Source organism: Meles meles, chromosome 16 (genome assembly GCF_922984935.1).
Source record: "Meles meles chromosome 16, mMelMel3.1 paternal haplotype, whole genome shotgun sequence".
In the NCBI taxonomy this organism is placed as follows: Eukaryota; Metazoa; Chordata; class Mammalia; order Carnivora; family Mustelidae; genus Meles; species Meles meles.
The window spans coordinates 40,204,244-40,275,729 of NC_060081.1; the positions used below are offsets into that span (position 1 = coordinate 40,204,244).

The 71,486-nt window shown below is 50.3% G+C and overlaps 1 long non-coding RNA gene across 1 annotated transcript; it reads left to right on the top strand.

Moving 5' to 3' along the window:
* Window positions 1–483: 483 nt before the first annotated feature.
* On the top strand, window positions 484–41,339 carry LOC123926438. The gene is made up of 3 exons (XR_006815265.1): window positions 484–624; window positions 752–847; window positions 41,191–41,339. It is a non-coding gene; the product is annotated as an uncharacterized LOC123926438 (long non-coding RNA).
* Window positions 41,340–71,486: the final 30,147 nt, after the last annotated feature.

Consider the following 71,486-nt stretch of genomic DNA (forward strand, 5'->3'; position numbering starts at 1 on the left):
CACCCCATGTCCTTGGGCACCTGAAGGTCACCCCAGAGGCCCCCATTTGTGCTCATGGCTTCCTGCATCTCTTTTCAGGGACATTCTTTGGCCTTGGGAGTGACCCTCTAACCGGGGAATTGGTGGCAAATACCTTAATTTGCTTGCTCCTTGATAAGACAGTTTTTTTTTTAATTGGGTCAAAAAACTCATTATGTAAGATTTACCATCTTAACTATTTTTTAAGTTTACAGTATGTAGTATGAACTATATGCATCTTGTGCAAAAGGTCTCGAGAGCTTTTCGTCTTGTAAAACCGAAACCCTATATCCACTGAACAAGTCTCCTTTTCCCCCCTCCCTCCCAGGCCCCGACAACCACCATTCTACTTTCTGTTTCTATGAATTTGACTACGTTACATAGCATAAGTGGAATTGGGCAGTATCTATCCTTCCGTGATGGGCTTATTTCACTTAGCATGATGTCCTCCATGTGCGTCTAGGTGGTGGCATGGTACAGAATGTCCTTATGTTTTAGGCTGAAGAATATTCCATTGTAGCTGTATACCATATCTTATTTATCCATTCATCCATCGACGGACACCTGGCTCTTGGCTTTTGTGAAATAATGCCATGCTGAACGTGGGTATGCAAATATCTCTTTGAGATTCCGTTTTCCATTATTTTGGACATATGCCCAGAAGTGTGATTGCTGGGTCGTATGGTAATTTTATTTTTAAGTTCTTGAGGAACCTTCGTACTGTTTTTCACAGTGGCTGCACCGTTTTTCTTGTTGAGACAATTGTGAGACGAGTTTTGGACTTTCTCAGAGGGTCCCCAGAAGGACTGGTCACAGTGCTCACCTGCTCGTAAGTGTTCTTCTATTTCCTGCCTCCCTCTTTCTGTTCTCACCGCCCCCCACTCTCTCACCTGTAGTTCCTGGAACCGCCACACAGATAAACAACGACCAAGTCTTTGTTGCCGGGTCTGCTTCTTAACTAACACTCATCACATACTTCAGGTTACGCAGTTCCAAAGTGGCTCGTTTGAGTGTCAATTACTATATCATAAACTGCCTCGAGACTCAATGGCTAAAGACAGCAACCTATTATCACTCATCATTCTGTGGATCAACCGAGCTCAGCCGGGTCTGTGCGGTTGCAGTCAGATGTTTGGGGGGCGGGGTGGAAGCATCTGAAGGCTCCCCTGGGCTGGACACCCACCATGGCTCACTCCCATGCTGGAATCTCGACGGGGGCATCAGCCAGGGATCTTTAAGTGGTCTCTCTGTGTGGCGAGGGCTTCCTCACAGCATGCTGGCTGCCTTCAGAGATCCGTATCCCGAGAATGAACACTCCGAAAGGCAGGAATAAGAAAATGAGAGTCCAGTTAGAGGCTTTGCTTGGGAATGGCCCAGTGTCATATGCATTATATTCTATGGACATGGATGGGTCAGGTGCACCATATTCTGTTGGAGAAAGCATGTAGGGGCTCACCCAGATTCACAGGAGTGTAGAAATGGGCTCCACAGCTTGATGCAAAAAGAACACGTAGGATGTGAGATATTTTTGTGGCCATCTTTGGAAAATACAGTTGACCGTGGTGACAGGGCCGGGATTCAAACCCAGGCAGTCTGAGTTGAGAAACTGTGACCTTAATTTCTAGACTGCCCCCTGTCTAAGAGATACACTTTAGGGGTTCCTCATATTTCTAAAGATTTTTTTTTTTTTAATTTTTAAGTAATCTCTACACCCAACGCAGGGCTCGAATTCACAAGCCCGAGATCAACAGTTGCATGCTTGGCCAACTGAGCCAGCCAGGGATCCCTTCATCCCCCCCCCACCGGGGTTCCCGACATTTATTTCTAGGAGGCTGGAGAGCCAGCAATAATGGCAGATTTAAGAAAAGCTTGTTTTTGCTAATTATGACTCCATTTTTATGTCTAGATTGATGTCACCCAGGGAAGTACAGGTATTGGGTGGATTCCAAAAAGTAGAGACAGGTGATGTCTAGTCTATGTTGACTTTTGGAAGATGATAGAACAGAGCATGACATAGTTTATCTGTAACTGTTCAAAAAGAACGCCATGGCCACGTGGGAAAGCTTGGAGGAGGGGGTGAGCCTGCCAAGCTGTAGTGGGCTGAATAATGACCGTCCCCAAGATATCAAGGCCAAATCCCTGTATCCTGCAAATGTCATAGGGAAGAAAGGGTCTCAAATGTTGTGACTAAGGGTCTTGACATGGTAGATTATCCTGGATTACCTGCGTGGGCCCTGAATGCCATTGCAAGTATCTTTTTTAAGAAACAGGCAGAGGGGGTCTGATACTCAGCAGAAGAAAAGGGATGTGAAGACAGAGCAGAGAAAGATTAGAAGGCATTGGACTTGAACGTGGGACATGTAGCCACAAGCCAGTGTATGCCAGTGACCCCCAGAAGATGGGAGAGGTGGGGATGGTTTCTCCCCCAGAGCCTCCAGAAGGGGCACAGCACTGCAGAAGCTTTGATTTCAGATGTCTGGCCTCCAGAACTATGATAGGATGGATTTCTATGGTATGAAGCCCCCCAGCCCGTGGTAGTTTGTTACAGCAGCTGAAGGAAACTAATACACAAGCAAGGTGACTTCCTGTGTAGACATGGCACGGGTGGATGGAGCGAGCAAACCCACTTTATTTTTTATTTATTTATTTTTTAGCTTTTTGAAAAAGAGTTTTTATTTATTTATTTGGGAGGAAGAGCGAGCACAAGCAGGGGGAGCAGCAGGCAGAGAGAGAAGCAGGCTCCTCACTGAGCCTGACGCGGGGCTCAATCCCAGGACCCTGGGATCATGACCTGAGCTGAAGGCAGACGTTTGACTGAGTCCCTGAGTGTCCCAGCAAGCCCATTGTAATAAAGGCTGGGCAAATGCATTCACAATGAGTGTTTCCAGGGGATTTATGGCAGTTCGTACAACTCTGTACCAAGTGCACATTGTTAAGGGGTCTCTGTTACCTGGGCAATAGGGGAGTCCACAGAGGAGTGCTAAACGGCACAGGGGTTAACTCTGTTCAGGTCACTGTCAGTCTACTTTTTTTTTTTGGTGGGGGGGGGCAGGGACAGAGGGAGAGGGAGAGAGAGAAACCGGAGCAGACTCCCCACAGAGCACAGAGCCTGACGTGAGGCTCGATCTCCCGACCCTGAGATCATGACCTGAGCTGAAATCAGGAGTTGGATGTTTAACCCACTGAACCACCCAGGTGCCCCTGAGTCAGCTTTCTGGAGGCAGATGGCAAGGAACGCTGGCACCAGATGTGCAGGTGACCCGGTGTGGGAGGGAAGACCGACTGTGACAGCTGCATTGAGATGAAAGTTATTCGGATGGACTGAACCTTTAGAATAAAGTTGAGATGCAGCTCACGAGAGAGGAAGCTAGAATTTAAAAGAGAAATCCTTTGTCCAAACGCTGGTTGCGGGGCTCTGACTGGGCAGTAGTTTATAGGAAAAGGAATTTGGGGTTTTAGTAGTCAGTGGTGTGGTGTCGTTTTTTATAAGGACATGACTTGGAGCACTCTGTGGGGAGGATAGTGTCTCGCTCACAGAAGGGGATGGTCCTGCGTGCTCACTGCAGGTCAGAGCTCATTGGACAACTTCATTCCACTTTTAACACCTCCTTCCTTCTGTTTCAAATAAGAGGCCCCTGGTAAAGGATCAGGAAACCAAGCGTGCTGAATGAGTTTTCCCCTCCAGGTCTGTTCTCTGCCCATCTTCACTCTGCTCTGAGCCTCTAGGGATTGACCTCTCTGGCCTTTACTACCCGGAGTATTAAGCTCGCCAATGCTGTGAAAGAAATGACCCCGTGTAACAAAACACAGTGGCCTGAAACAACGATAATCATTTAATGTCTCAGTTTCTGTGGGTCCAGAGTCCAGGCAGGCTTCACAGGGCAGGCCTGGCTCCGGGTGGCTTATGAGGGTGGCATCAAGAAGCGCTGGGTCAGGGCACCTGGGTGGCGCTGTCAGTTAAGCGGCTGCGTTCAGCTCAGGTCATGATCCCAGGGTCCTGGGATCCAGTCCTGCGTCAGGCTCCCTGCTCAGCGGGAAGCCTGTTTCTCCTTCTCTTCCTCATTCAAAGGCTTGACTGGAGCTAGGGGGTGGGCTTCCATAATGGCTCACTCCCGTGGATGGCAACTTCCTGCCTGCCAAGAGCAGGAGGCCTCAATTCTCCACCTGTGGACCTCTCCACAGGGTCACCAGAGTGTCCTCACAGTCCAGCAGCTGGCCCTCCCCAAAGGGAGTGACCCCAGGGAGAGCCAGGTGAGAGCTGCCATGCCTGCCCTGGCCTGGTCACACGCTGGCGTTTCCACAGCCAGTCGTGCAGACCGGCCCTATGTGACGTGGGAGGTGGCCTCTTGAGGCCAGAAGCAAATCAGGAGCGACTGGAGCGGGAGGGTGGGTGGAATCTGCCCTCACTTGGGTTGGCCAACTTCCGGCCCCAGTTCGGGGACAGAGAGCTCCCCTCCTCGGTCCTGCCAGTGGGACGCTTGCACGTGCTGGGAGGGAGTGAAGGCCTCCTTTGAGCCCCACCAGGATCCCATTACGCTCCCCAACGGAGCTGGGCTCGGGGGGAGGACAGAGCATTGTGAGGACAAGAGCCGTGTGCTGCTGGCAGGAGACAATGGCCTCCATTGAGGAAATATGACATAACGGACTGGCCGGTCCACGGCCACCACGCCAGCGAACAATGGGTGTTTCAAGAGGGCACGGGAGGTGTTGCTGAATGGGCCCGCAGTAAGCCTCCGTGCCCCCGCCCGCACCCAACCTGCCATCTCAGAGATAGTGTCAAGGAAGAGATTTTGCTGGGATTTGCCTGAAAAGATCTGTGGTTCAAAACATCTTTTTAAAAACACACTGAGTCTTCTGACCTTGGTGGCAGTTTGTCCTTGCTTGGTTGAGGCTGGTGCTTTCTGGATCCATTTTCCAAGTTGATGAAGCCATCATTCTCCATTAATTAGCATGAGGCAGGAAGGGATTAAACCAGAAGGAGAGGGTCTGAGCACAACATGTTTAAAGCAGTCTTGCAGGCACACTGGGATTCGTCTGTTTCCCGACTTCTGTCCTTGAGATCATGTCCAGCATGTCGGTGTTGGCTGACGTGCTGTCCTGGGGCGGGTTTCAAGATGCTGGACTCAGCCACATGTCTGCTGGCCCGGGGCTGTGTGGGCGTCTTGGGTCTTGGACTGGACCAGAACCCTCAGCTGAATGATGAACCGATCCCTATGGGTGTCATATGCTCAGTTATTAGCGAGGCACGACTTTGCAGGGCTGTGTCATAGCTGTGACTCTGGGAACAGAGAAAAATCCCCTTAGAAGGACTTTCCTTGGAAAAGACTGGCCAGCTGCCAGGTCAGCCAAGGCAGGGGTGCATACGGCAGATGTGGGTGTTCCTGATGGGAGGGACCATCAAGACAGAACACCTTTGGGAAAGACCTTGCTGATCGGGTGTGTAAAGATCACAGTTCAGGGTGGAAGGTCGCCCAGAATATCTGTGAGAGTCGCTGGGGAGAACAAGCTGGTGTTTTCGATCAGGGCTCAGGCACTTACAGTGGGGTGACCTTTGTAGGTTAATTTGTGTGTGTGTGGAATGGATGGTTGGCATTCTGTGGCCTTCCAGAGTTTGTTCCCCCTTTCAGCAAGCCCTTCTCGGTTGCCAGAGGGGACATTTACAAGAGGCGTCCTTAACTTAAAGCCAACCCAAGTTTGTGCCATTCTTGTTTGTACCTGAATGTCTGGGGTCCTGAACAGCTCTGAGGAAGCTGAGTTTGCCATAAGTGGAACCATATTTTAATGGCAGGGGACGTTTGTTATTTAAAGGCAACTAACGGGGCACCTGGGTGGCTCAGTGGGTTAAAGCCGCTGCCTTCAGCTCAGGTCATGATCCCAGGGTCCTGGGATCGAGCCCCGCATCGGGCTCTCTGTTCAGCAGGGAGCCTGCTTCCTCTTCTCTCTCTGCCTATCTCTCTGCCTACTTGTGATCTCTGTCTGTCACATAAATAAATAAAATCTTTAAAAAAATAAAATAAAGGCAACTAACAGAAAATGTGAAAGCCAAAATAAAATCATTTAGTTGTGCAAATAATCACTCCCTAGTTTTTGTTCACTAAATTCATAATTTCTAATCAGATTGCATACTTTCAAAGCATTTGTGGGAAATTACCTTCCGTTGCTCTCCCTTCCTGCTCTCCTCCCAGCCCTCCCTGATCCCTGTCTACTGTGACTCGTGTCCTCGGATGCTGGACACATAGCTGGTATCAATGGCAGCCATGACATCTAGCCTCGAGTTGGGTCCACCCAAGGAGAGGCTATCTGGAGGGCAAGAGGAAAGTGACATCTGGGTATTTGCACCACCTCGCCTGCCCTGGCCCCCAGCTTTCTTTCTGAGTCCTCAAGGTTATGTGCATCTGTCCCCTGAAGTCCCCAGCTCCTGTCCAGGACCCCCTCCACGCTGTCATTCTTTTTGGGTTCCAGTAATCAGTCCCTCACCCTTGGGCATGGTCCCTTTATGCTGCCTTCCACATGACCCTACACTGGTTTCCTCAATCCCACCCGCATCTTTGTAAAGGGGTGTTTTTATCAAACTTCCCTCAAATTGCCCAGTTGAAGTGCTGCCATCTGACTCCCCAGGGACTGTGGCTGACGTGATACTCAAAATTTTACTTTGTGCAATGTTTTAAGAAAGTTCTGTGGTATCCTCTTCCCCTCTTGAAGGCCTCAGGAGAGAAGTAGATGTGTGTGTTCAATTGAATCGCTATTGTTTGAACTTAAAAAGCAGAGCTGGCCTTTGGAGGAGGAGAGAGGAGTAGCTTTGTGCTTATCTCAGTGCAAGAATCAACTGCCTTTTGAAAATCACAGCTGCCAGGGAACACGGGCCAGACTGGAGATGGGTTCATCCCCAAGGAGGGATCTTCAGAAAGCTTGGAGTAAGTCAAAGCAGGATGGGAGAGGGAGTGGCAGGCTTCTGGCAAAAGCCAGATCAGGGCTGGGTGGGGAGGGGAGATTGAGGTGGGGAATAAGTCGGTCCCCCACTTTAAAAGGGATGCTGGGTGATGGTTCTGGGGAAGGGACCTATGTTCCAGACACCAGTGATGGTTGCCATGAAAACAGGCTCACGTGCCAGGCTCAGGGACAGGTCCACGGAGTAAATCCTTGTCCAGGGTCTGCAGGAAGGCTGGAGGCAGGGAGCTGCCGAATCTGGGTCTGTGCTTCCTGGTGGTTGCCGTACAATAGGCAAGTGTGAGCCCTTTTTGGAGGAATACAGCCTATATTTATTTAGAATACACAAACTCATGAGTTGAGGGGAAACCATATTTGGCCCCATGCGAGGTGTGGCGGAGGGGAAAGCAGGAGAGCCCTGTGGATGCAGAGGGACAAAAAGAACCAGCGACCAGTACCCGTGTCTAGTTCCTCCTCCCTGTCGGGGTCCCCAGGGCCTTTCCATAATTCCCGCTTCATCTCCCCTGTGGGTCTGTCCTCTGCCACGCTGAGAATACCAAGGCGGTTAGTCTGGCTATGATCATACCCATTCTCCAGATGTGGAAATGAAGGCTAAGAGAAGGCAAGAACTTGGAAGTAAGTGGTGAGTCGAACCGAGGTCCTCTGGGTTGGATACTGAACGTTTGCTACTTTGCCGGCGCCGGATGTCGTCCAGGTCTGTGTGACAATGTGACAGGTGCAGCTACTCGCCGGGGATTATGAAGGACGATTTCTGAATAGAGGGGCCGCTTACAGCTGGGCGGGCAGAGTGAGGGGAACTAGCCTAAGGCGCTGAGGCACCCCAGCAGCTGTGGGAGATGTTGCCTGCTCCACCGGAAGGGCCAGGGGAGAAAGAGCCGCTGCCAGGTTATGGGGACTGAGGGAGGAGTGGAGGATCTGGATAAATACCGTGCATGCTCCCTGCACCCCCCACCCCGTCCCCATCCACCTACCAGTCTCCTGCCGGCGTGTCCTGCAGGCTGGATCCAACAGCAAGAGTACTAGAACTTGATCTCCCAGGCTCAGCTTTCCAGGGTGCGGGCAGGGCAGGCAATGAGCTGGGAAGCAGAGCGCAAGTGAGGTCAGAAGGGTTTTCTAGGGAAGCCATCGAGGGTGCCTGCGAGCCAGGACCCAGCGGCTCACCCCCAGGGGGGTAGACACTCCTACGTGTCCCCCAGGAAGTGGTACCTGATCACATGGCCCCTCTCTACCGCTCTTCCCTTTGCCCCTTCTCCCACGACTTCTTCTCCTGGTTTCTGCTTTCTTTGTCCTTTCCCTTCCCTCACAATGAGAGCTAGGGAAAGGGGGGGCAGGGGGCACACCGGATGTTCTCTTTGCCCCAAATCACTGCAGCCTGATACATAACGGGCAGGGAACAAATGTTTGTGATCCATGTGACCCAGGCAGGGGGTTGGCCTGGAGGCCTGGGGAAGGCCTGGAATGCTATGCTGTACCAAAGCACACTCCCAGCCCTGACGTGGGTCCGGGCAGCATATTTGCTGAATGATTCCAGAAGCATGAGGAGAAGAGTGGGGGAAGGGAGACAGGAAACAGGAGGCCGATGGTGGGTGGGTTCGTGGGCGGTTACAAGCGCGGGCACCTGGGACTCCATGCTGAGGACCCAGGTAGAATACACCTTAGGATTGTCTCCCTGGGAAAGGGAAGCTGCAGGGTTTATCTACCAACTCCTGATGGGCGGTGGCTGGCTCCAGGCAGAATTAAATTAAATCTCCAGCTTCTACACTGTTTGGGCTCAGGCTGAGCAGCTGAGAGAGACTTCAGCTGGAGAGGGAGAGCCGTGGCCGGTGCTGGAGGTGAGACCAGTGTTCTTCCCTCGGAACTGTCTTTTTTTTTTTTTTTTTTAAACATTTTTTTTTTGTATTAGCTTTGGAGGTAGAATTTAGCCTTTTCTTTTTTTTTTTTTAATATTTTATTTATTTAACAGAGAGAAATCACAACTAGGCAGAGAGGCAGGCAGAGAGAGAGGAGGAAGCAGGCTCCCTGCGGAGCAGAGAGCCTGACGTGGGGCTCGATCCCAGGACCCTGAGATCATGACCTGAGCCGAAGGCAGTGGCTTAATCCACTGAGCCACCCAGGTGCCCCCGGAACTGTCTTCTTAGGTGCGGGCTCTCACAGGAGGGCTGAGGGGTGGGCAGGGGCCCTGATGGTTGCTGAGGGCTCCATGGAGGGGAAACAGTGTCTTTAGTTGAAGCCCCACCTACAAGCACCTGCTGTGGGCACAAAGGTGAAGAGGACAAGGCACCCGATGAATTAACATCCACCCTTAGGGGCGCTAACGCAGAAGTGCAAAGCACTCTGGGGCCTCATAGAGGAGACCGTGCCTGGCTCACAGTAGGTGCTCTATGAAGGTTGATGGAGAGACCATTCCTCACACTGGAGGGAATGGAGAAGACTGGAAGACATGGGGTTTGAATGGTTAGCATGGTTGGGAAGAACTCTAATAGTTGGAGAGGACCCCAGGAAGGGTGCTCCTTGTCCCCCTGAGCACGGGTATCTCAGGAGCTTGAAGTCAAATGGGACCTGGGCCACAGGGACCAAGGAGGGGACGAGATGAGACAGTGGATGGAGATGAGGACTTTGAGTGTTGGCTGTTGTCTGTAGCAGTGGGGTTGGTGCGGGTCTTTGTATCCATCACTGCTGTGTTATTTAGGGTGGGTTGGGGGGTGTGGGAAGGCTGCTGGCGGGGACCCCATTTAAGAGACACCTCGATAGAAGTCTTCAGCGGCCAACAGGACTGAACCTGGAGAGGGCAAGGGGCTTCTGAGAGGCTGGGGGCTGCCCACATTCTGCCAGCAAGCCTGGAACCAGCTGGTACTTTCTGAAAGCCCACAGCCCAGCCAGGCTATCTGACTATCCAGTGGCTCACTGGAGCGTGGCTCTGTCTCTGGGGCCACCTGGGCTGCCGCAGACTCTGAGCCGAGGCTCCCGGGAGACTCCCATGGCCATGTCCCAGTGCCTGGCAGAGGAAGGGAGGCGGTGGGCCCTCCAGGCGGGGCACACAGACCAGTCTTTGTGCTGAGTGGCACAGGGGAGGTGTGGGCTGTCTGCTCACTCAGCGCCACCAGCCCCAACACAGGCTCTCTTTGTGGGACCCAGGACCTGGGGCACGGGGGTGGGGAAGGAGGCTGGGAGGCTCCAAGACAGGTTTTCCATGGAGCAGCCCTGGTGCGGTGGGCAGTGTTGAGGCCCCACAGAGACAGGGTGGGACGAAGCCCATTTCGCTTCCAGGGTAGAGGCAGGCCGTCCCAGGAGAAGGTTCCCTTGGGCCAGCAGGGGGTGTGGTGCCTAAACAATGAATCTTGGAACACTGAAAAAATAAAATTTTAAAAAAAAATTGAATTTGCTGATAGTGAAAATTTTAAACAATACAGAAAATGACCAGGAAGAAAGGGAAGAAAAAAACATTCAGATTCCATCGTGGGGAAGTAACGGTTATTAGCATTTCAGGGAACTTTGCTATGGTGCTGTGTGTGCATGTACATTTGTGTACTCTTAGTTTGGGCTGTTAGTATTATATTATATATTATATTATATTATATATATTATATTAACAAACATGCCCTAGTCTGAGTGGCTGAAACAACAAACATTTCTCACAGTTCTGAAAGCTGGGAAGTCCAAGGTTAGGGTACGGGCAGATTTGACGTCTGTGAGGGCCCTCTTCCTGGTTTGCAGACGGCCGTCTTCTTTCTGTGTCCCTTCCACGTGGGCAGCGTGGGCTCTAATCTCTTGCTCTTTGGCCAAGGGCACTAATCCCACCCTGGGGGCTCCACTCTCACCACCTCCTCTGAACCTAACCTAACTACCTCTCAAAGTTCCACCTCCTAATGCCATCACACGGCGGGGGGGTTGGAGTTTTAACATATGAATTTGGGGTCCATAACTTGCAATTTATAATTAATTAATAAGTATTTATATTCATATCCATACACGTTTAGCCATATATTTTATATATGAATGGGATACACACACACAACATTAAAATCTGGTTTGTATATATATATTTATTTATATATACATATATTTATATATACATATTTATATGTATTTATATGCACACACACATACAAAACAAATATATAGGGTGCCTGGGTGGTTCAGTTGGTTAAGCCTCTGATTTCGGCTTGGGTCCTGATACTGGGGTCCTGGGATGGTGTCCCACGTTGGGCTCCCTGCTCAGTGGGGACTTCTCCCTCTCCCTCTGCCCACCCCTTCCCCCACCCTGCTTATGCTCTCTCTCTTTGAAATAAATATATAAAATCTTTTAAATTATATATATACAACATATATATGTATATATATAAAATGCATATATGTAATATATATAAAATACATATATGTAATATATATTTTTGTTTTTACATTATATTAAGATTTGGGCTGTTCAAAGTCGACACGTAGATTTACCTCGCTCACTTTCAGTAGCTGTATAGAATCCCGCTGCGTTCATAAACCATCATAAAGGACTTAAGCGGAGGCCGCATGTACACCTCAGCTGTTGGCAAACTTATACTCTTACCATAGCACTGTGATGAATGTCTCTAAGGCTACATCCTGGTGTGGGGTGGGTGGAGATTCTGGGTTTCCTACTCTTCTGAAATATAGACAGAGGGGCTGGAATGTTATTCAAAACCCCTGACCTGTGGGCAAATCAGATGGGGGCATATTTCCACCACGGGGTTGGAGCAGCTGCCCCCAAGCCCAAGCGCATTTAATTTTCTTAGGATGTGTGGAACAGCCCAATCCCAGGTCCTGGGGCCAGCCCACGTGGCTGTTGGCTCTCCCCGCAGGCTCCAGAGACTTACCTCTTTAAATCCGTTCCCGGCAGACCTATGTGTGCTTTTCTCCTTCGTTCTAATCTCACTCCTGGGCCTCTGGCCCTGTGTAGCCCCTGTAAGAAGGGAGAGTGACAGTTCTCTAGTCTGAGTCCATTCGGTGGGCCACCACTCAGGGGGGCACCTCAGGCTCTGAGGCCTTGTGTCAGCACTACTCATCTCTCTGCGGGACCTACAGTGTGGGCTCAACGTGAATCCTTCTTTGTTTGTTTGTTTAACTTTTATTTATTTATTTGACAGACAGAGATCACCAGTAGGCAGAGAGGCAGGCAGAGAGAGGGGAAGCAGGCTCCCTGCTGAGCAGAGAGCCCGATGCGGGACTCGATTCCAGGACCCAGAGATCACTACCTGAGCCGAAGGTAGAGGCTTAACCCACTGAGCCACCCAGGCGCCCCTCCTTGTTTGTCTTTAAATGGGAATACAATTGATATATACCGTTATATGAGTTTTAGGTGACGACACAGCGACTCAATATTCGTATATATTCCAAGAGGATCACCCCAGTAAGTCCAGTTAACATCCAACACCACACACATTTATAATTTGTTTCTTGTGGTGAGAATTTTTATTCTCTTAGCAACTTTCCAATACACGGTATTGTGAACGATCGCTGCCATGCCGTACCTGACATCCCCAGAACTTATTTATTTTATAACTTGAAGTTGATGCTTTTTGACCCCCTTCCTCCATTTCCCTCATCTCCACACCTGCCTCTGGCAACCACCAACTCTTCTGTCTGTCAACATATATATTTGGGTTGGCTGGCAGGTATTCTCACATTGTTTTTCTACTTCCCCCCAACTTTTTACCACGAAAAATTTCTAGTATACAGAAAAGTTGAGTGAATTTTGAAAAAGAGTGAACACCCCTATCCCCACACCTGGATAAGGTTGTACTCTGTTTCCTTCATCATTTATCTGTCTGTCTCTCTGTCCCTTCATGACTCCATTTTATTATTCTTTTCTTTTTCTTTTTTTTTTTTAAAAAGATCCTATATATTAATTTGAGAGAGAGAGAGCATGCTTGCGTGCATGCACAGGTTGGGAGAGGGGCAGAGGGAGAGGGAGAAGCAGACTCCCCGCTGAGCAGGGAGCCCAATGTGGGGCTCAATCACAGGACTCTGGGATCACGATCTGAGCCAAAGGCAGATCCTCAACTGACTGAGCCACCTGGGCCCCCCTCCATGTTATTTTTCTCTATATATATTTTTAGATTATTTATTTATTTATTTATTTGACAAACAGAGATCACAAGTAGGCAGAGAGGCAGGCAGAGAGAGAGAGGGGGATAAAGCAGGCTCCCTGCTGAGCAGGGAGCCCGATGTAGGGCTCGATCCCAGGACCCTGAGATCATGACCTGAGCCGAAGGCAGAGGCTTTAACCCACTGAGCTACCCAGGTGCCCCTATTTTTCTATATTTTTAAAGAGGTGTTGTAAACATCAGTACACCTCGGCCCCAGACATCTCAATGTATATATCATTTTTAAAAAAAATTTTCAATGTGTATATCATTAAATACTGTTGAATAAATGCAGTTCCTTCATTTCAGGTAGAATTCATATGCGATGAAATGTTCAGATCTTAAGTGTACTGTTTACTGAATTTTGACAAATGCAGACACCGTGTGACCTCAACCCCTATCAAGATGGAGATCGCTGCCATCACCCATGAGCTTCCCTCATGCCCCTGCCCAGCCAATTCACCCCCACCCTGCCCCTAGAGGCAGCTGCTCTTCTGATCTTTATTTCATCTTTGGTTAGTTCTGTTTTCTAGAACCTCTTATAAATGAACTCATACCACAGATGTTCTTCTGAGTCTGGTTTCTTTCACTTCCCATAATGGTTTTGAAATCCATCCATGCTTTTGTGCATGTCAGGAGCACCGTGTGTGGGTACCACGGTGTGGTTGTCCCTCATATCCTTCTGTGTCCCTTGATATACCACCCCTTTTTTTAAAAAATAAGTTCCACGCCCACCATGGAGCCCAGTGTGGGACTTGAACTCATGACCCTGAGGTTGAGACCTGAGCTGAGATCAAGGGTCAGACCCTTAACTGATGGAGCTACCCAGGCACCCCAGACACACCTTTTAAAAGGGCCTTGTTTATAGTTTCCACTGGATTTGTCTGGGGTCCCACCGCCACCTGGAGGGTGGTCAAGAGTCATCTCTACGGCTCCAGGCGGGGAGGTGCCCCCAAGGGTCACAGATGGAAACCAGTGCAGACCCCACCCCAAGCCCCGCTACCCTGCAGGATTTCTTGATGGACACGAGCCCCTGCATGCACAGCCCAAATTCTTTTTTTTTTTTCTTATTTATTTGACAGAGAGAGATCACAAGTAGGCAGAGAGGCAAGCGCAGAGAGAGAGAGAGAGAGAGGGAAGCAGGCTCCCCGCCGAGGAGAGAGCCCGATGTGGGACTCGATCCTAGGACCCTGAGACCATGACCTGAGCTGAAGGCAGCGGCTTAACCCACTGAGCCACCCAGGTGCCCCCCAAATTCTTTCTTTTGTCCACTGCACACTGGTTTCCACTCCCCTGTCTTACCAGGCCCGCCTGCAGCACCCGCCGTGGTCAATCTCTGCCTTCTAGAAACTCCCTCTATTGCTCTCTCACCCACCTCCTGCTTCCCTGGGTGCTCTGACTCAGTTTCCGTGGTGGTCCTCCTCAATGGGTGAGGGTCTTCAAGGCCTTGGTCTGGCCCATGTCTCTGGTGTCTCAATTCTCACTCCCCAGGCTGTCACATCCAGAACCCTGGTTTTGAATGCCATCTGCGGGCCGGTGGCTCCCTGGCCAGGCCTTTCTTTAAGCCCTGCAGCCTCCACCTAGGGCTCAGGTAGACATCCAACATTCAATATCAACAGAAACAGAGCCTGCACCCTTCCTCCCCCTTGTTTATCTGACCCCGCTCTTCCCCCTTTCTCACTTAGTGGCTGCCTCAGCCACGCAGGTGCTCCGGCCTAGAGTCCGGGGCTCATCCTTGAATTCCCCACATCCTCATTGTCCACATCCATTCAAAGCCAGTCTCCGCAGAGCCTACCTCCAAATCAGATCTTAATATTTGCCCCTTCTCTTCTTCATCCCTATTGCCATGGCCCTAGACTGTAGGATATCTTATGCTACACATTTTTTCCGGTTAATGTGAAATTCTAAGGAAATTGGGTATCCTCTACCTTTATTTGCTCAGTCTGCCTGCCCTGCAGCTGGTCAGTTCCTCTCCCTCCTTCTGACCTCATCCCTACCAAGATCTTGCTCTGCTACCAGACCCTCTGCCTCCCTGGCCTGTCCTCCCCACACTGCCCTCCTGCAGTATTGAGCAGGCAGACAGGGTAAGATTCTCCACCACTCCCTGAGATGTCTGCACGGCTCAGCCCGAGCTGGGCTTCTGAGCCACTCTCATTCCATGCCGCTCTGACATGGATGTTTCCATTCTGCCCGGTGTCAGTGACGTTTTCTCTGAGGGTCTTTAAGGGTGGAGGGAACGATCTTTGTGAAAGTCCCAGCAGAGGGCGTGGCGCTCTCCATGTCCCATAAATGACAGTGTCCCTTCTGTCCTCCTGGTGCTAGCTTCCTCCGCTAGCACAGCAAGGGGCCACGCCAGCGAAGGCCTCCTCTTTCCCTGAGTAGGCTCCTTTTAGAATGACAGGGTTTTAAACTATGTGTAGTGGTGAGGAGCCTTGCTTCAGGGCAGTCATGGGAATTGCACGGACAAAATCTGGCCTTGCGACTGTGGGAGCGATGCGGGCGTGCCGGCATTTCCAAGTGGGCTCCTTGCGCCCACATGGGACGGAGTTCAGAACATATGCCAGGACTGTGGCCAGCTGGCTCTGGCTTCTCTTTTGAGCCTTGCTCTTCCCATCACCTTTGCCTTCCTGGCAAACTTCTGTCGGGTTTGGAAGTAGAAAGAGCTGGTGACTGGGGATTGGAGAGAAGATCCCTTTCCTCAAAGTCTGCTCTTGGGGAGGCTGTCACTTACTCTTAGTGGCTCTACTTTTCCATCAGCCAAATGGGGCAAAGGGTTCTGCCTGCTTCCTTTGCAGAGCAAGTGGGTCCTATCATTCATGCCAGAGCTCAGGAAGAGCGGTGTCTTCGGTCCGTGTGGGATTCCTCCTCTAAGACCCACCTCCCTGTCACCCCAGGAAGGTTTCCTAACTGTACCCCCAACCCCACCGCCCTCACCGTGTCAGTTTGAAGCTGCGTCCTCTCTCCTTGCTGTAGCGCTTTCTGTACTCTTCCGTATTGCTTCCAGCAATCTGTTGCTTGGTGGCTATTTATTTTTACATATCTTTTTGCCTCTGGAGTCTGAGAGCTCCTAGATCTGCAGGAGGCTGTGGGTCCCCCAAACAGCGCCTGGCACAGGGACGGAGCTCAATAAATGCTCAATGAACACATGGAGACTGTGGAATCTGACAGCCTTTCAAGTAACCAGAATATAGAGAGAGGCCCCTCCAGCCTCCCCCTCCCTTGTGCTATTATAAAACGAAACCGTAATTCCCGTCCCTGAAAACAGGGCCCTCCTTGGGAAGATTAATGCTCTAAACTCTAGTTAGTCCTTTTCCCGCCTGTGAGTGAGAGGAGCCCCGAAGTGGTCAGCTGTGCTGCTGGACAGGGCTGGGTGCAGAGAACCCAGCCCAGGGAGGCCTGGGAGTCTGTCGGTCTTGGTGAACTGCCAAGCCGAGCCCTCCCTCCCAGCCCTGAATGGAGCTGGGCGTTGCTCTGGAAGCTAATGAGAAACAGATTGAGGAGTGGGACGGGCCAGAGCCCGGGAGGCTGGCTGTGCTACGTGGCGTCCTCAGCAAGTTCCGTTGCTGGCGCTGAGCTTTTCCTACCAACCAGCAGGGAGCCAGGCACGGCCATGCAGCTGGACTGCGGGGTCCCCTCCAGAGTGACTCAGGGAGGACTGTATTTTACTAAAAGATCTAAACATTGCCATCTACAGTGATGAGGCAATGGGCTCACGGAGACATGGGCCACTCGCAGAGGGTGTTCCCCCTGCCATGGGTTTCCCCTTCCTTCCCTGACATGTCAACAGTCCAGTCCACAGGCCTGAGTCCTCGGAGGGGGCTGGATTGGGTGCATACCGAGGGAGCAGGGGTGCACAGGGCTCCAGCAAAGCCTGCTCACAGGGCCAGTGGCTTCCAATTCCAGCAAGGGTGCTGGGGGCTGGGGTGGCAGGCTTCATGAGGCCTGGGACCGGATGTGTCGGATGACATCTCTATCCCCAGTATCTTGTGTTGTGAACCTCGCAGACGCACCAGAAACACTGAAGCTGTATCGCATCATTGCTGGGCAAACAGGTCCTGGGATCGACCGAGGCTTGAAGCTCAGCTCCATGATGGGTCAGCGCTCAGGAGAAGAGTTAACTTCTCCAAACTTCATTTTTCTTTCAAGGAAATGGGGATCATAAGAGTATTTACCTGAGCGGTGTGTTTTGAAGATTGCATCTTAGTATTTACTTTGTATCAGGTGTCCTTGTAGGGGCTCTGCCTGTTTGCACTCTGAATCCCCACAACATGGCGAGGCAGATAAGTTATTGTTCCCATTCTGTGAGTGAGGAAGCTGGCACCCAGAGAGGTTAAGTAACTTTCTCAAGGTCACACAGCTGGTAAGAGGCAGAACCAGGCTTTATACCTAGAGCACTTGGCTCAGAGCCCAGCTCCGAACCTGTCATTACCTGCTGCTTCTGAAATGCGCAGAGCTGAGCATGGTGCCCGCCCGTAGTGAGTGCCCGGTGCAAGGGAGCCATTGATGTTTCATTAACAAACAAGAGGAAGGTAAAGTGGAATGTCCCATGTCTTCCAGAAAGAAGGGACATGATGGAATTTTGTACCATTCACGATCCATTTATTCATTCAGGCTTCATTCAACAATGCTCCTGCATGCTTTGCCCAACGTGCAGGGAGCGTGAATATTGGGGAAGCAATGGCTCCGGGTCTGGGATACTCTTGGAAGGTGCCTTGGGGGCAAAGAGCAGAGAGCCATTCAGGTGACGCAAAGGGAGAATGGGTCTCCCTTCGGCACCTGGATTGCGGGAGGACCCTCGCAGTCTCGGGACCACGGGCTGCCAGGCAGCTAGGGGCTGTGGTCGATTCTCTGCCCACTTGCTCCCATTTCCCTGCGGAGTGACTATATCCTCGAGATTCTGTGCTTCTGCTTCCCCCAACTCAGTGTGCGACAGACTCTGGGTAGCCATGGTAACAACTGGAACCCCAGTTTTATATGTTCTTACCATTCCGGGGTCAGGATAAATTCTGCACTCCTTTGGAGAAGAATGGGAGGGTCGTCCATTTCAAACCCGGTTGTCTGCTTCTTCCTCCTCAGCAAGGAAGGGGAGACAGTCCCCCAAAAGACAGTCACTAGGAAAGTACCCCAAAATTGTGTACTATGAGCAGACTAAGGGAGAGGGTACCTTCAAGCATCCCTTTCCGATGACTGTTTCTACACTATTTTAATTCTATCATCTTATTTCTCTTACCGTAAGACTGTGAATAAGCTCTGGGAGCCACAGTAATAAGCCTCAAGGATGTCCCAGTTTATATTTCCAAATCTGTCACCTGCCAGTTTCTTCACAAAGCAGCTTTTCAAGGGGGGAGTGGGGGTGGGATGGGTGCACTCTGCCAACGGAACATGCCAGGCTCCTTATTGTCTCCAAACTTCTGCTCACCCTGTCCCGTCTACCCAGAATGCCCTTCCGCTCCACTCTTGGTCAGCCTTGAAGACCCATCTCAGTTTCCATCTCCTCCGAATTTTCTACACAATTCCAGCCTTAAGTGGCTGGGACCCTCTGAGTGTAACTTTCATCGTCTCTTCTATCCATGTGGTCATCTCCTGTTCTATTGTCAGGGAAAACTAGTGAAAAGCTTTAAATGGACAAGAGAAATACAAAGATCACTGTGTGTCCTGTCTAGGGGACCCTCCCAGGCTACCTCTGCCTTTCAATGTCTTTTAAGAGCTATTTTTACAACTCTGTTAGTCATAGAAAACGGATAATGATGCCAATTATTTGTGTTCATAGAAATATACAGGAATTGCGTCCAGTGGAACTCGATTGATTATCGCCCTGTGGACAGATGTCTGCATCCAGTTGTAAAGTTGTGTCAGCATTTTGATTACCTGTATGTGTGTGGTTCTTAGAAATCTCCTTCGAGGTTCCTCAAAAAGTTGAAAATAGAGCTACCCTACAGTCCAGCAATTGCACTACTGGGAATTTACCCTAAAGATACAAATGTAGTGATTTGAAGGGGCACGTGCACCCGAGTACTTATAGCAGCAATGTCCACAATAGCCGAACTATGGAAGGAACCTAGATGTCCATCAACAGATGAATAGATAAAGAAGTGGTGTGTGTGTGTGTGTGTGTGTGTGTGTGTGTGTACACACACACACACACACACACACACACAGGAATACTATGCAGCCATCAAAAGAAATGAAATCTTACCATTTGCAATGATGTGGATGGAACTAGAGGGTATTATGCTGAGTGAAATAAGTCAATCAGAGAAAGACAAGTATCATATGATCTCTCTGATATGAGGAATTTGAGAGGCAGGGCGGGGGATCATGGAGGGTAGGGAGGGAAAAAATGAATCAAGATGGGACCAGGGAGAGAGACAAACCATAAGAGACTCTTAATCTCAGGAAACAAACTGAGGGTTGCTGGGGGGTATAGGGGGTATGGAGAGGGTGGCTGGGTGATGGACACTGGGGAGGGTATGTGCTATGGTGAGTGCTGTGAATGTGTAAGACTGATGATTCACAGACCTGCACCCCTGGGGCAAATAATACATGATATGTTAATAAAAATAATTAAAGAAAAAAAGAAATCTCTTTTGAATCTGTTAGAACACCTCAACTCAATCCTTCATTAATGACCTAAATAAAAGCCTTATATTTTTATGAGAATCATAGTTTTATCCTTCCCCTTAAATTATTCTTTTTTTAATATTTTATTTATTTGACAGAGAGAAATCACAACTAGGCAGAGAGACAGGCAGAGAGAGAGGAGGAAGCAGGCTCCCTGCAGAGCAGAGAGCCTGATACGAGGCTCGATCCCAGGACCCTGAGATCATGACCCGAGCTGAAGGCAGAAGCTTTAACCCACTGAGCCACCCAGGCACCCCAATTATTCTTTAAAAAAAAAAGATTTACTTATTGAGAGAGAGCGAGAGAGAGCACAAGCAGGGAGAGGGGCAGAGGGAGAGAGAGAATCTCAAGGAGAGTCCCCGCTGAGCAGGGCTGGATCCCAGGACCCTGAGATCATGACCTGAGCCAAATCAAGAGTCAGACTCTTAACCGACTGAGCCACCTAGGCATCTCCCTCCCCCACCCCTCCAAAAGAGTATTACTTGACATTATTTAACTCAAACTAAAAAAGGGTGGTTTGGCATACTGCATCAGTCAACCTTTGGAAGGCAGCAAACAACAGAAATCAACAGTAGGTAACTTTAAGCAAAAAGAAAAAAAGAGCATACTGGAGGTTACTGGGTTGCTGATAACATTTACAGGGAGCCCAAAGTTGTGGGCTTGGAAGATGGACTGCAGCGGAGGGTGGTTTGGTGGTGGGACCACAGGCAAAGGCATGGGATGAGCTGGCTTGGAGGTCATCTCTGGACACCGTCACTGCTAGACATCACTGCTGGTAGCCACTGGCCATGACCTCAGCCTCACGCTGCCGACACCACGGACTGAACCCCAAGGGGCTCCTGAGAGTTTTTATCACTCACTCGACATTTGAAGGCCTGGCCAGGGCTAGCCAAGCCTCTGGGCAAAAACCTGTGCCTTTGCCCTGGCCTCCAGGGATTGGAGGCAGGGACCTCCCCGCCTCCCAGATCCACACGATGGGAGTGTCCCTCTCCCCCAAATAGGAAAAGGGCTGCCCCCAGATGACAGCTGTCGACTTGAAAGCAAATCGTGAGTTCCATAAGCTCTGTTTACCACAGAGGACACATATCCCTTTATGTCCAGAGTGAGGGCATCTTGCCGCGGTCCAGCCTAGCAGAACCCTGAGGAGACCCTACAAAGAAGGTGGGGAAAAACGCTGGAATTAGAGAATTTCAGAACTGGGCAGGGTTCCAGAAGCCACCTCGCATGATCTTCTCATTTTCCTCTTGAGGACACAGAACTACAGGAGCTGGAGTTTCTGGGTGGCCTGTAAGATGCTCCCTGTCTCACGGTAGGCTTCAGGTGTTCATAAGGCAGGGGACTCCAATGCCCCCCCCCCCCAGTCTGGTTATTGTCACCAGTGGGAGGGCACGGCCGTCGGCTATTTTAAAACAGAGCCCCTCCTGAGTCTCCTTTGGCCTCTGGGCTGCCGCCCAGCTTTGCCGACAGCAGACTGCTCTTTGGGACTGTGTTTTGCTGACGTGGTTGGTGGCGGGGAGCTGGGAGACACAATTTTCTGAGGATCCATTTGCAAAATTGAAACTCTGCCCTCGAGAACCCTCTGCACATCATAGCTGTGAAGAGATATGAGAGCAAGGCCAAGGGCAGCCTTCCAGTGAGACCTCCGCATCCTCTGGGATGCCCACAGCTTCGTGTGGGAATTCAACGGTCTGAAGCTCCAAGGTGCCCCCTCTCGTGGGGCCCTTTGTGGCTCTGTTCTCCTTTTCTCATTTCTTCCTCTTACCTCATTGTACATCTTGGTTTCCAGAAAGCGGGAGACTCTACCTGGGACCCAGCGATGCAATTGAGTCCACTGGGCATCCTCGACCCCCAGGGCGCTCCCCCACACTACTTGGCTGTTGGCACCCAGCCTGGACTGGACTGCTTTCCACTGGGGTGAGAGGGAGGAGTTCTAGCAGACAGGTTCGTCCTCTGCCACCCAAGAGAGGGTGTTGGGGTTTGGAAGAGATGCCCCTGCCCAGGAGAGGACAAAAAGCTAGGTGTCTGGGTCCCCACTACGGCCATTAATCTCTCCATTCAGGCACCTTCCCAGCCCCCAACGTGGGGACCCAGTCTGTGCCATGCAGCCTGTGGGCAGCCCCCACCATCCCTGAGCTTAGACCAGTGTCTGCTGCTGCCTTCTACTTAAATCTTCATCACGTTCTTTGAGGTAGGAATCAGTACCCATTTTACAGATGGTGAAACCGAGGCTTAGAGTGTCACAAGGTGGTGAGCTCAGCCCTGTGGGGTTCCAAGGTCCCCAGTCTTCCTAGCACACCATGCTGAATTCCGCCTCCCCCTTACACTCCTTGCTGGTTCTGCTCTGTCAGCAAACATACCAAGTGTGACTGACTGACCAGTGAGAGAGAAAGGAAAGGGGGTGTCGAGGTTTTTCTGTTTTCTCTTTTTTTCTTTTAAGATTTCATTTATTTATTTGAGAGAGAGAGAGCGAGAGCGCACAAGTGGGGGGAGGGGCAGAGGGAGAGGGAGAAGCAGGCTCCCCCGCTGAGCAGGGAGTCTGATGCCGGGTTCGATCCTGTGTCATAACCCGAGCTGAAGGCAGATGTTCAACCTACTGAACCACCCAGATGCCCCATATTTTGTTTTGTTTTGAAAACCCTTGCAGACGTTTTTCTGCCCATCTGAAATGGTCTTGGGCCTCATTTTTGGAGGGAGACCCAGATCCCTGTGGCCAGAAAACTATTCTTGAATCATGGAAGTTTTCAGCTGGAGTGGTGGAGGTTGCCTCTTGCTTCCCTAGCTCAGGAAGACCAGGGAGGATAGAGAGAGGACTCTGCCACACTGCGGGGTCAGCTGAGGCTCCCCCGCCCTCACCCTAGGCTTTCTTGATGGGGGAGGAAGACTACCAGTTATGTGCATGGGTATAGCTAGCTATGCACTACCCTCCTCAGCTGGGCTGGTAGTGCAGGGACAGGGAGGGCGAGCACATGCTGGAGTTACTCCACAGCTGTCCAAGCCTCTCAGAGCCTGTTTCTCCATCTGTGACATGAGGATGGTACGGGAACCCACCTTGTGGGGTGGTTGTAAAGATGATATGAGTTCATGCATACAACTACCAAGACCACTATTTGGGTACACCATGAAGTTCCCCACTCCCTAGATGATCCCTGGGATAAGGAGCTCTTTATTTTCAATAATCTTTCAAGTCGTGGGGATGCCCTCAGTTAGTTTATGCTGAATGGCTAGGTGCTGTTTGGGTGAGACAGGTCACCTGCAACCTCCCTTGAGGGTTGCTATGGCCGCTTCTTAAGGTCATCTGAAGAAATCGATAGAAGGAGGCTAAGAAGTTTAACCCAGACTTGGAAACAGCTCCTAAGGGTGTGGCATCACGGCTTTGCAAGGGGAGTGTAAACGGTCTTTCAAGGACACTTAAGAAAGCCATCCCATGGTGGTTCCATTATGAAGATGGCGCCCCATCATGGTTCCATTATGAAGATGGCGCATTGACATGCCTGGGATGAACAGAAAAGCCAGCTTTCCTGGTGGTGTGCAAAGAGGTGCTCCAGGCTTGGGACAAAAATTCCATCAAAAGTGTCCTTCAGATCCCCAAGACGCTGTATCGCCAAGAACGAGATGGGGAGGGAAGACGATGTGTTCAGAAACTCAGATGACTCAGGAGGTAGCTTCGATGACAATGAAGACCCTGAGCACTAAGCTCTAGTTTGAGGAGCCGGCAAGAGATGGAGTCCGAGTAGGAGGGTGAAGAATGCAAATCTTGTCAATGAATAGATGATCACATATGTGATTGTAGGCATGTATGGTAAATAATAAATAAATTATTAGAAATACATATTTAATTATTTCATCGTCTTTGAAAAGATTATATATTCAGTTATGTCATACATCCTTCAGATATTTTGAGTGGGGAATCGGGGGAATCATTATATTTGGGGATTATCTTGTTTTGGGGGCACTGTTGGTGCCCTCTCCCACAACATGCCCTTTCCAGAAGACCCTGATATTCCTTGTGACTCTTTGTCCCAGGGCTTCTTCTGGCTGCCTGCCCTAGAGATGGCTGGAGTAAGTACCTTCCAGGAGCAGCACTTGCCCAACGACCGGTGGGGCTTGGGGTGTAAATTCTGCAGCTGCCTCATCCCTCCGAGGAGATGATGCTGAAGTATATGTTCCTCACTGGCCCCTACAGTTCTCAGGGGGATTAAGCTCAAGGTGCCTGGGCGGTAACCTGCTTCGTAACTTGTCCTTTACTGGCTGACTTGCATTCTCTATGTCATTTTCCCATTCCCTTCCTGGTGCTTCCGAGATTCCCTCCAAATAAACCAGATTGGCGGAAAGGTTGTCCCAGGGTCTGCTCCTGGGGAGATGCGACCTACTGCAAGCACAAATGACAAAGGGTAGCGGTGGTTACTATCATCCATTGTTTTTTTGATAAAGATCAGGAAAATTCCTGCTTTGTGCTCTTGTTCCCCAGAGCCTGTGGGAGCCGTGCCTGGGTTATCTTTTAGGTCTGGTCAGAAAGGGGGAGATCTGACTACATATTTATCTCAAAGCAATCTTGAAGTGATTCATTCTCTCTCTCCCTCCCTCTCTCTCTCTCACTCAATTATACGCTTGAGCAGCTATGCCAAAAATCAGACCATCCAGAGCAATTAAAAGCTTCCTTTGCCAGGCCTTGGGGATTTCTCTCTGATCAATGAGAAAAACACCGCAGCTGGAAAAGAGACAGGGCCATCGTGTCTTAGCTGTTCAGATGAGCTGTAAGACCATTCAAATGTGTTTTTACTTTATTTTACTTATTTATTTTTTTGACGATTTTATTTGTTTATTTGACAGAGAGAGACACAGTGAGAGAGGGAACACAAGCAGGGGGAGTGGGAGAGGGAGGAGTAGGCTTCCTGCTGAGCAGGGAGCCTGACGTGGGGCTCAATCCCAGGACCCCGGGATCATGACCTGAGCCCAAGGCAAACGCTTAACAACTGAGCCATCCGGGCATCCTTCAAATGTGTTTTTAAAAAAGATCCTTTTATTTTTTAATATGGAATGTCGGTGTGTAGGGGGGGATGTTATACAAATGACCAGCAATCTCTCATTAGTTTTCAACCCTTTAACTCCAAAATGGAATTCATTTGTGAAAATTAGTATCGGGCTCCACTTACCAGCTCACAAGCCATGGCAAAGTATTTATTACTCTATTTATCATTAATAATACAATAATAGCCGATATCATGTAATTTCAGGTTACCTCGTGATGGTCACTGTACTAAGAACGTCACATATTTTGTCTCAGCTGACTTTAACGATACTATGAAGAGGTCACTGTTATCATGTCTATTTTACTGATGCCATTTCTCAGGCTCAGAGAGGTTAAGTAATTTGTCTGAGATCACACAGCCAGGAAGTAGGAGGATGGGGCTCTAAGCCAAGGTGGTCTGGCTTCAAGCCAGCATTTTTAACTATGGGAAGGGCAACCCAGCTTTTCACACCAGAAGGAAGGAAGCGACTAACTTGACTTCATTGCCCAAGGCCAGGCTCCCTCTGCTCTGCCTTTCCCAAGGAGTTGAAACAAGGTGGATTTTGATTTTCCTGCCACTCCTCCCTGCTGCTCTCTTCTTTGGAGAAGTCAGAGAGTTTCATCAACTGGGTTTCCCCAGGTCTCAGCTGCCTGTGGCTGCTGAAGGGGCCACAGGCACAGGGATGGAGGACATTTTTATGTCTGGGTCTGCGGCAGCCAGCTGCTGGTGTGACCCTCCAGCCTCTAGGAGACACCCCTGTGTCCACAAACAAGCTGGTTCCTGCAGGGCCTGCTGCCATGCTAGGGAACAGCTGAGAGAAGGCTTATCTAGAAAGACAGGGTGAATGTCGAAAACATATGAGGCTAGTTATGAGATATCGGAGGTGATCACTCCGGAGGCACACTAGGGTACACGTGGAACAGAACAAGGAAAATCTCAAGGGGCATCTTGGGATGCTATAGGGAATAGCATCATCCCAGCTTCACCTGGCCATCATTCACCGGGTGACTTTGGCCACATCACCCCGGGCCCTCTTCCTCCATCTGTGAAATGGGCAGATGGTTCAGAGGAGCCTGGAGGCCCCTTTCCTACACACACAGGGATCTGTGAGTAACACTTCCTACAGGCAGCTTGCGCCCCGCCCCCCAGCCCTTTGCTCTGCATACTGTCTGCTCTCTCCACATCCTGGGGCGCGTTTGCGTGGTTATGTGTCCAGTGGAGGACCAGCTGCACTGTGAGGTCGAGAGGTCAGTGAATGGAAACTTCCTCGTGTTTGGATTTGCACAGAGTGGGCCCAGTACAGTGGTTCCCAACCGGGGGTGATTTTGTGCCCCCTCCCCATGGAGCATTTGGAAATATCTGGAAATATTTTTATTTGTCACGACTGGGAGGCAGATGCCATCTAGCAGGGAGAAGCCAGACTCGAAGCTGCTGGATGTCCTACGGCGTGCAGGACAGCTCCCACAAGAAAAAAACATCTGGTCTCTAGCATCAGGGGCGCTAATGTTGAGAAACCCCAGTTTTGAGGATGCTGGATGGGTTCACAGGCTACAGAGAGCAGGCGCTGTGCCGTCCTCGGTTTTCCCTCCTCTTCAGCGTTCTTTCTCTCCACTGTCGGGGGAAGATCAACAAATAATTATGGCTAACTCGAGTCCCGTTTATTCTTTTTTTGGTTATTTATTTATTTATAAAAAATATTTAATTTATTTGTTTGACTGAGCATAAACAGGGGGAGCGGCAGGCAGAGGGAGAGGGAGAGGCAGGCTCCCTTGCTGAGCAGGGAGCCCAAGGTGGGGCTCGATCCCAGGACTCTAAGACCACGACCTGAGCTGAGGTCAGATGCTTAACCGACTAAGTCCCTCAGGCATGCCATTTTTTGAAAAAGATTTTATTTATTTATTTGTCAGAGAGGGAGAGAGAGAGAGCGTATAAGCAGGCAGAGGGAGAAGAAGGCTCCCCACTGAGCTGATGGGGGACTCAGTCCTAAGACCCTGAGATCATGACCTGAACCACAAGCAAGACACTTAACCACCTGACACCCCCAGGCCTCCCACGGTTATTCTTAAAATAATAATAATAATAATAATAATAATTAATAATAATAATAAGAAGAAGAAGAAGAAGAAGTAATACCTGCATTTGGTAAGAATCTTTTTAACAAAACTGTTGAAAAGGGCACAGAGTGCAAAGCGATCATCCATGTGTCCTGGTCTCCTCGTTCCCCTCCCCCACCAGATAAACACTGGTCACCTGTTTTTTGTGTCTCCTTCTAGATCGGGTTTCTCCATCTCAGCACTAAAGAGATTTGAGGCCACATGATTCTCTGTGGTGTGGGGCTGTCCTGTGCACTGTAGGGATACTCAGCAGCATCCCTGGCCTCTGCCCACTAGAAGTCAAAAATGTCCGCAGATGCTGACAAATGTCCCCAGGGACCCGGGTTGGGAACCACTGTTCAAGGGGTGTCCTTTCCATAGCCACACACCCATTTATTTATGAATCTGTGTCTTTTTCTTATGGTTCTTTGCACACAGTAGATGCTCACTGAATATTTGTTGAAGAAATGGATAACAGAATTAAAACAATTTAAGTGAGCAGTCAAATCCTAGCTGAGATGCCCCAGGTAGCGGTGTAAGTTACATTCTAACACAAATCCAGGATATGAAGTAACTTTTCTTCATGAAGTAACTGGTTCTTACGGGTTTTGCTGTAAGGAGCACCATCTCATTATGCTTCCAAGCTATCTCACTGCTGATGGCTGGGATGAGGGGGATGAGTCCCAATGCCTTTGAGTCCCTTCTTGGGAGCAGCTGGGCCACCTGTAGCAATCTGGATTATCTGTGTTCTGTGCATGTGAGGGTCTCCTTTCCCTCCCCTGACTGGCAGGCTGGGGGAGGCATCAGCGATGGGCTTCCTCTACTCCAATGGGACCCTCCTGCCCTATCAGATCTGCTCTGCCAACATCTGGCTTTCGTGACAAGCTGTGGCCTTGGTTCCAGAAAGAGTGCCCTTTCTAAGAAGGTGGGGGTGTTAGTCCAGCTTGGGCAATCAGCCCAAAGTCCATTTTGTGTAATTCTGGGCCGCCTGCCCAGGTTCCTCCTGGAGTGCAGCTGGGCCTGGGATGGTCTCTGGATTTTCCATGTTTCCTGGAGTGGAGTGGGGGGGAGCTGGGAGCTGGGCAGGTGACCTGTGCCTATCAGCAGCAGGACACTCGTCCTGGGGACTACTTGCTTCTCACTTACTCCGGGGCTTGGGAAGAGTGTATCTGGGGGAATAAAGCTGGCCTTCCCAGAGAATGCACAGCAGGGGCGACGGGGCAGCGCCTCATGAATTCCCCAGGAGAACAAGGCAGACTACGATCAAGAGTCATTGCGATCAAGAGTCATTGCGAGAAGTGCGGCCTGAGGGCTCAAGTGTTGGCTGGGAGCTCAGCTGAGGCTGGGCTGGCAGGGGAGGGTCTCTTTTTATGGCGACTTGAGGATAACTGGATGTATTACACCATGGCTCTGGGCTTCAAAGACACATGTCCCAAGAAAAAGACACCTGTGGAAGCTGCATGGCCTGTCCAGCTGTGGGGTCCCACCATGAGGATGAGGTCACCCAACCTCGTTTCTGCCAGACTCTACTAGTGGAAGTGGTCACAAAGGCCCACCAGGTTCAAGGTGAAGGGACACAGACCCCACCTCTTGATGAGAGAGCGTCAAAGCCATGTTGTAAATGAGCATATGCAGTGGGAAATACTGCTGCGGCTGTTTTGGGGACATGCCATCTGCCCCAGGGCTGCACTGGGTTCCACTCCCCAAGAAAATGTAAGAGCGGGATGCTTTGTGTGCTATCCAGAAGCCCTCACAGCTGCCTGGGTCCCACTGAGTCTTCCCTTTTAAGCTTCTTGTAACAGCTAGGACAAGCCCAAGGTTGGGGGCAAGGTTCAAGGGTCCCAGATGTGTTCTATTGCCAAGTCGCTTCCTTCTTCGGCTTGTCTTGGGCCTACCCACTGTCCCCTGGTAGGAGGGTTGGGGCAAAGCAGGAAAGGGAACATTCAGGGTGAGTTTGCTGGGTCTCAGCTTTTAGGCCAGCAAGTTTGTCCCTCTCAGAATCTCCCCCGTCCACTCTGTATCCATCCCTTTCTTCTTCTCCTCCTCCCTTCCTCACCCTCAAATGTGCTCTCAGAATTACAGCCATGTTCCTTCTTGAAGGAGTGATTGACCCTCTTCAGCCTCTCACTGACCTGGACACCCTGCCCCTCTGAGACTGCTCTCTGGCGGTCGTCACCGAAGCCTGTCGGTTGTCGTCTTGTTTGCTGAGCCTCCCTGTGGCTTTGAACAAGAGTTCCAAGAAGCCTTCCTGTAGCACCCTCACACTTCTCCTGCCTCTCAGCCTGGCTCCTTCTTCCTTTGAGGGTGCCTCCTTGGTTCTCTCTCACTTTGCCCCATTACTTCATCTACCCCCTGGTAGCACTGACTACGGGATCTAGTCTCTTGTTTCCTCCTTACCTCATGAGCTCTAAATCTCACATTTCCAACTTCCCACCAGATATCCCTACGTGGCTGATCCACAACCAGCTGAGAACCACTAGACCAAAGTTAAATTCGGTGTCTCCTTCCCATGTGGAGCTGTCCATTCCCCCGTCACTGAGTGCCATCCCCATGGGACAGCTCCTCATTCTCTGCCTCTGAATCAGGGCAATCATCTTCCGAAAGGGCAATGGATTCTTTGCCTCTGCTCTCTCTCTCTCTCTTTTTTAAAAAAGATTTTATTTATTTATTTTGCCTCTGCTCTTATCCTTCCTTCTCCACTCCTTCCAGTGGCTTTTTAGGTCTCATGGAATCAAGTTCTTAACTCCTAACTCCAGTCTACAAGACCTTCGCCATTAGGCTAAGTCTTCCTGTGGGAGGCTGGATTCTAAGTAGGCTGCAGGATCTCCACTCTTTTTTTTGTTATCGCCTGTATAATCTTCTCCCCTTAAATGCCTTCAAACCCATGACTTGCTGCTAGCCAATAGGATACAGCAAAGGTGAGGGGATGTCACTCCTTCACTAGGTTAGGTCACAGAAGAGACTGTCTTAGCTGACTTCATTGAGAGAACATCTCCTGCTGGCTTTGAAAAAAGCCCATAGCTGTCCTGTGAGCTGCCCTGTGAGCTGCCTATGGAGAGGACCATGAGGTGAGCACCTGGGGGCGGCCTCTGGAAACCATAGGTGGTCTCAAGGAGCTGAGGCTGGCCTCAAGGAGCCGAGCCCAGCCTCCAGCCTCTGGCCAGGAGGAAGCTGGGGCTCTCCGTCCTGGACTTGCCAGGAAATGAATTCTGCCCACCACCTGCATGAACTGGGAAGCACATTTTTCCCCTCATTAAGCATCAGATGAAATCACAGCCCCAGTTGAAAACCTTTTGCATGGAGCGAGCAAAGACCCCAGCAGAGCTATGCTCACTCCTGACCCATGGACACTGTAAGATAATTAGTGTGTGCTGTTTGAAGCCTCTGAGGGTGTGGTGGTTTGTTACTCGGCCACAGAAAACCAATAGACTCGCCCTGCTTAGCCTGTGCCAGTCATCAGGCTGACCCAGCTTTCAAACACGCTTTCCTCTGTATGCCCTGCGAAGAACATGCATTCTGTACACGAATCCCTCACCCTGCATTTTCTTCTGGTAGAATCTTGTTTGTCTTTCAAAACTCCATTCGGGTGTACCCCGTTCTCCCTCACACTCTTGTTGCCCCCTCCCCAAGCCCAAGGCCCCTGGCTCTTACCTCTTTCAAAATGCAACCGTGCTGGCTGCTTTGTGTCCCCAAATTAGTCTCCTCTCTTATCTTCCCAGCTCAGGGTCCAGTTCAGTGCCTGGCTTCCAGTCAACCAAGGGTTCCTGGCTTGGAGATGTGTGTTGGGGTTTAGAGGGTTCCTGGATAGGGCTCCCACTATCCATGAATGCCTTAAAACTACTTGGAGAAGGTTGCTTCTGAGCCATTTTTCTGGGTCCATAGCTTCCACCAGATTCTCCAAGAGGCTTGAGGTCCTGGAAAGATGAAGACCGATTGAAGCCGAGTGTCAGTACATAGTTCTTGAATTTAAGCCCCTGGGTTGTTGCCTGCTAAGGAGATTTTCATTTTAAGCCTTGCCACTAATTGTGGCTTTGGGGGAGGAATTCGAAGCTTCCTGGGTATTTTACAGGAGAGTTGCTGTTTCGACATGTGTAAAAGCACAGTCAAGTAGGAAGCCCCAGGCTCCCACCAGGGATGAAGGTGGCCCAGGCCAGGGAAAGAGGAAGAAAGCAGGGGTGGGGACAGGGTAGAGCAAGGGTGCAGGGAACCCCACACGTTCAAGAAGAAGAAACATAAGGGGGAGTCTGGGAGACAAAGCGGGTGCGGGGACCCAGGGGGCCGGTGAATTCTGTGTTAAGGGAGGGACTGCGTTTCTCCTTCTAATTGTGCCAGGTGCCAGGATACCGAGTCCCCGCTGCTTCCCTGGGCTCTCGAGGGCTGCCTTTGGCGGTGCCAGTGTATTTTTAGCCCTCCAGTAAGTGGAACAAAGCGCCCTGAGAGGCGGTGCTGCGCTCTTGGCTCTTGGCTCTGGGCAACACTCAGCAGCTTTCTGAGAAAGCACAGGGCTCCCTCTCCAGCTGCAGTGGGATGTGGGTCCAGCTCCCTCCAAGTCTCTTTCCCTCCGGGGCCTGGGAGAGGGACGTCCTCGCCAGATGGAGGGGGGCCAGGGATGTGTGGCTGAGCGGTTTCGGGGAGAGCTAGCAAGCTGGACAGAGCGCAGGGCTGGATGCTTGCCTTCCCTGGCTGCTTACTCTGGGGGAGATAAGTTGTCCTGGGACCAGTTAGGGGGGCAAAGCAAGGAGCTCTAGCCCAGGGGCTGGGGGGTTGGGTGAACTGCTGACCCCAGCCAGAAATGCCTGTCCCAGAAAGCGAAGGCCTCAGTGAAGGAAAGTGCGGGGGAGAGCATCTGGAAGCCACTTCCCGATGACCCAGGTGATGAACTATCAAGGTCAACCTTGAGCATTGATCTGCTAAATATTTGCTTGGATCACTGACCGAGCAGACCTCCCGCCCTCGCCTATCCCCTGGTTGTACTGGGGCTTTGCCACAACCAGACTGCCTTACCCCTTGACTTTGGAGAAGGTGCACTGCTTCCCAAAGAGGACTTTGCAGACAGGCGTGGCTGGCTTAGCCCTCTCCTGGGGGTCATAGGCTGGTGGTGAAGGTGGACAGGTGGGAAGCTGGGGCCAGGCGTCCCCCATGGACCCTTTGTTTGAAATGGCTAGGCGGAAGTGGTCAAGGTTCAGCAAAGCTGCCCACGTAAAACCAAATTCCATAAGGTCAGGCCCCTAGGACCTTCTCCCCACCGCAATCATCCCACCCACACACGCCCAGGAAAAAGGGCAGCCTCACTTCTCAGACAAGACAGAAGCCGAGAGAGAGGTTGGCTGAAGTCTGGAAAGAAGGAGCAATGTCTCTGTCCCTCTGTCTCTGTGTCTCTTTCTCACTCACACCCTCTCTCCCCTGAGTGCCCACCCTGGGTCAGCTGTCGTGCTAGGTTCTGCACAGGGCCACCCCCTGAGTCCCCATGCATCGCTTTCTCTCCATTTTCCCAAGTTGCAGTCCTGGAGTCAGAAAGGTTAAGCAACCCATCCAATGTCACCCAGCAAGGAAGGAAGCTGGATGTCAATTTCGGGGCCATTAAATGATCCCCTACTCCCAAGAAAGGGAGAGATGGGGGAAGGTCCTGCACCTGCTCTCTGAGATTCTAGAACATGGGGTGGGCTAAAGGGCAGGGCAGGAGGCACAGCCTGTTCCTGGACCATTTCCTTTCCAAGATTGCTGTGGGGAGAAAAATCAGGCTTCTGATTTGCTTGAGTCACTGTCACTTGGGTTTTGTTGTCACTGGGAGCCAAATGGATTCTAAACAGTACACTTGCAGCCTCATCCCCATTCTCTGGCCACGGCAACTTTTATTTATGCTTTGGAGCCCAGCTGAAAGGCCACCTCCTCCAGGATGCCTGACCTAATCTCACGTCCCTAGGGGACTCTGAGACCCCTCCCCTACAAGTCCCCAGCCTCTGAGTTGACCTTCCTGGTCTGCCCTCATGACGTGCTGACTAGCATGTTAGACTCCTTCGCTGGGCATCCACCCACCTTATTCAGGAGACTGGAAGAGAACGTGTTTTCTTTGGCTTAAGGGCAGTGGTGTACTTACACACCAGCTCTCTGGGAGAAAAACACTCTGAGTTGTGGTGATGCCTCGTGCCTGTGCTGTCGAAATACTGCCACCATGGCCACTTTCAAGCTGGGATGGTTTCACAACAGGCTCACAAGAGTTCTAACGATGTAGCACTGGCCAGCATGAACCAGGATTCCCAGGCTCGAGCTCACCACGGCTGGAGGGCTCGCCCACTGCTGAGACCTAAGGCCCACCCTTAGTGGGTGCACACCAGGCTGGGGCCCCCAAATCCTTGCTTGGACGGACGATTCTATTCAATAGATATGTATATGTATTTTCTTCCTGAGCGTCTAGGAAGAATTTGGAAGGGACATCTGGGGAAGATCATTTGTGAACCTGGTAAGTGTCCTTCTTTCCTCTCTACCTTCTGGCCTTTTTGCAATGTGACCTTGCAGGTTCTCCCAGCAAGAGCGGGGGCCAGTTTCCTAATCCTTAAGTCAGGTCTAGCCTTGTGACGAATGACTTGGCCATTGGAATATGGTAAAATGACTGACCATTCTAAACCTGGGCCCCAAGAGGCCTTGAGTAACCCTGCTCTTGTCTTGGGATCCCGCCGGCCAGCATGTAGAAAGCCCAGGCTACAGAGACACGGCATCTCAGCCAAGCCATCCTTGACCACCAAGGCTCAGCAAACCCAGCAGCTGGCCGGAGGTGCAAGGGCGATCCCAGCTGGGACCGGAAGAGCCTCTCATCAGAGCCCAGACTAGATGGTTGACCTGCAGACTCCTGAGCTGACTACATGAATTTTTTTTTTTCCCCTAAAGATAGAGAGAAGGAGAGAGCACAAGCAGGGGGAGTGGGAGGCAGAGGGATAGGGAAAGCCTGCTCCCTGCTGAGCAAGGAGCCCGATGCGGGACTTGATCCCAGGATCCTGGGATCATGACCAGAGCTGAAGGCAGGTACTTAACCGACTGAGCCACCCAGGTGTCCCTCATGATTGTTGTTTTAAACCACTAAGCTTTGGGGTGGTTTGTTACCTAGCAAGAGCTAACTGATGAAACACCACGCTTGAATTCAGAAGTAGCTCAGCTCTCGGCTAGACCGTCCATCTCTGAGTGAGGAAGAATTTGTCTTCTGTCCTCTGCAGCTCATTAGTCATGAGCCAGAACTCCAGGTGTCAACACCACTGACCCCCGTGGCTCATGAATTGTGGCAGAGTATTAATCCTTCCCCCAAACACAGCCTAGAGAGGCCTGTGGGATGGAGACCCACAGCTCCCTGACCGGAGATGGATGAGAGGCCTGGTGTCCAAGACGGCAGACCCGAGCTGAGATGAGTGAGCCCTTCTTCCCCTGACCTGGTCTCACCAGGAATGGGGAAACTCACAAATTCCTCTTTTCTGGCCATAAAATATAAATATATTCTGACCCTAGAGATTAAATATATTTTGGGGAGTCTGGGAAAAGAAGGTTCTAACATATTTGAGGTGTAAAGGAGGGAGAGAGCCATGTCTTAAAACTTAATTTCTTTTCTAAAACTTAAAACTTTCAGTTCAAGTGTAAAATCTGGCTTAGAACCTGTGAAGGAGTGTGGGAAAAACCAGATCTCACCCATTCTGCCCTCTAGGTTTAAACGAAACTTGGTAATAGCAAAGAGGAGAGAGGAAGCAGACCCCGAAACAGATTTGCAGGTGCCTTTGCTGGTGCTGTGTGGTTTTCCTCTCACCAGCTGTGTGACCTTGGGCAAGTCACCCAACCCCTCTGGGACTCTGTGTTTGACCTCTGTGTTTGAAGAGCTCCATAGTTCCCTTATGATGTGGTCTTTTTATTGGTTTCAAGGAAAAAGCCAGGGAGAGCCAGAGAAACTTCTGACAATTGACTCTTTGCTGTCCCACTGGGGGAATATTCTGGCTTTGCTCTGTTAGCATGCAGCGGACTCACTGTGCTGACAGGGACACACTGATGACACCACACTCTCCCCCAGTCTGTACTTGGCTCAGGATGCTGCCAGAACATGCATGTCCAATGTCACCCCCCCTCCCTCACCCACCTCAGCTCGGGGATCAGGAGCTTTGAACTTGACTGGACAGGTGGGGAAACATCAATAGTATGTAGAGGGTTAATTAGCAGTTACTCCCCTGAGTGATACCAGGTCTGTCACGACAAGCTGCGTGGCCCTGGGCAGGTTACTCCGCCTCTCTGATCTTCCATTTCTTCATCCATATTTTATAGCACGTCATGTGAAACTTTTACAATGTTGAATCTCATTCAGTATCAAATAACTACTCAACGAAAACATATATAGTAATGATGCATCCTTTGTTACATAGAACGAACGTCCCCAGAAGTTAATTATTTTTCTATCCACATGATAAAAGACTATGTTGACCTGAAGGTTTCATTTGGCTTCACGTAGCCACACTGCATACTCGAACCTTCTGGAATGTTCTCATTCTTCAGTTTTAGGACTTTGACTTTGTTTGATTATTTGAGGATACCTGGGACACATCATCTTTTTTTCTATAATTTTTTTTCTGTGTTTCATGGAGACACTCTTGGCACTTATCTTAGAGGGCTGTTAAAGGAATTAAATGAAACAATCCTATTAAAGCATGAAGCTAGATTAGCCTAGATTAATAGATGACTCATTAAGAGTGACTGCTGCTACTGGTACTTACTTGCTGGGAATGCTGGCCAGCCACTCCTGCGAACCTCAAGTGTTGGGAGTCCAGACATCCCAGCTCTCCAGACCACAGTCAGGTGACCTGTGGTGCCTACCTGAGGTCATTCTCCCACTCTCCCTCCTGATGGGGACCTGGGGTAGCAGAGACTGCTCCCTCCCTGCTCACCCTCTCCATTGCTGTATGATCAGAAGAGACTCAAAGATGTCAGCTGAGGCAACCTACCCTTGTAGGCACAAGAGACATTTTCACCCCATCATAAAATGAAGGCTGAGGGACCTGCTGTTTTCTTACATGCTGTCCTATCCGTCCCTGATCCTTTCCTGCTCAGCAGTCTCGCGGATGCCTGACCCTGTGGACTACATTTCCCAGGCTCCCCTTCAATCGGGCTTCCTGTAGTTTCAGCCAATGGAAGGCCCTGGTGAGAGATGGTGCGGAGGAAGGGAGAAGCTGGGGAAAGGCTCTCTTTGGTCTTCTCGGCTTCAAGTAGTGTCTCCAGTAAGGGCTGTGTCCACCCATCCCCCACAGTCCTAGGTCCTGCTGGTCTCAGTTCCAGCCCCTGATAATGCCCTCCCTTCCTCTGTCCCTCCAACGCTAGGGAAGGAGCATTTTCTTGCTGTTTCTAATCTGCACTGCCTTACCCTTCCCTGTTTCGGTTTCCAGCTCTTCTGTCACGGTTGTAGCTCTTTCTTATATTAAATCACCATTAAACCGCTTGGGCCAGCCTCTTTTCCAGATGGGACCCTGACTACAGCAGCTACCACGTAAACATCTTACAGACATGCCATTCCTTGGGCCTATGGATGCTCCCTGAGGATAAGGGGGTATGTGGGATCGCCCAGTGGGGTGTGTCCTCTTGGCCCCACCAGTTCCTTACCCTGTGGAGAGGAACATGGCACCAGAGAGCCAGGCTGGCTCTCCGTAAAAGACCACTCTGTACTCCTTGGACTATACAGGGTTCATTCCCTTCTTCCAGGGGATGCTAAGTTCATTTCAAGGTCATTTCAAGAGGATTTCCTGTCCTCACTCATCCTGTGTTGGGACGGACAAGGTCTTTGTCTAAAGAACCAGAACGCCTACATTCAATCTCTGCTGCGGCATCCCTGTTTGGAAGGTTCCTTGCTCCAGGGGGGCATCTTAGCCCGCCACCAACGGCTCCAGGCCCATGACTAACCCATGTGACCCTGCCCCCACACCTGCATTTGTGGTGCCTGCCACCCTCTTCCTGTTCTAGACCACCCCGGAGGCCCTTACCTCACAGCTGTCCCCTCCCATCCCAGGCCCTTTGCTGCTCAGTATTTCATTTCATCCAGGAAACATGTGGGCAGATGTTTTTGGCAAACCACTTGGGGGTGGTTCCCCTGCGGGGCACTGGAGTAAATGCACCGCTGGGGGGATTCCCCTTCTCCCCACCAGCCTGCCCCCAGACCATCTGGGCTTGCTGGTGGAGTGAGCCACATGCATATTTATAGTGGCAGGGACTGTGAGAGCCCGAGGAATAAATAAAGCTGAGGACTTTGGGTGTGCTCCGTCCTCTGAATCAAATCCCTCTCCCACTGCCTGTAAGCCAGGAGGCTCGGACTGCAGGCTGAATGCAGCACGCAGGGAACGTGCTGTGTGGGGCTATGGAGCTGAGGGGTCCTTCCCACGACAGACGAGGAAACTCAGGCCCATAGAGAAGCAGGGGCTTGACTCGAGCATTCCGACTTGAAAGGCCTTTGGAGGGCTCCGGTGGGTCTGGCCACATAAGCTTCCCCCACACCTGCCCTCCCCCCGGGGGCAAGTGTGAACTCTGCCAACTTCGGCCACTTCTTTTAAAGCATTTTCTTTTTCTTTTTAAGTATTTTTTTTTTAAGATTTTATTTATTTGACAGACAGAATCACAAGTAGGCAGCGAGGCAGGCAGAGAGAGAGGAGGAAGCAGGCTCCCTGGTGAGCAGGGAGCCGGATGCAGGGCTTGATCCCAGGACCCTGAGATCATGACCTGAGCCGAAGGCAGAGGCTTTAACCCACTGAGCCACCCAGGCGCCCCAACTTCAGCCACTTCTTCAAGTGAGTGTGGGGCTGCTTCGGAGGAAGCAGGTCCAGGGCAGCCCTTCTGGGTGTGAGAGGCAAACTCCTGCCTAGCTGCTCTATGCTCAAGGGCACAGGCAGAGCCTTCTGCCATGGTCACAGACGGAAGGGCTCTCTGGACCACATCCCTGAGATTCAGCTGGGCGGCCCGTTCTAGGTTCCAACAGACGTGCTGCGAGTCCAGAGAAAGCCTTGTGAGCCTGTTGTGCTGGGAAAATGTTGCCAAGTCCTATTTTAAAGGCAAAACAGAATGAGCCTGTGTGTGTGCGTGTGATGTGTGTAATGGCTACGTGCACGTGTGTGTGGTGTGTACATGTATATGATGTCTGCCTGTGTGTGAATGGGTGTGGTGTGTGCACATGTATGTGTGTGATACACAAGAGGCTACAGTTTGGCTTATGTCCATGTACCTGGGTGTATGCATGCGTGTCAGTGCCTGTGTACGTGTGCCTTTTACATGTGTATGTGTGAGCAAATGCGTGTCGTGCACACACATGTTGTGCATGTAAGACCATGTGTGTGTTCATGTGTGTGATACATGTATGTGTGGGGTGTATGTGTTTGTGAGGGGCAGACCCCGTGGGTCTGTCTCCTCCCAGGGGAGGAGGCTGAAGGATGGAGGCAAGCCAGTCTGCCCTCCTACAAGCATCTTTCACCCCAATTTTTTTCCTGTGAAAGGCTTCATCTGGAAGCCGCTACCGGCTTGGTGTTACCTGAAGATTTTCTGTCTTTCTCATTGATGACAATGTGCCTATTCCTTGGGGAAAATTTGGAAAACACAGAGGAGCACAAAGAAGAAGATGGAAATCACCCTTCATCCCAACACCAGAGTCAGGCTGTGGCTTCATCTGACTTTACTGCCCAGCTACAACTGGGACTTGGTGGGCAGGAAGGGAAGCTGATGTGAACACCACTGTCACCCCAGGGCCCTTGAGCCTTGACCCCTGAGGGGTCAAGGCTTTGGAAGTTCCTAGACTGCCTTCTTTTGCTGCTGAATTCTTCATGGTGTGCAAAGTCCCTGTGGTGACTGGCTTGACCTGAGCTGTGAAGACAGACACACTGACCTGGGTTTGAACCAGGGCTCCACTGACCTCAACAGTGCTTCATCTTGGTCGGTTTCCATTTCTAAACCTCTGCAGTTCTGTTTCCTCATCTTTAAAATGGGATAAAAATAACTACCTGGAGGGGCACCAGTTGGCTCTGGTGCCTGCCAGGCAGTCTTGAACCATGGGCTCTGGTCAACCTACCTTCTCCTGTGTCCCTTCCTGTCTTGGTCCCAGTGGTGACAGCAATGACATCCTGCTGTTACAAACCTCCGGGTCACCTCGCTGCCCTGTTTGGCTCCTCTAGGCAAGTCAGAGCTGCAAACCAGATCCCCTATACAAAATCCCCTTGGTCGAAAGACCTCATGTGGTTTTGGTTTGGGGTGGACTCCTGACACCGACATGACATGTAGAGCAGTGTCTGGCACATAGAAGACGCTCAGTATGTGACACTCGGGTCCGTGGCTGTGGCCCCTTACCAGCTTGTGACAACTTCACCAGCTAACCGCTTCCCAGAGGACCATGTCAGGAGCCCTGCCTTCTCTGTACTCTTGATTGAAACCCTCACTAGGCTTGTTTATCTTCTTCTTGTCCAAAGACTTATTTATTTTATATATAGAGCGACTGAGAGGGAGAGAGCACGAGTGTGGAGGGAGGGCCAGAGGGAGAGGGGGAGAGGGAATTCAAAAGCCAACTCCACGCCCATCATGGAGCCCCACATGGGCTCAGTCCCACGACCCTGAGATCATGACCTGAGCAGAAATCAAGAGCTGGATGCTCAACTGACTGATCCACCCAGAAACCCCATGTTTAGCTTCCCTTTTTGGGGGGGTAAAGATTTATTTATTTATTTTGGGAGGGAGGGACAGAGGGTGAGGGAGAGAGAGTCTTTTTTTTTTAATTTTAAAATTTTTTAATAAACATATAATGCATTATTAGCCCCAGAGGCACAGGTCTGTGAATCGCCAGGTTTACACACTTCACAGCACTCACCATAGCACATACCCTCCCCAATGTCCATAACCCCACCACCCTCTCCCAACCCCACCTCCCCCCAGCAACCCTCAGTTTGTTTTGTGATATTAAGAGTCTCTTATGGTTTTTCAGGGAAAGAGAGTCTTTTTTTTTTTTTTTTAAATATTTGACAGCGAGAGAGATCACAGGTAGGCAGAGAGGCAGGCAGAGAGAGAGGAGGAAGCAGGCTCCCTGCCGAGCAGAGAGCCCGATGTGGGACTCGATCCCAGGACCCCGAGATCATGACCTGAGCCGCAGGGCTTAACCCACTGAGCCACCCAGGCGCCCCCAGGGAAAGAGAGTCTTAAGCAGATTCCCTGCTGAGTGTGGAGTCCCACGTGGGCTCAATCTCACAACTTTGAGGTCACAACCTGAGCCCAAGCCAAGAGTCAGGTGTTAACTGGCTGCAACCCTCAGGCGCCCCAGTGTTTAGCTCCTTAAATAGCATGGCCCAGTGGTATGAGCATGAACGTGAGTAAGAGAGCCCTGGGTTTGAATCTCAGATTCACCATTACTAGCTGGGTGGCCCTCAGCAAATCACTTCCACTCAGTGGCATTATCTAAAACCAGGGGCCAAGAACAGCAATTTGGAGAGACTGTGTATGCAAAGGGCTTGAGAGAGAGAGGAAGTGATCATGTTTGTTAACTAGCATGATTAATATTATCACCAAATCCCTGCTTTCAAGAACTTGGGATTGTTTTTCACTTGGAGTTGAGTCAATGGACACAATAACAGCTCACCCTTATTTCTCCCAGCATCTTTGGATATAAAGAGCTCAGAAGTTGCTGGAAAGGGGGTGAGTAAATTTATAAGAGGCTGAGAATCGTGGGAAGAAAAGGATAAAGGAAACTTCCCTTTTGATGTTGGCCTCCAAGCATCTTGAGTGGGTTCGAGAGGCCACCAAAAGGCTGTGGGCCTCACCTTGGATGGAGGGTGCCCTGGTGGGGTCTTGAGCATGCAGAGCCGAGGTCCAGATGTTCACAGCAGGTGGGCCAGCTTGTGACTGAGGACAGGTGTGCAGAAGTAAAGAGTGGCACTCCTAGACACCACTCTGATTCTCCACAAGACACCATTATAGGAATTCACCCTGCCCCTTCTCTCCTCCCCTCTCAGCCCATGTGTTTGCTTCTACCTGGAATGCCTTCTCGTCTCTGGTCCACCCAGCAAACGCCTACGCATCCTTCGAGACCCAGCTAAGCTAGCACCCCAGGCGGAATGAAACAAAATGTTCTTTGTGCTCTCAGAACTGGCACGTTCTTCTTTTGGGGCACTTAGCACATCCTCTTCTGTGGACTCCTAAGAGCGTAGGTGTCCTTTTACTGCATCACTTAGCACAGCTTCCTCTGTGATCCTGTTACGGTTTGAGCACCCTTCTTTGAGGGCCCCTCTCACATTTCTGCAGTAACAGTTACGGCAACAACAACAGCTGGGAACTGTTGAGAGCGTTAACTACGTACCAGGCACCGTGCCACACACTTCACAAGCATTACCTCACTGAATCCTCTCTCTCCACCAGGTATCACCGATGAGGACGCCCATCAGTGTGACCCACTCCGTTGTCTGGTTCTGGAGTCTGTGCTTGTAAGCGCCAGGCTCTTGCCTGCGAACCCCAGGAAGAGTGGGTGGGGAGAAGAGACCCACTTATACCCAGTAGCTGTCAGGGCGCTCCTCACCGAGTGAGCACCTAATGAACGCCTGAAGAAATAAAAAAAAAAAAATGCCATTGTGCTGATGTACCACGATTTTTTGGGAACCATTTCCCTACGCCGCAGTGACTATATCCGGACTTCTCTCTTTCTCTCGGTCTGGATTATTTTCTTTGGGGCAGCTCCTGGGATTTGAAAGTGGGCGCGAGGATGTGGCGCTTCGATCGCCACCGAGTCACCTCCCCGCGACGGACGCCGGCCGCTCGGGAGCGCACCCAGTTCCTGGCAGCCCCGCGGGGCTCTCCACACGGTGACGCGGCTGTAACGTCGCCCCAGCCCGCCGCTGGCTTCGGACTCTGACCTTGGCCTGCGCGGTGCAGGCGGGGCCGCGGGAGCTTCCAGCTGCGCCTCCGCTCCCTTACCTCCGCCCCCTGGCAGCTGGGTCCCCCTGGGGGAGGGGATCCGCCGCGCCCGACCCCGGCTGACCACTCCGCGGGCTCCGGCTTCCCGATCTGGGGGGCATGGGGGTGGAGAGACAGGACGGTGGATGGAGGCAGGCCTGGAGGGAAAAGTGTAGGGCATGGGGGGGGGGGGGCGGGCAGGGAGCTGGGGAAGGGGTAGCCCGGGATGTGCCCGTGGCCAGGACTGGCGGGGCGTTGGGGGTGGGGATCTGGTTAAACCTTAGGTCCCCGATCCCGTCGCTGCGGGTCTGGGGCGCTGCAGTCCCCCGATTTCTTGGCTTAGGGAAAAATTCTCACCCTGGACCGGGAGTGGAGCTCTTCTCGGGCCTGAGTAGCACGAGGTGGGCGGGAGTGGGGGTGGGGGCGCTGAAGGATGCTAGGAGCCTCACGCCCCACCCCCACGGACGCCGTCCTTTCTTTCCGCGTTTTTCCGCTCTTTCCACATCTCTCAGTCCACCTACAGATAGGTGGAACTCCCTCCCCTGCTGCAGGTAGAAGGCCTGAGATGCCTGCACCGCCCCGGACATGCAGGTAAGACCAGAGACATCTAGTTAAGCACAGAGATACTCAGTTTAACTCAGACATCTCCTTAAGGGTGTTCTAACCATTCTAACCAGTTGCGACCAGTCTATTTGTGTGTTTTGGCGTTACCAGATGAAATCCAAGATGCCCACTTCAATTTGAATTTCAGATAGGCAGTGAATACTATTTTTGGTTTAAGGATGCCCCCCCCCCCCACTCACTATTTAAGTATGCCCCCAATATTGCACGGGACACACTAGACAGTAAAAAAAATTATTCATTGTTCATCTGAAATTCAAATTGAACTAGTCATCCTGGGTTTTTACTTGCTAAATCTGGCAACCCTGATGTATTTCCCTTCTTTTCCTGAATTTTAAACTCAGAATTCTGCCCCCCCTGCCCCTGCCCCTGCCCCCAACCAGCTTCCCTCTTTCACCCTCTTGAAAGAGATTTGGCTTCCCCTAGACCCATGCTCTTTTTAATTTCCCTCCTCCCTCGAATTTTGTTTACTTTAGCAAAGTCACACTGGGTCTGTTTCAGAGTCTTTGATGTTATTACCAGAGACTGGGGTTGAGGCAGTATAAGCTTTTAGGAAGGTTTCTTCAGGACATTGCAAGGAAATTAAACCTCGGAAAATATGCTTGACATTTTTTTTTTCTTTCTAAAAAGAAAGTCTGCCGGTCCGGCTTCGTTATGGTCACGGGAGCACGAACAACGGAGTTAGAGCCAAAAACCTCATTTCTCAAGCCGCCACCAGCTGCAACCCCAGCCAACAAGTGATTTATCTCCAGCTGCACTGGTGACCTTCTCAGGGTTTCCATCCTCAGCTGAACTTGTTCAGGGAGGCCCCAGATTGTAGGCTCAAAGGGATCTGAGAAATCAGCTAAACCAGGGCTTCTCAGAGGATACCACGCATGTGCACCCCTTGGGGCGATCTTACCAGTTCCAGTGCTCAGGCCAGAGCCCAGGTTCCTTAATTCAGGGATCTCCGGAGGTGGGACCCAAGTGTCCCTATTTAGTACAAAACTCTCGATGATTCTAGTTGGATTCACAGTGAAGCAGAGTAGTGCTTCTTTCCTGACAGGAGCTGATGGGTAAACACCCTGGCTCTTTTCCCCTTGATCGGACTAACTCTGAGGCCTGTGACCCTCTCCTGTGGGTCATCTCCATCCCTCCTTGCCCAGGGGCCCACGGCAGGAACTGGCTTGATAAAACACCCTTGATTCGTTACCTTCCCCTCCTGGGAAGTACCAGGAGGCTTTTGGTTGCAAGCAACAGAAATCACATTTGGGCTCTGGCTTCCTTTCCCTTCAGTGTGCTCCTCTGCCTTCTTCTGTAGATCAGCTTTATTCTCAGCAGCTTCCTTCATGTTCCAGGCCTGCACATTCTCTAGATTGTATCTGTGTTCCAGAATTTCCAGCTGCGAGGTAAGTGGATCACCTCTGCACCACTCTCGGCAACTTTGCACAGGAATTCCTTTGGCTAGGGGACGGGTGGCTTGAATTCCTGGTACCAGTCGCTAGGCAAGGAGATAAGGATTTACCCAAACTGGCTGATACTGGTCAAGTCCCACTCTGGGTCTAGGGCAGGATCAGGCACACAATATCTGGGCAGTTGCCCTGTGGTGGGGGAGGGGGGATGTTTGGGACCAACTGCAAGTCTAAAGGAAGGGTGAGAAGCAAAGGAAGGGGTGGGGTGGGAGAGCAGAGAAGCTGTAGGAGGGGCCCCAGCATCCTAAGTTAATTCTCTGACGAGACGATCTCTTCTTACAGAGGACCTCTGAGGCTCCCAAACTGTTGTATCAACCCCTGGCTAGGGTATTCTTTCTGCACTGCAAGAGGAGTGTCCATTGGCCTTGGCTGTGTCTAATGAAGGGGTGGGGGGTGGTGTCGTCCAGAATTAGACCTGGGACAAGGGATCATGGTGCATGTGACTTAGTAAGGAGGTTTTCCAGGGAGAAACTAGGAAGGGAGTGAAGGAAGCAGGTCAGGGTAGGAAGGGGGCTAAGGGACGATCTCAGGCAAGGCCCTACAGAGAGTGACTTCAGCCTGATCCTTCAGGGTGCTCTAGTGTATAAGGGATGCTCAGGGTTATCTTTAAAAAAATATTTATTGGTTTATTTGAGGGGGGGACAGAGGGAGAAGGAGAGAAGCAGACTCCCCACTGAGTGCAGAGCCCCATGAAACTCGGGGCTCGAACCCATGACCCTGCGATCATGACCTGAGCCGATATCAAGAGCCTCCGTGCTTACCCGACGGAGCCACCCAGGCGCCCCTGCTCAGAGTTATCTTGACCCAGGACAAGAGGGCTGGACTCCCATACTCCTGCTGCCATAACTCCTTCATCTCAGTTGGCGGGCATGGGAGGAGACTGTAACATTTTGGGCACTTCTGGCTCACTCTGTCTGGCAAGGAGACTCCAACCGCTGAGGGTAGCCCTCCAAGGAGTGGCCCCAGGCACCCACTCGGGGAAGCAAAAGCACAGCAGAGCTGGGAAGGGTCAGGGGCCGATGTTGCTCATGCCAGCTGCCAAGGCCCAGGGTCCACACGTCTGTCCCCACCCATAAACCAGAGGTCTCAACTCCACCCACAGACTCATTCTGCTCAGCCCACGCTGTGCTGACTCTCCAGAGTCTTACATCTTCTGGATTAGTAAATCTCAGGCTGTTTTTTTTACACAGAAATTGAGATCTCTAGGTCAGATGTCTAGGTCAGATTGGAGGCCCACGTCACCACACGGTCTCCATTCGTGCATGTCATAGAGTCTGCCCAACCTGAGCAATTTTACCCAATGACCTCGATGCCATAATCCCCACCATTCTCTATTGTGTCCCCAACATAGGCGCTGTTATATTTCTTATCGGAGAGCTAAGAGGAAAGAGAAATATTTTTGTACCCACAACTCTGAAGTGGAGGAAAATATGTGGGGATGACTCATGTGGACACAAGATGTGTCTGTGTCTGAAGAAGGCAGGCCGGGATGCCATGTGAAGTCTCCTTCATGGCGCCCGCTGGGCCCGCTGGGCGTTGGGGTTTGCCCTCGCGCTCCGAGCTTCGTGCCCCCGCCAGACTCTTGCTCTTCCACCAAGATCCAGCGGCTCTGCGTCCCCTCCCCCATCCCATTTTGTTAAAAGCAGCTGTTTTTCCCCTTCCAGGTCTCCAAGTGCTGATTTCATTTCTTTCCCGACAAAAGTTTGAAGCCAGGAGGGAAATGGTTTGGCAGGAAATCAACGCGCAAGGGGAGGAAACAGGCAGCATGGAGGCCACAGATGCTGTGTCGCGGTCTGAGGTGGGGTGTTGGAACCAAGACTGGACCCAGGCTCCGAGGACCCCAAGAGGCAGGAAGCCCCTTGGAGGCCTGGTGGGATGGTAGGCCCGGGGGTGTTCGCTCAGCGTCCTCAGAGTTTTCTCTCAACAGCTGTGGCTGGGCTGGATTCCAGAGAGTTCTTCTTCCCATTCTGTCTGGTATAGGTAGACAGAGGTGGGGACCAGCCCGGGAGAAATGGAGGGGAGTCGGCAGAGGCCTCAGCTCCTGTCCACCCAGCTTTCTGGGGGAGACTTTTGGGTGTCTATGTTGCACGGCCCGGGGGGGCAGGGAAGGACATCTGACAGATGACGAGATGTGTAGCCCATGACCAATGACAAAAGCTGGTCAGTAGGCAAACCCGGCTCAGGGCCTGTGGGTCCAGGTCAGGAGGAGCCCTGTCCCATATCCCAGGCTCTCACATGGGCCCCTGCCACCACCCCAGCCACCACAGCCCCCCTGGCTCTTCTAATTGAGATCACCCTCCCCTCCCAACCCTGCTACGTCAGCATCTTTGACTGAGTTCTGGAAAAATTCCTTTCTCCTTAACTATGCCAAGAAGACTGAAAATTTCCAAGAGGAACACTTCACTGAGGCCCAGAGGGGAAAACACAGGGCCAGAGGAACGGTGAGTTTCCAGAGTGCAGACAATCTGACCACACGTCTGATGGAAGATCACTTGGTGGGCACGGTGGACAAGGTGTCTGTGCCCCAGAATTCATTGACTCATTGGGGCCTGGCAGGGAGTCTTGCTTGCAGCCTGGCGGGGACGTCTGTTGTCCCAGTGAACTGGGATCTTTTGAATGATCCATCTATCCTCCACGGATATGAATTACGAAACTCCTGTCTTTAGCGTCTATTTAGCAGGGAGGCCAAGGTGGCGGGGGGCGGGGGGGGGGTGGTGGTGGGGAGGTGTGCAGGCTGCTGGTGCTGCCTGAGCCTCAGCTCTGTTTTCTCGAATAGTTCAGTTCAGGATCCAAACTTGCAAATTCCCGCTCAGGGAAGCAGAAGCGCTGCGGTTCATGAGGCTTCTCTCCTGGGATCGCAGCTTCGTGAAACCCGCCGCTGCTCAGTACCCCCTTCCCGGTGCGACAGCCCACTGTCTCCCAGGCTGCTGTCCCTCTGGGGATGTGGTTTGTTCCATCTGTCCATGCTTCTGGGTTGCCACCCTAGTCCATGACCCTGATCCACTTTGACCAGAGCCCCAGGGGCTACCCCTTGTGGGATTCCCACTGGATGCTCATCTATCCTGAGGGTTTGAGAGGACTCATCTCATTTTGTCATCAGATTGCACTTCACAGTGGGTTCTCACACTACCCATTTTAAGGAGGAAGAAAACGAGACTTGGAGAGATTAGCCCACTTGTGGATAGCAGGATTTGAACCCAGCTCTCACTCCAGAGCCTGAGCTCTTAGCTACTTAGGATGCTGTGATCAGAGAGCTGGAAGCCTCAGGGCTCCAAAATGCTCTGGCTGCACAAAGGGAGGTCTAGGCGGTCCTGAGTGAGTGGGGTCAAGACCAAGAGTGTTGTCTTTGGCATTCCCAGTTCTCCACAGCACATTGCACATTTGAGGATTCCCCGCTGCATGCCCGGCCCCGCCCACCGGGACCCCATACCTCGGGGTTCTCATTGGTACCATTCAAACTCTCCAGAGACCCACGCCAACCGGGACCCCTCACTGCTGGGCGACAATGGATGGTAATGAAATTTTATTTATCACTCTCTCCAGTTTTGATAGTATGGGCAACACAGTGGCCAGTCCAGGCTCTGGATTTACTGGTGACATGGCGCACTGCCTGCATTCGTGGCGAGGGACATCGCTGGGGTCCCCCTGCCCCACGCCCTCCTGCACCACAGTGCTGTGAGTTCCCAGAACAACACTCACTCTCGAAAGGCCACCTGGATAACTGGTTTCTTTTTCTAAATCTGAGCTTATTCAAAGAAAAATGACTTTGGCTTGGCACGGGAAAAAGGTCAGGACGTTATGCTGTTGGAAATGTTTATGAACTTAAAAGAACAGAGAATCCTTTCGGTAGGTGCCATCCTCAGCCCCTTCACTGTGAGGAGTTGCACCCATTTTGTGGCATCAGAACACTTTTGTGGCAAGTGTTTTAAAGAGGGGGGCTGGAAGCATGAGTGTTTTCACTGGTGGTACCACCCAGAGGAATGGCGAGAGGTCAGCTGGTCACCACCACAAAGGGGAGGGATGGGTTTTGATCGAAATATGAAAGCTACAAAGCCCATTCGGTGTTGTTGTTATTGTTTTTAAAGATTTTATTTACTCATTTGAGAGAGAGTGCGAGTGAGAGAGCACAAGCAGGGCGAGCAGCAGAGGCAGAGGGCGGAAACGGACTCCCTGCTGAGCAGAGAGCCGGATGTGGGACTTGATCCCAGGACTCTGGGATTGTAATTTGAGCTGAAGGCAGATGCTTAACGGACTGAGCCACCCAGGCGCTCCTGTTGTTGTTTTTTTAAATAAGCGATCTTTTGAACATCTATCTATCTATCTACCTATCTATCTATCTGTTTTAGAGAAGGGGGAGAGGGAGAGAGAATCTCATGTAGCCTCCACACTCAGTGAGGAGTCTGACACGGGGCTCAATCTCATGACCCCGATCATAACCTGAGCCAGAACCAAGAGCCAGATGCTTACCCAACTGAGCCACCAGGGTGCCCCAAACATATTTTTAATTTTATGTTAACCTTAATTTTCCTGACTTTTCTTTTTTCTTTTTCTTAAAAGATTTTATTAATTATTTGACAGACAGAGAGAGATACAGTGAGAGAGGGAACACAAGCAGGGGGAGTGGGAAAGGGAGAAGCAGGCTTCCCGCTGAGCAGGGAGCTGGATGCGGGGCTCGATCCCAGGACCTTGGGATCATGACCTGAGCTGAAGACGGACACTTAAGGACTGAGCCACTCAGGTGCCTCTAATTTTCCTGACTTTTCATTAGAAAAATTTAAACCCGAGAACGCTGCAAGAATAATAGCTATGAGAGTCACTGACCACTTAACATGTTGTCACATTTGCTTCCTCTCTCTCTTTCTAGAAACAGGTGCATTGGTCCAAAACAAGTATCAATATTTCTTTCTTTCCTCCCTTACTTCTTTTTTTTCCCCCGAAATATGTGAGACTATGTTACAGGCATCCCGATATTTTACCCAGATATTTCTGCATACGTCTGCTAAGACGGTGAGCATTCTCCTTCATACAAACAAAACCATTACCACACCCAGTGAATTTAACATGGATGCCAATCTGTCTCTCTCTCTGGTCTGTCTTCAAATTTTTCCAGCTATCCTGATTATGTCCTTTCTTGCTTTGATCATGGACCCAACCGAGGCCCATCCCCTTGCGTTGGGTCTCCCCAGTCTCCTCCTCTGATCTGGAAACTTCTTCCAGCCTGCGTGTCTTCTGTGACATTGATACTCATTCATTCATTTGGCCGAATGCTCCCCCGGCCCCCCGATGTGGATTTGACTGATGGCTCCTCACGAAAAGATTCCTGTTTGGAACAGGGGGAGAGGGATGGGATTAATTTTTATTCTCTTTTTGAAGAGCTGATACACTGACGTGAATACAACCCAGAGGGCATGAAAATGTACATATGGCAAAGTGTCCCTCTTTCCCTGGTCCAGCCAGTTCCCTTTCTGGGAGGCAAACCATGTTCCAAATTGCTGTGTCTCTTTCAGAGTTAACACAAGGGAGATGGCTCGCGATGGCTCCCACACCTTGGACTGGGTGTTTCAATGGGCGTGTGTCTGTCTGTCTGATTGTGTTACTCACTTGCCTAGAAACCTTGGAAGGTTCCTGGAAGGCCGACAGGACCTTATACGGCCACAGGATCCAGTTTATGGACTTTGCCCCTCTCAGCCCACCTCACTCCACTCTCGCCTGGAGGGGCCTCCCTTCCACTCCTCCTGTCTGCCACGTGCTAGTCCCCCTCTCTAGAACATGCCTGCCCCTTTTTACCTAAGCAGCTTTCCATCACCCTGCTTGTCTTGTCCACCAGCCCCTTCCTCCAAAAAGCCATCCCTAAATCCCGGGATGTATGACAGTCTGACATCTCCTGGTAAGGCCTTCTCGGGACATCCTGTTCCCTCTCCTTGCTCTAGAAGGGAGGAACCCGTTCTAATTTGGGCACCAGGCTAAGTGTCTCACACATAACTAGTGTCCAGTAAATATTTATGGAGCGTGGATGCGACTGTCAATCTTTCATATCTTGCAGGATGCATCAGAGCCTGGCTTGGGGTGAGAGTGGAGGGGCTTCCAGAGCTGGCCCAACCCAGGGCCAAGCTAAAGAAGTCACATATCCAGGGGGTGCCCTGTGGTCAGTGATGAAGCCAGCAGGTAACGGGCTCCCGCTCTACCAGTCCTGAGGCTAGGAGTTGCTGGGAGAAGCAAGCAAATTCCCAGGGGCCCAACTGGGCGTTGGATCCAGAATCAATTACCAGAGGGCCCAGGCCTTGGGCAAGGCTGGGTGTCCTAGAGGATTATCGAATGGATCTGTGAAGGCTCGGGGGTGGTGCAGGGCTCTACTTCTACTCTGGCGGGAGCCATTACAAATGAGATATGCTGGCCTCACAGAAGGCCAAGGAGCCTCAGCAAGTTAGTAATAGCCTCTCTCCAAAGTCTGGAGCAGAAGACTCACTGTGTGACTTTTGAGCCCCAAGTTCTCCAGGTTCTCTTGGGTTAGGAAAGAGGAAAGGAGGAGCTGAAAAATCTCTGGGAAGAGGTTTCATACTTGGCCCGAGGCCAGGGGAAACAGTAAAGCTCACAAGCAAGACGTCGCTCTCCTTCTCCCCTTGGCCTTTGAAGAGAGAAGCAGGATGCAGCTAAGACCAAACTTTAATGCCCCATTCGACTCCGTGGGGAAATACATTCATAGAAGAAAGAGAAATCTCAACCAGAAAATAGTGCACCGAGGGGGATTGTTTTGTTTTGTGTTTTAGTCTTTTCTGCGACTTGCGAATTTTTTCTGCAAGGAATTCCGATTATTATGTCCTTTTACAAAAATAAAGAGGAAAGCCTTTTCAAAGATTCTCTACACATTCCTTGAGAGCACTGGTTCTAAGCCTCGGCTGTTCATTGGACTCTTGGAGGACTCTAGAAATGTTGATCTCTGGGCCGCACTCCAAAGTGATTCAGAGCTCGTTGGCTGGGGTGTGGCCTACCCAGGTGATTACAATGTACAGCCTGTTGGAAGCCCCTGACCTCAAAGGACTATGCACTAGAAAGGTCCAATGAAAGACGCATCGTCACTGAACATCCATATCTGGGGAGGCCAGGCTCAGGCGTTTGAGCTGCGTTTCCTATAACTTCAGGGGACATGATTTACACAGCCTAAGTGTGAATGGGGCCTCCCTGGATTTATACAAGGCAGGAGCCTTGTAAATATGGGTGTATAATTATATGTTCATAGACACATCATTTAAACACTGATTGCATTTGTTGACTACAACCCTCCAGGGGGAGCAAAGTGACTTGGGCTAAGTTGTACAGAGCATTTTAACTGACTTAGTGTGTGCCTGCTGGGAGTGTGAAATCTGAAGTCCAACATAGCAATAAGAGTCAAGAGCCATGGTGACCAACCACATCAGTCTGGCCCCATGGGTTGTCCCACACACAGGACTGAGAGGGCATGCCCTAGAGAGCTGGGACGTGTGCAGAGCACAGAAACAGGGAGGAAGTCATCAGCAGACAGTCAAGGTGTAGTTGGTGCCCTGTTAGGGAATGAGGGCAGTGGTCCTATGGGGGTCCTCAGCCTTTGCCATGAAGCTTTTTTGTCTCTGCCTGTTGGGGTGACCACGATTCTTTGACAGGGTGTAATTCTGTGCTCTTGAACCTGGGCTGGACTTAGAGTTATTTAGAGAATTGCAAGGCAGGGCGAGTGAGGCTATGTAAGTCTTGAGGCTGCAAAGATGTGCAGCTTCTGCCTTTGCCTCATGAGTTGCTGCTGCTTGGAGCCTAACCGACCTTCCATGGGGGAAGCTCGAGTAGCCAAGTGGAGAGGTCCACGCAGAGAGTGATGGAGCTGCTGGCAGTCAGTCCTGCTGAGCCACATAAGGGAGGCAATCAGTCTCTTTCAGCCTTTCCCAAGTCCCAGCTGATACCATGCTATGGAGAAAATCCACCTGGTCAACCCACAGAATTATGAGAAATACATCTTTGTTGTTTTGAGTCACCAAGGGTTGGGGGTTTTTGTGACACAGAAATAGGTGAGCTGAGGCAGGACTGTTCCTGCTTTGCAGGTGGTAGCGGGCCAGGCTACTGCAAGTCTCATGGGCTGACAAGCTTCCGGGGCCTTGGAGGCATAGAGAGAAGGGCAGATCCCAATAAAGCAAGGTGGTTGTTTCTTTAAATATTTATATTCATCAGACTAATAGTACATGGCAATAACATGCTGGCAACAACTCAGATATGTCAGAAAAGCCTTCCGTGAAAGCAATTGCATCTTACCCATTTTACTTGCCCTTACTTACCCCCAGTCCCAATAGCTCCCCAGGGGCAACATCTTCTATCAGATCCCATTGATGGTTTTTCTCCAGACTCCAAGTCACAAACTTACACCTCCACTCCTCAGTGGCCGTCTTTAGACACCAGCTTTTCACTCCATGATGGCTAAGGTAAGGGTTCGCTTCACTCCTCCCTGCATTTCAACTCTGTTACTATTTCTGGTTCCTCCCCCAAACAACCCCTACTCCTACAGCAGTTGCCGATTCCCAGCTTTGGGAATCTCTCTATTCCCAACTTTGAAGACAAGCAGATGGGCACCCTTCCCATTCTGTATGCTTTGTCCTCCCTCCTATAGCCCATGGCTCTACTGTGACCACTTCACAGCACTGTGTAGTTTAAGCTGGTGTGCAGTCCCTCCCTGGGGAACATCCATGAAGTCCTCAAATGAGATGCAAAATATGTTCCATTTCTTGGGGAAGTTCAGAACTTTTGTCAGATTCTGGAAGGGGTAGAGTGTTGGACCCCACACTGGGTGTCTTCCATCTGTTGCCCAGACCCACCTCACCGTTGTTGCTCCTTGTGCCCCAGGGGGCTGACCCACGCATCATGTACATCTCCAGCATTTACTCAGGTGGCTCTGGGTTGGACTCAGCTGGTAGGGAGCACTCACAGGAGTCAGGGAAAAGGAGGAGCCTGAAGAAATGTGTTATGGCTCCCTTCTAGTAGGGCCATCTTGCATTATTTGTGTCTCATTGAAAGACCAGCTCCATTCAGAGTGGCCTTCTTCCAACCACCCTTCTCTTTGATTCTAGGAACCACCTGCCTCTTGGGACTTATGGCACAGGGATGATAACAACTTAGTTGCTCCTAGCCTCAGGTCTCTAGGTTGTCCCTCGTGGTCCCACCACACCTGGCCCCTACACCTTTGTAAATAGTCACTTTCATCACCCACCTGAATGATCTTTTTTATTTTTTTAAGAGTTTTATTTATTTGAGAGAGAGAGAGAGAGACAGAGAGAGGGAGCACAAGCAGAGGGAGAGGGAGAAGCAGGATCCCCACTGAGGAGGGAGTCCAATTCAGGACTCCATCCCAGGACCCTGGGATCATGACCTGAGCTGAAGGCAACTGCTTAATCGACTGAACTGCTCAGGTGTCCCCACCTGAATGATCTTAATCTGACCATGGTATTTGTTTCCTGTTGGGCCTCTATTATTGATCAGGTTCCTCAGACACAGACTGGGAGACGGGGTTTGTGTGAAGAGGTTTTGGAGGAGAACTTTGGGCATAGGGAGAAGTTGAACTTCGATGTTGTAAGGGGGTAGGGTGGGGGTGGTTTGAGCCGCCCGGGGCAGAGGCCTGAAGTGGGACTGCCTTTAGAGTTATCCTGAATCCAGTCAAGGGGCCAGGCCTGGAATCACATCCCCAGATGACCAGGAGCTTGATGTAGGATGGGGTGTAAACTTGTGGTGAGGGCAATTCCCAGGAAAGACCAAGGGGCAGCAGGTCCCACCCCCTCTAGGACCATGATACCCGCGGTGTTCAAGGGGTCGGATAGCATGTGTACGGAGCCCTCAGCACACCTGGCCCCAGTCCCACCTTCTGGACTGGGTCCTTTGTTCCCTGCATCCCAGCTCCTAAAAGTCTGGCAGGTAGTGGGGACACAGTAAGTGCTGAATGAAGTGAAGAGGCTCGAGTAGCAAGCCTCTTTGAGAGACTGAAATTCGTAACCTCAGTGCTTTTTGTCCTACTGTATTTTTCTTAAAACTCTTTGTTTTGAAATACTTTCACAGAAAACTTATAAAAACAGGATCAAACTCATCCAGGTTTCCCAGTTGCTAACATTTCACACTCTGCTCTTTCTCTCATACGTGTAACATACACCATACACACACATACATATACACTCGTGCTATCGTTATTAACGTCTTTTTAAAGAAGATTTCATTTATTTGTTTGACAGAAAAAGAGCAGGAGACCACAGGCAGGGGGAGCAGAAGAGGGAGAGGGAGGAGTGGGTTCCCCACTGAGCCGGGAGCCCTATGTGGGGCTCGATCCCAGGGCCCTGACCTGGGATCATGACCTGAGCCAAAGGTAGTTGCTCAGCTGACTGAGCCACCCAGGTGCCCTGTTATTAAGTTCTGAAACATTCGCAGGAGTTGGAGACCTCCTGCCGCTGTGCTCCTGACTCTTTAAGTGTGACTGTCCCCCACATGAGGCCATCTTCTTCTACTCCTTCCATACACTTGATCAAATTCAAGAGATACGACATTGACTCAAAGCTATTATTGAATGCCGGATCTGTGCACAGAAGCTGCGGTTGTCCCTCTAATGTCCTTTTAGAGACCCCCGTTAGCACCCCCACCCTGGGATGCGTCCCAGATCGTACACTGCATTCACTTGTCACATGTCCCTACCTTCCTGTCTCTGTCCACTATGATGTTGACATTTTTGAGGACCACAGACTGGTTGTTTGAGGAATTGTTCTCCAGGTTGGGTCTGCCCTTTTCTTAGTGACGAGATTCAGGCTGTGCCTTTTCTCAGGACTAGGATCCTGCCTGTCACTCTTCCTCTCCAGAGCTAGCAGGCTCAAAGTTCACAGCTTCTGTCAGCCCTCAGGGAGGAGCCACTCTACCCGGATTCCACGCTTATGTTAAGGTCCAAAAGGTAAGTGACCTACCCAGGTCTCGCCCATAAAGAGTGACAGAGCGGAGACAATGTCCAGGTAGCTTCAGCTACCCCTAAGGGTCATATTGTCCATAGTCCCTGGTAAAGTAAGTGATAGGGACAAACCCATTTTTTCCCCCACTTTTTCCCACGGGCTTGGCAGGGCTTCCCTAACCTGAACCTTTGTTGTGTTAATTGAAGTCACGGGTCGGGCAGTGACTGGAAAGATGCTACAGACCAGGGACTCTAAATTGATTTTCAAAAGGAGGCTCTTGGAGCTGCTCTGAGTTGGAAAATCTCTTGGAAAGGGTGTGTAGGATGGGAGTGCAGAGAAGGAGGAGAGCTTGACGGGCGGGCGAGTGGAGGAAGGTGGGGCAAGCACCTGCCTGAGGTGTGGGACTTTGGAGTGAGAGGGAGGGTAAAGGGGTTTTCAGAAGTTCGTGGTGGGTTTGGAATATGGTCCCCCCACTCCTTCCTCTCCTCTGGTGTTTGCCTCTTCAAAAGACCTCAGGGGGAAAATAAATCAAGGCTTTGCAAGAGGGCTGTGTTTTCTTTGAATTCCCCTCCGTGTTCAGACTGGCCTCCGGGTGGCCCAGTTATATTCTGGTTACATACGAATGGAGGTGATTTCATCTGGGTCAACAGGAAGGGCTGCTTTTGTGCCATCCACCCAGGCGTCCGGACAGGGCTTGCGAAGGGCTTTGTCACACCCGGGCTCATCGTGGAGGCTGAGTAGGAGAAGGCAGAAGGCGCTTCTCTTTATTTGCTTCTGATTATTTCACGAGTGCAAGTTCGGTGTCCCCACATCAGCTGGACATTCCAAGGCAAAAGTGGTGGCGTGACGACATACCGCCGTGAAGTCTGTTGTCTCTCTTGGCCTCTGCTTTCCCACCTGTAAAATGGGGCTATACACAGTGACTCGCAGCAAGGATGTGTGTGATGATTAAACAGGATAAAGCATCTAAAAGTACCCAATGGGCGACAGAGGGTGACATGTCTGTCTGGGGCCCATATTCCTTTAGCGGCTCTGTGTCCTGTCCTCTTCCAAGAGGCCATGGGGGTTGACGGAGCACTACAGGGTGAAGGCATGAACTGCTGATCTGATGGCCCCACGCATCTCAGGGTCAGAACACACTCTTGGCATTCCCTGTCCTGGTTTCTCTGTGTCCCTGTGGAGACAGGTGACCAAGAGACTGGAGGCTTCAGAGGGCCTATGAAGGATGCTGGGCCCTGAGCATACTTATTGGGTGCTGCTTACTGGGAGGCCCTGTACTTTAGAGAGCCCTGCTCGGGAGCTTGTCTGGTGTTGTCCCTCCCGATAAGGTGAGGAATCTGGGGCTGTGTGATGGGTCCGCTCAGAGCTGGTGAGAACTTTCTGTACCAAACCCCACGGAACTGGGGCCCTGGATTTCCTGCCCAAATGGCAGGAGGCCTCCTTCCAGGACAGACCCAGGGTTCTCTCCTGGGTTGTCCCTGAAAGGCAGCCTGCCACCAGAGCCTGGAGGCTATGGGGGGGGGGACCCCCGGGGCAGCTCTTTGTGGACGTGTGGGCGGGACTTAGACTCCAGGCAGGTGACCGTGCGCATGTGCAAGAGACTTTCTGGGTCCCAGAGGAAGTCGCTGCAGCCCCGGGCAGCGGGCTGTGTCTGGGCCTGGGTCCATTCTCCCTAACCTGCCACCTTTGGGCATGGAAACCTGCGGAGCTCTTTGAATTCAGAATTCTAATTCTGAATTCAAAGCGGGTCTTCCAGGTCTTAAGAAAGCAGAGCGTCAAGGTAGGAGCATGGAGCCCATTTTACTGAACAGCTCGTTTGCTGGATTTATGGCATTTAAATATTCTGAGACATGGGACGTGGGCCTTCGTCTGGCCCCAGGACTCAGGCTTGCAGGTGTGAGCAGCAGGCCTGGCCGCAGCCAGGACTGCCATGTGGCCTCCCTCTGAGGGATCGGCACAGGAGAGTGGAGGTGGTGGGGAGGGACGCGCTCAGAGGAGAGGCAGAATGCTGGTGCCTCCAGGAGTGCGGCTAATAGCATCGGGCCATCTTAAACTCATCTCCAGCTCGTTAATCGTTAATCGCTGCTGGGCCAGTTGCCAGGATGCTGGATTTAGGGAATTCGATTCCTCCAGGAGCAGGGGGCAGGACCTTTTGGGAGGGAGAGGAAGTGCCTTCGGAGTACCATCCTGACCTTTCACCCGAAGCTAAGGCTGAGCCCCATCTGTGTGTCAGCCCCTTCCTGGCCTTGTCCCACCCAAGGACCATACCCCTCACTGCCAGTGGAAGCTCCCCCTCCACACCTTGGAGTGGGGGTGTGTGTCTCACTGCCCAAGGGCCCGGATAGCACTGGCCGTGGCCCAGGCCAGCAGGTCGGGCGTTGCTGGGCTCGGGTCAGAGAAGCATTTATCCCTTGGCCAAAGGAAAAAATTCAAAAGATACTTGGTTATGGATTGAAAGAAAGAAGCCAAGCGAGACAGAAACCCTGGAGGAGGGATATTCGTTTCAAAAGTCGTTTTTCGGGGAGGGGTGTGAAGTTGGAGCTCCCACGTTTTCCAGGCCTCTGAGGAGACACGTGGCGGTGAGTCTTGTGTTCCTCACAGACCGTTGCCTCTCTCTGGCCAGAGACAATGTCTCCCCTCGCCACCAAAGATGGATTTGAGATTTTTTTTTTCTCCCTTCTCTTCATAGGAAATTCTGAGCACATGAGGTAAACCGTGTCTGGGAGAGAATGAATTCGTGGAGTGGAGTTGCTAGAACATCTTCTCTTCCAGGGAGGTTTGTGGAGGAGCCTGTGGTTCGCACACGTGTCTGCTGACTCAGCCTCCTCCCGGGAGAAGAGAGAGCAGGACATTCTCAAGAGGTTTTGAGTTCATTCTTCCTGATTAGCTGGTCACTGTGACTCAGTCTGACACGGGGGCTGCAACCTCTCCTAATCTCGGGGGCAGGGGGCTAGCGAGGCCTGAATAAGCACAGGGAAAACCAATTCCACACCAGCCGAGCTGTAGAGACCCTAATCCGCATGCCCAGAGGGCAGAGCCTAGACTGGATGGTTGGGGAGACTGGCTGTTGGCAGCATCAAAGAGCAGCTGGAGAGAATCTCCTTTCTGTTTCTCAGCCTTGGAGACAAGCTTCTGTTTGACACAAACCAGCAAAGGCAGGGCCAGCATCTGGGGAAAAGCCACTCAGGGGCAACCCCAGTTCCCTACAGGGAAGATAGCCCTTGGCTTCCATTTGGGTTGGATGGGCCAACTGAGCTAGACCTTCACCCCATGGTGACTGTGCAGGAATTCTGTGCAATTTGCTGCTCCTTTTCCTAGGGGGTCTTCAGAGGCCATCCAGGGCGTGTGGCCCCAGGAACTGCAGCCTGGGCCTCCTGGGGGTCTGGGAGACAGTGTGGCAGCTGCTCAGAGGTAGGAATCGTGCTCCCAGCTGGTTTTCCACGAGCCACAGGAAAGTCGAGTCGAGTGACTTGGAGGAGGCTGGGGTGAGGGCTTGTCATGGAGCGGCAACTGCATCACTAATGTTGGGCTGGCTTGGGTTCAACAAGACCTATGAGATGTAGGTCAAAGCTTTTCCTAGAGTATGGTCACCTTCAAAACGCCTGTTCCTCCTCCTTCCTGTTTCCAGCTGACATTTCTGGAGGGTGTGTTTGTTACCCAGGGCTTCTGAACCAAGTGCAGCAAACTGGGTGGCTTACAACAAGGGAAACTAATTTTCTCACGGTTCTGGAGGCCAGAAGTTCAAAATCGAGGAGGGCCCTCTTTGAAGGCTCCAGGGGAGAACCCCTCCGGGCTTCTTCCAGCTTCTGGTGGCTCCAGGCTTTCCTTGGTCTTGGCTGAGTCCATCTGTTCTCTGCCTCTGTGTTCCTCTGGCCTCATCTCATTTCTCTGTCTCTCCTCTGTGAGGCTCTCGTGAGGACACTCATTGCTGGATTTAGGGCCCACCTGGAAAATCTAGGATGATCTCATCCTGATATCCTTAACATAATTACAGCTGCAAAGACCTTTTCCAAATAACGTCACCTTCACAGATTCCAGAGATTAGGATATGATCATCTTTCCGGAGACCACCATTCGGCCCACGACAGAGTTTCTACAAACCAAGTCCTTTTACCCATTTTTTTTTCAAGCCCAGTGTGGGCTTGAACTCACAGCCTCGTGATCAAGACTTGCATACTCCGATACCTGAGCCAGCCAGGCGCCCCTTACCCATTTTTAAGCAGCTTCAAGCACACTCACATTGTTGTGCAATCATCAGAGATGAAACAGAAGTCTCATTCCCAGGCCCCCGTGCCTCAAGGCATCGTTCATGGGTGCAGCTTCTTACAGGAGACACCTTTGCCATGCACACTGCCATTCATCATTTGTGCTTCTTTATGGAGCTGTGAGGAACAGGGTCCTAGGAGGGAAGGCAGACAGGACTGAGACCAGGGATGACCCCATAGCGATTGTCCAGGACCAGTGTGACCCGGCGACTCAAATGACCAGCCACTGCAGAGTCTACCTGCCTTGTGGTCATGCCCATCCACTTTTTGCATGCCCGTGTTGGCTTTTTCCCTCCAGACCAATGATTGTCCAAGGGTGGTCCATGGACTAACAGCCTCACCTGGGGACCTGTTAGAAATGCGAATTCCGAGTCTCCATGCCACATTGCCCGAGTCACAAACTAGAGGTGGTCTCAGCTTCTACGGTTTCGTAAGCCCTCCAGGTGATTCTGAGTCCATGCTAATGCATGAGAAGCAGCCTTCTGGATTTTCAGAGACAATCCTGATTTGAAAGAACTTTGCACCTCCTCTACAAAGTGACAACTTTTATTACTAGAAGCTTCATGAATAAAGAAAACCAGGGAGTTGACAGATTCGGCAAGATCCCATGAGTCAAAGATTTCGAATGGGTTGCCAAGAGGGCACCTGGTATTCTTGGATTTGTTTGGGTTGTATATATTTTTAACCATCTCGTTAGTTGCCAGCATTAAAGAAATGGAATATTTCACATAGAAATCCACATTTCAATATTTCATTTTCAAAATTTTTTAAAAAGATTCCATTTATTTATCTGATAGAGATTGAGAGAGCACAAGCAAGGACAGTGGCAGGTAGAGGGAGAGGAAGAAGCAGATTCCCTGCCAAGCAGGGAACCTGATGTGGGGCTGGATCCCAGAACTCTGGGATCATGACCTGAGCTGAAGGCAGACACTCAACTGGCTGAGCCACCTAGGCGCCCCGTCATTTCACTATTTCTTGAAAAAATTGGCGTGTCTCTGCATTCCTGCTACACCGTGTTCTTGTGTCAGTGGATTGGGGCCAAGGTTGGGCCACCAACCTGCTTGTTTTGTTTCAATGAGACGTGGGCTCTCCAGTTAAGCATAGTCCCTGCTCCTCCTCGAGGTCAGGAGGTGAGCCCCATCAGAGAAGCCTCCTCACTTATGTCACTGCATTGGTTGCCGTGGGGATTTTGACTTCTCCGAACCTATATGTGAACAGGGGCCTCAAACTAGAGCCCACTCTGGTGGTTAATTTTATGTATCAACTTGGTGAGACCATGGAACCCCAGATATTTGGTCAAACACTAGTCTAGATGTCACTGTTATTTTTATGATGACATTAACATTTAAATTGGTAGAGTTTGGGTGCCTGGGTGTCTCAGTCGGTTAAGCGTCTGTCTTTGGCTCAGGCCATAATCCCAGGGTCCTGGGATCAAGGCCCAAATCGGGTTCCCTGCTCAGCAGGGAGTCTGCTTTTCCCTCTGTCCCTCCCTCTGCTCATTCTCTCTCTTTTTCTCAAATAAAAAATACATAAATAAATCTTTAAAAAAACAAATCCATAGACTTTGGGTAAGGCAAACTGCCTTCTACAGTGTAGATAGGCCTCGTCCAATCAGTTGAAGGCCTTAAGAGAAAAATACTGTCTCCTGTGAGGAAGATGGAATTCAGCACTTTGGTCTACCTTTGGATTCCAGCTACAGCATCCACCCTTCTGGGTCTCCAGCCTGCTGGCCTATCCTGCAGATTTGGATCTTGCTAGCCTCTACAACCATGTGAGCCATTTCCTTAAAATAATTCTCTCATACCCATCCTGTGAGTATTATTATATGTTGATGACCCCAGGACCTTTCAGGAACAAAGAGGCATAGAAATTCTGTTTGCTGGAAGCTCCTGGGGATACATTCTCACTCAAACCCTGCCCTCAAAGATGGAGGCTACAAAGCAAATCAGCAGTGTTATAATATTAAAAATCATTAGTGAATAATAAAAATTGATGATGTATCAACAATAACAATATTTGTTTAACAGTAACAACATATATTTTTATTATATGCCAGACACCATGCTAAAGGCCTTTTTGTAATCAAATCGCATTTAACTTTTGGCATAGCCTTATGGGACAGGTACCATAATCATCACACCATTTTACCACTGGGACAGTCACAGTAAGGAAATAACTTGCCACAGGTTACTTAGCCCATGAGTGGCAAGAATAAGATTTGAACTTGGAGTTAGATTTCAAAGCTTATGGGCATATCCACTAACCATACTGCCATGCTACAATATGGACTTCACCCTGAGTTTCCCAAATGAGATTACAATAGAATAACTTGGAGTAAAGAAATCTGACATGCTGAATTGTGATTCCTTGGATCACAGATTGCCATGTCCAGCTTCACAGATTGTGCACTGTACAACTCAATGCCAGTTGTGTCCTGTACTCACTGCTCCCAGAACAAATATTGCTGCAAGCAACAAAGAAGGAGACACAGGCTGTTTTCCACCTCTCCTAGAGGTAGAAAAAGGTGGTGTTATATTCATATAATGGAACACTCTATAGCAATGAAATAGAACAAATAATACATGCAATAATACAGATGAATCTCAAGAACTTCAGATAGAGAAGGGGAATAAAACAGGACACCAAGAGTACATATTCTAGAATTCCATTTACAGCGGAGAAACCTGGAAGACACCTAGTTAGCCAAGTGATCAAGGTTAACATCACCAGTAATAAGACATACTGACATCACAAATCCTTTGATATGCAGAGGACACAACATAATTTTAATGGGATTCTTGCCCAAAATGCAAACCTCACTCCGACAGGAGAAAACATGGAACAAACCCAGATTGAGGGACTTTATACAAAATCACTGACCAGGACTCTTCAAACCTGTCTAGGTCATAAGACAAGGAAAGATTAAGGAACTATCGCAGGACAGAGGAGACTGAGAAGAAATACCCGCTAAATACAGTGTGGGATCATGGATAAAATTCTGCAACAGAAAAAGGACAGTGTGGCCAAAATTGGTGAAACAGTTAACGAATGTTAGCTTGAATTCACTGATGCTACTTTTCTGTTGTGAAAATTGTGCTGTGATTATAAGACATTAACCTGAGGGGCGGCGGGATGACAAATATAAGGGACCCTCTGTATTTATTCTGCAACTTTTCTAAGACTAAAATTAGTTTAAAATTACATGTGAAAAACCAAGATGACACAGTCAGCCGGGCAGCGAGCTGCTGGGGCCATTGACCTGGTTGTGTCCTGCAGGCTGCTCTGGAACGGGTGGTGTAGGCCGTCTGGAAACATCCACCAGGAATCTGTTAGGTTCTGCTGCAAGAGGAAACCCTTGTTTTGTTGATTCAAGGATGGATCGGATGGAAATGCCAATGAGGGCGTTTCTAGGCTTACTTTTCTGTTAGAGGATGGGTGCTCTTGGCGCCGTGGATGTGCTGGTGGCCTTTCTTTGAGTCACCAGCCTGGTGTTCTGTGGGGTGCAGAAAATGGGGAGATGGGGACTCTGACTGAGCCTGGGGAGGATGTCAGCCTGCTGGGCAGGGGAAGAAGGCAGCAAGGGGCGTCTCTCTGTGGCAAGGAGGTCTGCTGGCCCCTTCTGCCTGAGGATGAGAGGCAGGACTTGGCCTTTGTCCCCCCCGTGACACCACTGCTCCTAGGCCCACGTAGTCTTCATTTGGCCCCGCCTCTTGTGGTTTCCAGGTGTTCACTGAGGTCTTGAGTGACTGTTGAGACCAAGACTCCTGTGGGCTGGGTCTCTTCCAAGCATCTGGGCAACATGGATGAGGGCGTTGAAAATGATTTTCCACAGTGTTTAAATGATGTGCCCCTTTCTCACTCCCTCAACCCCCAAATTTTTATTGGATGAAGCATGGGCAGGTACCATGGCATCGTTTTCAGTCTGAGTGTCCAGAATTATTTATTTGAATCTCAGGGATCCCTTATGTCATGGGGACCCCTGGATGATTGGCTCCAGACCCCACAGAAAAGCAGATGGGCTCCTTCACTGAGAAACTGCTCAATATCTTCAGGGATTTTGTATATGTGCTGCCGAAGCGAGCACTCTTCAGGGATTTTGAAAGATGTCCCTTCTCCATCTCAATCACACATTTCTCACTTGATTCTAGAACTTTGTTGTGCTGCTTTTGAACCACGGGGGAATTTATTTAGTCTTTAATTTCGGTTGGCTTCCCCTAGGAGCAGATCCTGAAACAAGCATTTTTGAGGGTACATAGTTTATTTGGGGGTGATCCTAGGAAATACTGGTGGGGATATAGGGAAGGACACAGGGTGGGGAGGGAGGAACAAAGAGGGTGGGTTTCATGGGGCATGCTGGGGCCTCTGAGACAAGGCCTTGGAGTGTCTCCCTAAGGGACAAGGAGTGGGAGTCTCTGTACCATCATACACTGTTGAACCCTGCTGGTGCCCTTCTGGGTGGTTCTGCCTGCGTGTGGGTGAAGGGGGCTCCGATGGGCACTGGGGCTGGCTGGAGGACCGAGACGTGGCAAGGCCTGAGGATGCCAGCAACACATGCACATCCCCGAGGGAGGAAAAAAACCTAACTGAGGTCAGGATCGGTTGTTTAAAGTGTTTCATGAGGGAGGAAGCCAGGGCTACATAGAAGTCAAGATTCCCAAAGATCACCTAGAGAAGCTTGGGGAAGCAGGGCGGGATCCATCCTGCCAAGACAGGTCATCCTGCCAGCCAGATGAGCCATGGCACGTCCTTGGGACTGCTGAGAACCTGAGGCCAGAGCTGACAGAATGTGGAGCCCCAGGGAGGATCTGGGGAGTCCTGAGTCTGTCTTGAACCCCCCGAAGCTGTCCTGGGGCTCCAGAGGTCCTCACTGCTGAAGGCTCTCCTTTCTCTTTCCATTCTGCGAATAGCACCAAGCTGTTTTGAAGCCAGACTTCCCTAAAATAGTTCTGTTTTAAAAAACGACAAGTACCACTTCTTTATTGGCTATTTTTCTTTAAGAGCAGATAACCAGCGAGCAGAAGCCTCTTTCAGCTTCAGGGTCTGATGCCTGCAGAGTCCAGCAGACCTCACCCACCCGGGGATCTGCTTTCTCATAGGCACATCCCCCAAGTATGCCCAATAGCAGATCTAGATGGTATTTTTGTAGATTTTTGGTTTTAAGGAGGAAAGATGTTATTGCAGAAATGAGAGGATGCTTTTGTAAGTGGCCACCAGAATTCCTTAATGTCCAGAGCTGTCCTCTGGAGTCCCACGGAGCCTTTAGAACAGCGCCATCTGATAGAACCTTTGGGTATGATGGCAAGGTCCTGAGCCTGCCCTGTTCACATGTGGCGACCAAGCACTTGAGATGTGATTAGCACCACTGATGAACTGAATTTTAAATTTCATTTAAATCTGATTAATTTAAATAGTTCCACGTAGCCACATGTGGCTACCAGATTGGACGGTGAAGATCTAGAAGCAAAGGAAGTCCCGAACTTGGGCAGTGTTTGGGGTCACCTGTGGGCTGGGGCTGAGGCTGGAGGATGGGCAGGTGCAAAGGTAGAAAAAATCTGATGGCTTCTTCTCAACTCGTTTTCTTGAGGAGTTGAAAAGGCTATCACTATGTCGCATTCATGCCCCGCCTATTGCCGGTGATCGTGACCGTGACCAGGATGGTCAGAGCAGGCAGGAGGAGCTAACATCTCAGAGCCTGCCTGTGTCAGAAACTTTCATTGTGGGCTCACTCTTCACAAGGTCCTGCGCATGGCAGGGTAGGGGTAATGGGGGCCAGGGGTTGCACTTATCCCCATCATCCTGGTGGGGGAGGGGGCCGTGGATAGGAAATGAAGTTCAGTAAAATATGTGCCTGAGCTAACAGCAAAAAAGTGGCCAAGTCAGGATTTGAACCCAGGTCCACTGGAAGCCCACGATCCCCGGGCACTTGGAATGGTGTCTTGTTTTTGTTTTTGTTTTCTTCCCTAGAAAGAGGTGGTGTTGCCTTGAACTTTGTTCCACATTCTTCCTGGGAGTTCCTGAGTGACCAGGACACTCGCTGGGGGGAGTCCTGTGAAAGTCCCAGAGCTGAGATTGTCTATGCAGGAGCGTTCTGCTCCCTCGGGGCTCGTGGTGGTGCTTTCGTGGCTCATGGCAGCATTTCCAGCCTTGACCCGCCCTGTCTGGCCGTCCTCCCCCCCCACCCATCCCGCCTGCCATGAGCCTCCTGTTAAAAATAACAAAGAATGACCAGAACCAAAGGACAGCACATGCTTTTCATTTTCTTCTTTCTCTTCCCTGATTCTCTAGAATTGGATTAAAGATTAAAAAAAACAACTTCCTGACTGAAGGGTTACAAGACACTGGGAAGGGTTGTCCTACGGAGAAACTACTCTTTTGAGAATCTCTCTAAACCTGCTTCTTGTTTTAAAAAAATTTTTTAGAAAGGACCCTCCATTATAAAATTCACACACGTTCCTTAGAGAAAATTAGGAGAACAAATAAAAAGAAAAAAAAATGCATCATCACTGTACTTAAAGGGGGTCTTCACTAAACATTTAGTTATATTTGAGTTCTTTTTTCCATGCATCTTTGGTTTTGTTTGCTGTAGTTATGACTGTAGGGGGATCGTGGGTTATTTGGATCCTCCCGGGGTCAGAGGAATAATTCAGATTACTGCTTTTCAAAACTTCTGGGATGAAGGGCCTGTTTTTAAGCTTTCCTCCCCATCACTGACTGCACCTGGTCCTTCCATGCACGACCAGGATGCAGCGTGAGTTCCCCGCCCAGGCAATGCCCCATCGTCCCACCTGGGCTGCACCAACTCAGCTTCCTATTGTGCTTGGATGTTCCAGCACTGAGTCCCCCGAGAGTTTCTAAACACTTACTCTGCACTTCTATACGTATTTCTTCATAGTAGCTCTGGTCTAGAGCAGGAGGCTGCAAACTATGGCCTTTGGGCCAAGCCCTGACCCCCACTTGATTTGAGCTAAACATGGTTTTTCTGTCTTAAATGGCTGGGGAAGGGGAAGGAGGACATCAAAGGGAGAATAATATTTTGTGACATGTAAAAATTCTATGAAATGCACATTTCAGAGTCCATAAATGAAGTTTTCTTGAAACATCCCTGTTTTCATTCATTAATGCATCACCTATGGCTGCCTTTTTTTTAAAGTTTATTTACTTATTAGAGAGAGCAAGAGAGCGCTTGTGCATATGCACGGGGAGGGGCAAGGAAAGAGAATTTCCAGCAGATTCCCGGCTGAGCACAGAGTGGGGCTTGATTTCATGACCTGAGCTGAAATCAAGAGTCAGACACCCAACAGCCTGAACAACCCAGATGCCCCATCTGTGCCTGCTTTTGACACAGGGCCCATGAAGTGAGTTGTTACAAAGGAGACTGGTTGCCCCATGAAGTTTACTAATAGTAATAGTTAGGGTCTGGCACTTTAGTGAAAAAACATCTGATGACTTTTCTAAGTTTGCTGCCTCTTAGGATCCCTAAGGAACTTAAAATTATATATTTTTATATATATATGCATATATATGGCTTATATATAATTTTATTTATAATAAATTAATATTTATTAATATTTTTATTTTATAATTTTATTAATTTTTAATAAAAATTTATTTATAATAAATATATAATATATTATATATTTATATATATGCATATATATATGGCTTATATATATAATTTTAAGTTCCTTAGGGATCCTAAGATGTGTATATATATATATACACATATGTATATGTATACATATGTATATGTATATACATATGTACATATATACATATACATACATAGATGTATACATAAGATGTGTATATATATATACACACACACATATATATATATATATATGGCTTGCCAGACCCTCCTCCAGCCCTATGGAATCGGTCTGCAGAATGGGTCCTGGGACTCTAATTTTTTGAAATTCCACCCCCACCAGATGCCCCCAGATGGTTCTGAGGATCAATGGTTCTGGAAGCACCCGCCAGGAGATAGGCTTCTCCGAGCCCATGGGCTGAGTCCCCAGAGCACGTCTTGCGTCTCTGCTCAGAGCCTTCTCTGGGACAAAAACCTCTTTTGTGTGGAGCTGTTGGAGGTGTGGGCCCCGCAGCCACATTCCTGGCGGGCCTGGCCTTTCCCAGGCACACAGCCAGGATGGTCCCTCCTGCCACTGTTCAGCCTTCCCCTGCCTCCTCCTCCTGCTGCCCATAGGCTTTCCTGATGTCACCCCAGTCTGGGCCCCCCAGGCTTCCCCAGGGCCTTGGGTGTCTAGAATTCTTGTCCTGCCTTGGGGTGGCCTAGGGGAGTGACGTGGCCCTGTGTCCCAAGCATTGGGCAGCCAAGCTCACCTCAGCTGGGCCCCATGCCTCTCCCGCCCTCTGATTTATGTTTTTGGCACCAGAACTGGAGTCCCAGGCCAAGAGCACACATGGCCTGAGCCAGTTCTACAGGGGAGTCGAGAGCTGGAAGGGAGGCTGACCACGAAGCAGGCCTCTCCCTTGCCTGGTCTTTTCTCTCTGCCTGAACTTCCTCATGGCCCCCATCTTTGTACTTTGGACCCCTTTTCCAGCCTGTTTGCCTCACCTCTGCCTTCTTCCTATTTTCCACCCCACCTCCTCTCTCTTTCCTTCCTTCTTTTCCCCCACACCCTACCTCTGTTTTTTCTCATTCCCTGACATTCTTTCCCCCATGCCTTGAATTTTCTAGTCAGACCACTGCTTCTGGCAGAGTCGGGCCACCCCCTTCAGAGAGCTGGCCCCTCCCCCAGCATGAGACGCCATTGGACCAGCTCCCCTGTGAGCAGTGGCTCAGGCCTGTGGGCTGGACATGTGTATAGAGTTTACTCTGGGAAAATGTATTCAGGCCCTGCCCTCAGGGAGCTCACACTTCATGGGAGAGTTAGACAAGACACAGGCAATTTTGACAGTGTCTGAAAGGACAACCTGGGGGTCAAGACAAGGGTACTGTGTAGGGCAGTTCCCAGCAAGACACTGAGCCCGGTTGTGGGAGGTTGGGGATAGTGTTTGAGGGGATGTCCCCAGCTCCATACAGCAGGAACTGGAGCTGAGTTGGATTCAAGGTGGAGAGTGTCCCCAGGAAAAGGAATGACATGCACATACAAAATATCTGGCGCTTGGGGTTTGGATGTGAGGCATGAAGAAGAGGCGAGAGTGAAGGTTGATGTTCAAGTTTCTAGCAAGGCCATCTGAATGATCGAATGGGTAGTGTATCAGTCAGTTACTTTTGTGATAATGCTACGTAAAAAACAATCCCACAATCAACTCTTTATTCTATACTCATGAAGCAGTAGGTCTGTTGTAGCTGGCTGATCTTGAGCGGGCTTGACTGGGCTTGACTGGGCCAGCTTCTGGTTGGGTTCACAATGCTCCATTTGACTCCATTCCAGAGCCTAAGCCAAGGACAGGTTCTTGTATGGAAAATCTCAGGAATGCAGATCATGCCAACATCTTTCAATTCTTCATTAGTATCACACCGAGTGCAGAAGTAAACTGAAGGTCACCAGGGGTGACAGGAGGTAAAGTCCCTGGGGACTGAGGGCTGGGGCTGATCTTCCCTGGAAAATGTAGTTGAGTCTCTGCTCTCCCTAGGCCCACAAAGGTCACTCTTGTGATATATTTCTCAAGTCCTTAAAAGGATATTAGGGAATAGACGTGTGGTAACCAGAAATGGATATGACTGGTGTCTATAAAAGTCTTTATCCACACAACAGCTATCTATTACACATCTGATTTATGGAAGATTCACCATTCCCTCATGTAGGGTCCACATGCCTGCTGGACTCACAGCCTTAGTTTAAAGCCACTGTCCCCCTAGCATGGAAAATAGGCTTTTGGTGTCCTGATGGGTAGTTGTACCATCAAATTGTAACTTCAGTTAGAATTTCAGGATAGTCAATTATGTGAATTTAATGAATTTAAAATTGCTGTTGGCTATTGGCTATAAAAGAAACCTGAAAAATAGTGACTTAAATACCCAGCATTTATTCTTTGCCTTATTAAGAACTTTAGAAGTAGTCAGTCCAGGGCAGAACCCACACTTGTTACATCTTTCTGCTCCATTGCTTGCAGTAAGTAGTTTCTACCCTTAGAATGTCCTCATAGTGCAATATGGCTACTAGAGCTCCAGCCATTGTATGAACTGCAGTCTGGAAGAAGGAGGAAAGGCAAAAGGGGTATTTCTCTCAATTGAGAAGATGCCTTTGAAGCAGGTTTCCTGGAAGCACCACCAACATTAAGGCTTACATCCCACTTAGTCACATGTCCACACCTCACTACAAGAGAGACTGGGAAATGTAAGTTTAGCTGAATATACCCCTTCCCTGGATAAAGTCAGGGTTGTGTTATCAAGTCAGAGAGTGAGGGTATATATTAAGCAGAATTTAGCATTTTCTCATATACCCTTTAATCTTCTTTTTCCCCCAAGTAGAGAAGCAGTGGAGTATAGCAGGAAAAAAAAGCCCTGGTTTGGACTTGACTGGAATTGATCCCAATTTCAGTTCTTACTGACTGTGGCATCTGGGTCAATGCACATAACCTGTCTGAGCTTTCTGGTCCCTTTTCTCCAAAATGAACTGGTGACCATATTTGCTTCCCAGCATCCAGGTGGGACCAGGAAGTCTATGAATTACAACACACTATACAAAAATTAATTACCTCTTTCCATGGAAGGGAACACCTGACCATAGCTTTTCCCTAGACAGAGGGGAATCCCCTTTGCTCCCATTGCTGCCCTGCCTGCCAGGCTGTCGTGCTTCTAACAGGCATAGCTGGGGGTGAGGGTGAGGCAGGACCCAGAGCGGACAGAGCTGGGCCCTGTGGATGCACCTGGTGTCCCCAATGCCCTGGGGACAGTAGATACTTGATCCAGTGCTTCTCGGCTGTTCCCCCCGGGCTATTGATTGACCCCACCTTCACTGGATTTCTCAATGTGGCTTGGGCTTCTCTTGGCATGGCAGCTGGGCTCCTAGTGGGAACATCCCAAGAACAAATGGGTGTGACTATATTTAAAAGGTCTGGAGGTATTCTAATGCACAGCAAGGTTGAAAACCATTGGCTTTATCCAATGCTGGAAAAAAAAAAAAAAAAAAAGAAAAGAAAAAGGGGGAAAAAAAAGCAAACCACAAAAGACCCAGGGAGGGAAAGAGCCCAAAGCTTGGTCCATGAGGCGTGGGAGGGTCCTCAGCAGACTTTAGGAGGCTCCGCTTCACATGCCCCCCCCCCCCAATCTGGTTCCCATAGGACCTTCTGCATGTAGCTGCCTATATGGTGGGGAAATATAGGAACAACATGGAAGGCCAAGGTGGGAAGCCAAGTGGGGATAGGGCCAGTAGAGTTTATAAAACTAGCCAGGAGCCTCATTGATCCCAGACTTCTGATCTGAAATTGGTGGGTTAGCTAGTTTTTGGGTTTTTGTTTTTGTTTTTCCATTGTCTTCGCCAGGAATTAACTTGTGGCAGAACATGGTGCAAGCTCTAATGAAAATGTCAGAAATCCCATTTTGAGAGCATTTTGGGTCAATAAACCTACTAATAGTTAACATACCTTTCCCCCAAATCGCAGTACCTAAAAAGATCGTTTCCAACACCTTCATTTCAGGATGGAGAGGCAGGGAGCATGCTCATGAATATTCATGGTTCTGCTTACCGGCCTCACGCATTGGAAAATACTCTATTCCTAAGGCTAATGAGCTCTTAAATTTCTTTTGTGCTAGAGAAAGAGGTTTTATTTTTCTGGATAATTTATTTTGATGCCCATCCATTTTCTGAAAGGGATCTTTCCTTTAAGACCCTGGGCACATTTCAAGAGCTGAGAGTTTTACATATCCCCCTCCCACGCCCCCAACACACACACAGAGAAGCCCACTAGCCTAGAGATAACATTGAAGAAGGCGGTGCACAGAGGCTGGGAGGCAATAGAGATGAGAAGTTCACTTTGAGCCCAGTTCCCAGGGAGATCAATGTCTAATGTCAATGTCCACATAATGAACACCCTCGCGAAGTGCATAAAACCACGCAATAGAAGACGTGGAATCGTGAATGTGGACAATACATACTTGGAATCGGAGACTTCTGTGCCTTTAAGGGACCTTGTAAGACATTTTGTCCAATGATCTGTGAGACACTGGAGCCCCCATTCTATTGTTGCTGAAGCAGCACAGAAGAGGTAGGTTGTGTTCTCTCTCTCCCTCTCTCTCCGCTCAGTCGTCCAGTTCTGGCTGTCAGACAGGCTCTCCTTACATCTATCCACACATTCTCTCTGCACCTTCCACTTGCTCTACGAATCGCCCATTTGCTCTTGTTCAGTTCCTGCTCTCTGCACTCTGTTCCATGTCAAAGGGGCTGGAACCCTGCGAGTGGCATTTCTCAGACACTCTTGCCTGCACACAAGCCCTGTTCACAGGGCAGAAATCCCAGGCATTTCCAATCCCAGACGCACCCTCCCAGTTTACAATTTGAGTTTAGAAACCTTCTCAACAGTCTCTCCCA